We start from the raw sequence: 72,089 nt of genomic DNA, 5'->3' as shown, positions 1-72,089 counted from the left end.
TTGTAGACAATGATTATGGAGCCTCTGGTGGTCCTTATGACTATTAGACGGCTAGTGGTCATGTGGCCAACACAGTCTGAGTCAAAGTATTTTTAAGGGGACACTGCCACAAATACACAATTTTGATATCTGGTAGTAGTCTACCAGTAGTCTGTCCTGTAAATAAATGTATTACAGCATAAAACAACAAAGTCACAAGTAGACAAACAAAATATGTTTGTTACAAATAGAAGCCACTAGGACCTTGTGCAATGGGTGTTGGGTCAATTAGTATTTTATGATGAAAATGATTCTCTTTTATAGATATGCCTTAAACCCCACCTGCCATGTTGCTGCACAATGGCCCTCATTTACTAAGAGTGTTGTGTAGGTTTATTTGTGGGTTTTAATTCCCTACAATTTATTTCCCATGGTATTTACTAAGCTTTCACTACATTTTCCCCTTTCCCTACATTTTGTTTTTTTTCACACATGCTCTGATCTGTCTGGTTTTCCTCAGCTCAAATCCCCCACATTTTATGTGAAATCTAGAGAAAGAAAGGACGGCGCCTCATGTGCGGGATCAGTAGATCTTGCAGGTGGGGGTAGGGGACGGTAATTCCCAAGCCGCTTACCGAAGTTGGTTGTGCGCCCACACACAACAAGGTTAAAAGCAGAAGAGATATCGAAGAAGGTCCACTGCAGCCCTCCTGGGTAAGAGTAGAATCAAAAGCGAATGACCAGGGAGTCAGGAGTTTGTCTGGCGCAGAGAGGAACCATTCCTCTCTGCGCCAGACAAACTCCTGACTCCCTGGTCATTCGCTTTTGATCCCACATTTTATGTGGAAGCCTTAGTAAATATGTTGGGTTTTTGTGAAAATGTCAGGAACACGCCCCTTTTCAGAGACCATGCCCCATTTTCCCGGCGGCCACGCCCCTTTTCGGGTTTTCTCAGCAAAATGGAGAGTTAGTCGGGGTTTTTTCAATTCTGGCGGAAATTCTGGTGCACATTCTGGCGCAGACAGAATTTGTGGCGCAGATTCTGGCGCAGACAGAATTTCTGGCGCAATGCGACAGAATCTGGTGCACAACCCGACAAAGCATGTCGGGTTTGCAATAGTAAATGAGGACCAATGTCTCTGTCACTGTCCCTTTAGCAGAGGGCACACAGTACAATGGCTTAACTGACACATTCTTCTCCTACAAGACAGCATCCAGGAAAACCCATTCTAGGAGTAAACTATAGTAGAAAGATCTGGGGCACCACTTGGGGCATTGCGGCGAGATGCACATTTTTTAATTGCCCAGCTTCTGGCAATAAAAAAAAAAAGCTGGACTTACCTACCACCACTCCCTCGATGCCTCCTTATTCTGCTCTTGTCCTTCGCTGCGATCCTCTTCCTGCTTCTTGTGGTCAACTCGTCACACTGCTGCTTAGCTAATTGCCAGCGGCAGGGATGTCCCAATTGGGGGAGCATTAGTCTGACATTCTGAGCCCCAGCACCAGGAAGAAAAGGGTAGCTGCGGCAGTCTAACAATTCAACCACAAAAAGCGGGAAGAGAACCACAGCAGAGGCCAGGAGTAAGATACTGGAGAGACACCAGGGGAGCAGCAGGAAGTAAGTCCATTTTTTATTTTTTTATTTTTTTTATGCCGGTATTCTGGGCGGGTTAAAAAAAAAGTTGCCTCCTGGAGTACCCCTTTAAATAAGATGCATGTAGTGTAGAAAAAAGTTACCTTTACATTTTAGTTCTTTTATATATTGCAAGTTAAATAAAGGACATAATAATCCCATCTGTTTCATTTCAACTTTTCATTTCATATATTTTGATAAAAATGCACCATAGATTTAAAATAGTGCTTGATAACAAGGTTTGGTTGTACATTTGTCACAAAAAAAAATACAGGTTAGGCTCATCTTACACTATGGGGGAATTTTTTTGTTTGATGAGGTTGTCATCCACCTTTGCTGGGGGGACAAATTTGTACTCTGATGGTTGTCTATACTGTTTTAAACGGAGTATTTATTTATTATATATTTCTAGGATTCCTATTTATTTATCAGTAAATATGAATAAAATAGCCTTTTTATGCCAAAATTCATGGTGTGGTTATTTATTTATTTGAATATTTTTCATTGGTTTGTCCATTGTTTGTCCCTGAAAAATTATCCTTACCATATTCATCAGGTAATAGTGGGTCTCTTCTTATCCTGTACTGTGTATGACGGTTAGTGAGCTTAGACAATGACTTAGGATCCCCATCTCATACAGTTTTGTTTTGACATAACCCTATAAAAGCAATGGACATTCCTTACTGCAACAGAGTCTTAAATGTGATGTCTTTGAAAGATATAGAGGCAGGGGTGTAGATGGATGCTAATCCCTGGTAAGCAGAGTTGTTTCACACCTGAGGGGAAGGCGGACCCTGAGAATTATCTCTGTGCCTGGCAATGTCATAGTGTATAGAAATAATATGTGGGTATATACACTAGTAAGACCTGATTTTCAGCTGTTTGGTTATTGTTCTTTGTTTTCCTGTCTTTGTTATCTTTACGGAGTGTAAGATGTGAAGCAACTTTTGTATTTCCCACTTCTACAGTTTTTGACTGATGTCTGATCTATATCATACTACAATATTTTAAGGTTTATTTTACAGAGGACTTATCATGGGGTCAGCTTTAAAGTTTTATTAAATATTTAAATTCTATGGGCCAAAATATATAAAACCATTTTTTTAAAATAAGTTTATATATAATATATATAATATCTAGTGTTGCTCGCGAATATTCGCAATGCGCGAATTCGCAAATATAGCACTATATATTCGCAATTACAAATATTCATTTTTTTTTTTCACAGTACACATCACAGTGATCATCCCTCTCTGCTTCCAGCTTGTGTGGTGTAAGAAGGCTCTAATACTACTTTGTGAGACTGGCGTGCAAATTTTTGCATATATGAATATTACGAATATGCGAATTTAGCGAATATATGACGAATATTCTACCATATATTTTCGAAATATCGCAAATTCGAATATGGCCTATGCCGCTCAACACTAATAATATCCACAGGAAAGGATGGCAGCACACAAATTTGTTTTTTTCAAATCCACGTGTAGTTTATTTCATCCTCAGCACAATAACCAGGTGCGACGTTCCAATGATCTCACATCGTCTTTCTCAAGCATGCTTGTGCTTTCCTGTGGATATCTGCTACATTGGGATCCTTGACCAAGACCCAGATGATGGCGTGCACCACCTCATTTTTATCTTTATTTGGATGTGCTGTTCTTATCTGTCTTCTAATATATATAATAGCTATTTTCAACTAGCTGTCATGAAAGAGTACTGCTGGATGTTCGTTGCATACCCTGTGGCCTTACATGCTCTTCCATAATCCATTTTGGATCACTATGGAGTACTCGGAGTGCAATCTTGCAATAATAAAATAGATCAAGCTGTTTTGCATCTATTGTACAGAATAAGCTATTATTATAGAATAATGTAGATGTTCTTGTGTATGCCTTTTGCTTATATGTTTTAGTTAAAGGAGTACTGCAGCAATAGACAATGTAAAAGTATAAGTGTTTGATCCCGGGGGGTCCAAACGTTGAGACCCCAGCAATTTCCTGTAGAGGGCCCTGGCTCTGCCGCGGCTCTCCCGCGCAGGAGGCGTGTCGGCCGCAGCATGACGCCATGGCCAACATGTCTCCTCCATGTATATCTATGGGAGAGGCGGAGATACAGCATTTGTGTATCCCCACCTCTCCCATAGTGCTGAACGGAGGGGGCTTGTCTGGCTTTGCAGAAAGAGGGGTGGAGTATCATTACTGTATCTTGTAACCTACTTCCCACATGTGTGCATTTACCACAAAAATAGTAAGTAGAGATGAGCGAACTTACAGTAAATTCGATTCGTCACAAACTTCTCGGCTCGACAGTTGATGACTTTTCCTGCATAAATTAGTTCAGCTTTCAGGTGCTCCCGTGGGCTGGAAAAGGGGGATACAGTCCTAGGAGACTCTTTCCTAGGACTGTATCCACCTTTTCCAGCCCACCGGAGCACCTGAAGGCTGAACAAATTTACGCAGGAAAAGTCATCAACTGCCGAGCCGAGAAGTTCGTGACGAATCGAATTTACTGTAAGTTCGCTCATCTCTAATAGTAAGCCATACTTCTTTACAAATGTATAGTAACTTGTTTATTGAGTCAAATATCACAACATCAGTGCTGTAGAAATGTAAATGTAAGTAAATGCAAAAAGGCTGTCCGGGCATGCTGAAACTTTTAGTTTTGCAACAGCTGGAGGCACACTGGTTGGGAAACACTGCTCTAGAAGAAACATGAATACAAAAATAACATAACTAGCGCTTTATGAATTCCTTTCTGTGGCTGAGCAACATTTTTTTTAGTGTTTTTTCATTTGTTTGTTGGTGCTTTTTGTTTGTTGGTTTTGTTTTTTTCTTTGCTAAAAACCTGCTACCAGATATCTGCCATAGGTCAATTGGGAATTATCAAACACAATCATTTTTCTTTTCTGGACAACCTACCAAAAAATCACAGATCGCTAATATTTTTATATGTCAAAAAACCATAATGCAACTTAATGAGATATACCTGGGCTGTATTCGGAGAGCGTGTAACACCAGATAAGTATGTATTCACATAGAATTACTCACGACCACTTGCAGACTATTTGCTTTATTTGCATGATTTTTCATTAAATTCGTTCACATACGATGGGTACATAATATCTGTAATTGGGGTACGGTGATATACATCCCAGACGAGTAAGATGACAAATACCTCAGAGGAGTAATTCTATGCGAATACATATGCAATGTCCCAGTACAGTACATGGTTGTGCACTACGCTTAGGCCCTGTCAGGTTGAGTCCCTCAGTGACCTGGGGGCTCCCCTGCAGGGTAGTGTTTGGGCATGCTGGGAGTTGTAGTTTATCAACAGCTGGAGGCAGACTGATTGGGAAACATTGGCCTAGCCTATTCAGTATATTACAAACAAAGTGCATTGTTTCCCAACCAGGGTGTCTTCAGCTGTATCAAAACTACAACTACCAGCAGCTTTTGGCTGTCCAGGCATGCTGGTAGTAGTAGTTTTGCAACACCTGGAGGCACCCTGGTTGGGAAACACTGGTGTATGCCCTATAGAGGTGTGGTGAACTACAACCCCCAGGAGACTACAGAGACAAATACAAAAAATAGAAAAAAACAGAGAGCACGGTCTAAATTAGCACTTAGATTCGATAAGCATATACATCACAGTCCCATTTGTGTTCAGTGACCGAAGCTGCCAAAAAATGCTACTAACGGGGTGCTAAGATCCAAGAAAAGTCTCCCTGCTACACGGAGATCCCGTGAATGTATGAATGAACTACGCGAACGGTAAGTGCAAGTTCACCCTTTTCTACTTTTGATGTATTAAGACTACAGAGGCAGCATGCTGGTGTTTTACCACAGACTGAAGACTCCTGAATGACACATGCTGGGAGTTGTAGTCCCTTTTGAGTGTGTATGCCAGTGTATCCCAACTAGGGTGACCACGTGTCCCGGATCGCCCGGGACAGTCCCGCATTTGGAGAGTCTGTCCCGGGTCCCGGTCACCCTCATTCCAGGACAATGCAGTGTCCCGGAATGATCTGAGCCCGTGAGCCGCCGTCCGCCGACCGCTGCTGTGCTGTGAGTCACAGCACAGCCGCGGTCGGCGGCTCCAGGGGGGGGGCAACGGGGCAATTGCCCCCCCCCAATATTGTTGCCCCTCCTCCTGTACTATAGCATGGTGGAGCGGGAGTGGTGGGCTGTCCCGCTCCACCACCCCTTTCTCACACCCGTCACCTTTCTATCACAAGCCGCGGCTGCTCCATTACTGCAGTCAGTGAGAGCCAATCACGGCAGGCCGGCGCGATGACAGCACATCATCGCGCCGGCGCCCAGAGATCACGTCCCCGCGGCTCTCACTGACTGCAGGAATGGAGCAGCCGCAGCGTGTGAGAATGGTGACGGGCGTGAGAAAGGGGGGGGGGGGGAAATTATAAGTGAGAGGGTCAAATTATAAGTGAGGGGCACATATCAGGGGGCATTATATGTGGGGGCACATGACAGGACCCCCCACTGTCATGTGCCCCTCACATATAATACCCCATGTCCTGTGCCACTCACATATGATGCCCCCTGTCCTGCCCCCTCAAGGGGCATTATATGTGAAGGGCACATGTCAGGGGGGCATTATATGTGAGGGGCACAGGCCATGGGACATTATATGTGAGAGGCACAGGCCATGGGGCATTATATGTGAAGGGCACAGGACAGGGGGCATTATAAGTCAGGGTCACATGTCAGGGGGGCATTATATGTGAGGGGCACATGACAGGGGCCCCCCTGTCATGTCCCCATATAATGCACAAATAATGCCCCCCTGACATTTGCCGCTTACTTATAATACCCAAAGTCATGTACCCATCACTTATGATACCCCCTGTCCAGTGCCCCTCACATATAATGCCCCCCTGTCATGTGCCCCTCACATATAATGCCCCCCTGTCATGTGCCCCTCACATATAATGCCCCCCTGTCATGTGCCCCCACATATAATGCCCCCCTGTCATGTGCCCCCACATATAATGCCCCCTGACATGTGCCCCTCACATATAATGCCCCCTGACATGTGCCCCTCACATATAATGCCCCTCTCATATAATGCCCCATGTCCTGTGCCCCTCACATATAATGCTCCCTGTGCTGCCCCCTCAGGGGGCATTATATGTGAGGGGCACAGGACACGGGGAATTATATGTGAGGGGCAAAGGACAGGGGGCATTATAAGTCAGGGACATATGTCGGGGGGGGGGGGGCTGTCCTGTGCCTCCACATATAATGCCCCCTGACATGTGCCCCTCACATATAATGCCCCTCTCATATAATGCCCCATGTCCTGTGCCCCTCACATATAATGCCCCCTGTCCTGCCCCCTTAGGGGGCATTATATGTTAGGGGCATAGGACACGGGGCATTATATGTGAGAGGCAAAGGACAGGGGGCATTATAAATCAGGGACATATGTCCGGGGGGGGGGGGGGGGCTGTCCTGTGCCTCCACATATAATGCCCAATGCCAGTCTCACGTATAAGTTTGATGAAATGCACTTGTGAAAGTAAGTGTCCCTGAATGGCAGTTAGGAAATGTGGTCACCCTAATCCCAACCAGGGCAGATTATATTAGTGTGCTGTGTATAAGGGAGCCGACTCGGGAAAATAGTAGGGTGGGTAAAGGGCGGAACAAAGAAAACAAAAAAGGAGCTGCCCCAAACCAGCAAGCCATGTGGCATGCTAGGATTTGTAGTTTTTTGCACAGCAAGAAACAGGAAATGGAAGCAAAGATAGGAAAACAAAGTGGGGGATAAAAAGACAACAAAGAATGGAAATAGAGTAGCCTAAACAATAAGAATAGAACTGAAAAAAAAACAAATAGGGTAAGTAAAAAACGGAAAAACACGTTGACCACCGGAGTACCCCTTTAACCACTTCACCACCAAGCTAAGTCAAGTCAGGCCACCCATTAACAGTACACGGGTGTGTGCCATGTGCAAGTTACCACAAGTCATCTCCCCCAAGTCTAAACTGTGTCCAAGTCAAAATTGCATGCCATTGCGAAAAAGTGTGCACCAGCAAAGTGTATGGGACTGTGTTATTGAAATATGTTTCTGTACTGGCACTGAAGAAGTAGTCGGTGGTAAAGAAATCTGCAAAAGTTGGATTTACAATGTGCAAGATTAGGTCGGAGGCCAGGTTGCGTGCCAAAATGTCTACAGTACCTCCAAGGGTTAACTTGCTGGTCGAGAAGCGCGCCAGAGGTTCCTGCCAGAGAGAGCGTCCTGCCCCCAGGCATGAAAATAATGTTGTGGTGTCCAGCCCAAGATGGAACTTGAAAGGTTCGCCCCTTGTTGCCAGGGGGGGGGGCGGATGAAGAGGGTGCACAACTGACTCGCTTCCGGTCCCAGTCCCTGCTGATGATGTCCTTCCGGCCAGCGGCCATCTTGTTGGAGACCAATATAAAAGGCGAAGCGGAGCCCGACCTCTTCAATCTACAGGAAGTGCTGTCAGTGAGCAGGAAGATGGCAGAATCCCAGTGATCCACGTGTGCCAGGAGTCCCAAGATGGAACCGGAGCCTGTTGCCGAGGGGACCAAAGCAGGAAGATCCCTGGACACAGCCGCGCCACGAATTCCAGTGATGGTGCCCAGCTCCGGAGGTTCCCGGCAAGTACCCGCTGCTGCGCAGACTCTGACAACGCCTGCAAAAAGTAAGTCGCTGATACTGGGGAGCCCCTGTATACACCCTTTAGTACCCAGCAGCGCCCCTAAAGATTTGCACCGTAAAGAGGAGGCACTAGAAGAGGGGTCCCACCTAGTACAGTCTAGGCCACTGCAGCCCCAACAATCCCGGCCGCTGCAGCCCCACACCAGGCCTCTTAAAGGGGTACAAGGGGTACAGCCATAGGAAGAAAATGGTGTGCTAAAACTAGAGCACATGCTGCTGTGCCAATGGTGGAGGGCTACTTTCTCTGTCTCAGCTGTACCACATCTCTAAAGAAGCACAACCATCAGGGCAAGAAGACTTCCCCTGCCCCATATCAACAAGTCTGTCAGATTCGTACAAAAATGATGGCCATAATGGCCCGAGAGGTGTAAACAAAAGACTTGAAGGAAGTTGTTAACAAACTGATTCCAGGCAGCATAGGCCCAAACATTGAAAAAGCCTGTCAATCTACCTACCCTCTCCAAGATGCCTATGTCCATAAAGTCAAGTTGCTGAATCAATTGCCTGGGGGCTTGACCCGGCCCACTCTAGCAGCCACAGAGCTGAGGCTGGGTATACAGGCCTCCACAGGCGTCTCCAAGAAGCCCACTGTAGCTCCACCATACTTGTCCAAGTCAACAGATCCCTTCGGTCTACTCCCTCCAAGTGCTAAAGGAGAAGTCGTCCAGGAGGGGTATCCTGATCCACCAGCGATGGATCCTAAGTACCAAAGTCCCTCCAGTCAATGTTCCAGTACAGATGTGCCCAGGCATACTCAGGCATGAGTGAGGAGGTTTGGCCTGACCACCGGGCACCAACTAATGTACCCAGGCCTGCTCCAACTGTAAAGGAGGTTTGGCCTAACCAACTGGTACCGACAAAAGTGCCTGGGCCTACTCCTGCAGTGGCAGAGGTTTGGCCAGAAGAACATGCACCAACTAGTAATCCCTCTGTGGCACAAGCTGCTGCAGTACAAGTGATGGTTACTGTCAACCCCACCATCAAGATCTGTTCAACCCCACAAGTTCAAGATTTGTGCCTGACAGACTTTGTCAAGAAAAGTTCTTCTGTTCCTTTTGCAACCAAAAATAGTAAGTCATGTGCGCGGCTTTGGCCAAGAGACTACTTGAAGTAGGAGATTCTATATAGCTGCATACCAGTCTCCTCAGAACCGGGACCCTGAGTTGACTGAACCAAAGACTCCTTATGTACATGGACTACTGAGCAGTACATGAACTGTTGTGTAAATACTCAGAGTAATATATTGTGGTTCAGTAAAAATGGTTACGGAGGTACACTGAAATGTCCTGGTCCTAATGTTATGGTCCTATGTTGTGTTGTCAATGTCCAATGAAATGTATATAAGTTATTGTACACCATAAGTCACCGTGTACAGTCTTTTCTGATGTCTGGTTGTCTCTTTACAGGGGTTTGTCCTGATACAGTCGGAAGGAGCACATGTTGCCCCTTCACCAGCATATTGTACATTTTCAGTACACATAAACAGTACACATAATGTACACATAAAAAGTACACATAAGTATTGTATACCTCAGTCACATATAGTAGTACTGTAGCACTCAACATTTCACAGTCTACTTGTTGTCATATGTCAAATGTATCTAATGTCATATATCATTATGTTCGTGCACAGGATACTTTCCTGGCTAGAAAGTACTCCTGATACTAAACTAATGCACGTAGTTAATACAAGGTAACAGTAATGTGATAATGTTATCTATAGCAGTTGTCTAGCATAAATATGTCTAGAAAAAACTAAAAATAGTGTTCTGGGGAGATGTGTTTTAAATGCCAAGGGACCCCAGTAGCCAAGGCATTGGGCAGAGAGCCTCAGGCAACCCAATCCGAAAATGTCTAAGTTTAAAGTTCTAAGTCTAGTCATGTATACAATGTCTAGTATATAGTCTAGTCATGCATAGTATGTTACGTACATACTCAAAATGTCATGCTGTGTATAGTTAATTATAATGCATAATCAAGTCATTAAAAGCATAGTCATAGTCAGTACTAATCCTGTTCTACCACAAGTCAGAGCGTGTATGGACAATTTATACAGAGACTCTAATGTTATCCGTTATTTCACTCAAGGAAATTTACCAGCCTGAAATGGACGTTTGTTCACACAAAATGCCTCAGGACTGCAATCGGCCCCACGACCACCTCGATCCTTAACTCAGACAGAACCTGCATTGAGGGTGACTAATGTTAAGTAGGGGGGTTTGTAATGTCCCAGTACAGGACATAGTCCTGCACTACACTTAGGCCCTGTCAGGTTTAGTCCCTCAGTGACCTAGGTTCTCCCCTGCTGTTCCTATAAAGTTATTTATCCTACCTTATGAGTAGTCAGTGTCCTAATGTATAGCTAGTCTAAAGGACCTGCGAGTTGTCTAAAGGACCTGTGAAATGTCACACGTTATGTTGTCACATGATGTTACCCAGAGAGCACCAGCTTAACCTATGACCTGCAGCTTGACCAATGGGCCTTAGTCCAGCCCCCCACTATAAAAAGGGGCGGCCATTACAATTCATGCTCTTTGAGATCAGTCTTTACTGAGACCAGCAACCACCACAGATCTCAGTGCTAGTGACCAGATTCTGCAAGGCCACAAAGCTACAGTCATTCCAGTAAGTCAAAAGTCTAGAGGGGAGATTTATCAAAACCTATGCAAGGAAAAGTTGCTCAGTTGCCCATAGCAACCAATCAGATCACCTCTTTCATTTTGCAGAGGCCTTGTTAAAAATGAAAGAAGCAAGCTGATTGGTTGCTATGGGCAACTGGTCAACTTTTCCTCTGGACAGGTTTTGATAAATCCCCCCCCTATGTCTGCTGTCACTACAAATAGTCAAGTCCAGTCTATTGTCAAGCCTCAAGATAATTATCTAAAGTCTACTACAAGTATAATTGGTCCCAGCAAGCTGTGAGGTCCTTCTGGGTTCCTGGCCACCTCTCTGGGAATCTGGCCTAGCTATGAAGATAATTTCATCTGTCTTAACTCAGTAAAGCCTCCGTTAAACCATAACTGGTTGTGGACTCTCCTTTCCTTAACTAAGCATTAGAATAGCGGAGATACCGTTCCTGTAGTTCCAGTACCAAAAACCACTCTGGCGTCAGGAACACTAGGGGTTAATAACATCTTGCCCCAGGGGTTAATACCATCTGGCCCCACCACCTACACCGATACACCCATGGTCCCGCCATACACTGGTGGTCCACCACACATACTTGTCTGGTGTTACACACATGATGAACACAGCCCAGATATATCTCATTAATTTGCTATATATGGTGTACGATAGCACCATTTACCTGAAGAGTATATATATATATATATATATATATTTGAATAGATATTTAAAAGCAATACAAATGTTATGAGAAGTAACCAATTGCTATTGAAAAAAACCATAGGGCATCATTTTAAAGATAACAAATGACATACAACCCAAAAATACTGACATGAGCACATAAGGAGCAGTTACTGTGAACTATGTACATGATAACAATAGACATCTGCACAAGCTCCTCCAGCTTCAAAGACAATCACAGACACCAAAAAAAGAGTTGTCTTTATTTATGGACTGTCCAGGAATTCAATCCCAGAAAAGCAAATATAAGCAACTGGAATGTAGAATCACATATTGCTGTGGGAAACGCTTAATACACAAAATAAAAAGTACAATGGGGGAATTTATCAAGGGATTTACACAAGTTTTTTGTGTATATTTGTCTCAAAAATGTTGCAACTTTTTGTGCGACTTTTAGTGGTGGGTCATACAAAGTGATGTTCTGAAGTGAAATTTAAAAAAATGTGTACTAGCTGCATATTTATCACAGGCCCTGCACAATTTAATACATTTCAAATACACATTGAAAACCTGTGTATAAAATCAGTGTACCTACACTGACTTTAATAAATGTACCCCAATAAATGTACTTCTGTGTTGTAAAAAAAGGGAAGTAGTGTGTAGTAAGGGTGAACTTTTTTTTACCATGCATATTTTATCGTTCCATATACACATACACACACTACATATATATATATATATATATATATATATATATATATATGACACAAATGTAGACAAAAAGGGGGAGATTTATCAAAACCTTTCCACAGGAAAATTTGCCCAGTTGTCCATAGCAGCCAATTAGCTCGCTTCTTTCATCTGCAAAATGAAAGAAGTGATCTGATTGGTTGCTATGGGCAACTGTTCCTCTGCACAGGTTTTGATAAATCTCCCCCAAAGATCTGAGTGTGCAAAGGAGTGTTTTTACCCACTGTTCCCTCTATTATCCTGCATCAATCAGCTGGTTGTTAGCAATAATATATTTTATGAAAATATTAACCATTATCAGGGGCGAACATATCGCCTGTGCAGCCGGTTCAGCTGCACAGGGGCCCAGCGTGAGAGGGGGCCCGCTGCCCTCTCCAGGTCCGGCCCCAGAGGCGAGCATTAGGCCACATACCACCGCATACTCCTCGACCACAGCAAGTTTGACAGCACCCGGATGGACGCTGCGTTCAACCACCCCTGCAGCCAGTGGCGTCCCCCCCCCCCCCCCTTGTGCCCCCCATAGCAGCAGTAGGTCACTAGCAGCTCTCATGGCCACCAGTAAGGGGCCCGAGCCCCCGCTGCACCTGACGCCCCCCGGAGCCATCTACTCCGCCATCCTTTTTTAAAATAAATCTTCAGCCTGCAGCCCTGTCACCACGCAGGGGCCGCGCTATGCAGACTGGGAAGTGCAGACAGGAAGCTCCTCCCCCTCTCTCACTCCCCTGTATGCTGCTGCTGGACCTTGTGGAGCAGGCCCGCTGTGTGTATACAGGCCCGGACACCACCAGTATGAAGGACTTACCTGCCCAGTGCCCACTGCTGATGCTGCCCTTTTAAAGTAAGTAACTTGCTTGGGGAAGAGGGGGAAAGTTGTAGGAGACAGTGAGAGGTAGTTCAGTGTTTCCCAACCAGGGGGCCTCCAGCTGTTGCAAAACTACAACTCCCAGCATTCCTTTGGCTTTATGAGCATACTGGGAGTTGTAGTTTTGCAACAGCTGGAGGCCCCCAGGTTGGGAAACACTGATCTATCTATCTATCTATCTATCAATCTATTATATATCTATCTCCTATCTATCTATCTCATATCTATCCATCCATCTATCTATATCCATCTATTTATGCATCTATCTATCTTTCTCATATCTATCTATCTATCTATCCTCATATCTATCTATCTATCTATCTATCTATCTCATATCTATCTCATATCTATCTATCTATCCTCATATCTATCTATCTATCTATCTCATATCTATCTATCTACGAAAAAAATGCAGCAGCACTCCGTGGTAGATGAAAAAAAGTGGAGTTATGCTTTATTCATCAGGTGTAGTACACAACGTTTCGACCGTCTCTCACGGTCTTTGTCAAGCAAGTAACAAGTGCACAAATGGTTGCTTAAATAGGGTGTATCTCCATGACATCATTACATCTCATTATGCATACATAATTGTAAGAACAATACAAAACATATTCAAACATAATATAATCTATAGTGTTCACAATCATATAAAACCACATCATACTATTAGGTGCATTTAAGACGCCTTATGGGCGAAAATTATATAAGATTATATTAAAAATGGTGCCCAAAATCAACATTATTATCATCAGTGGATATATAAAAAATGGGAGGAGTCGCACTGTAGGGGAGTCACTCACCCAATTGTACGGTATAGATGATTACATACAGTGCCATGTCGGAATGCATCTTCCGGACGCCAGTACAGCTTCCGGTGGAGCTGGGCAGCTGGCGTCATGTGACTAGCGCATTGTCACATGATCGCTCGTGTTTGCGCCTGCGCATACTAGTGCACAAAGTGTAGGCATAGTAGCGCACGCGCCGTGTGTACATTGAGCTCCTATCGGTCATGTCAGAAAAGGGCAGAATGCCCAAGGTGTCCACAGCAGTGCAAAAGGTTCAGAATCACATACAGCGGTGCATTTATACACAGTACAGCGGTATCCCTGATCCCTAGCACATGCTTCAACTGTTCCACTCCAGGTACTGGTTGTAGGACAGTATCAGCTATAACTGTGTCTGTTGACCCCGGCCACCTTTTGGGGCGGAGTCGTCTGTCACAGGTGCATATTTGGGATCGGACTATAGAGTCACACGGGGCTAGTACCTATTTAGACATGCATTCACACACAATCCAGAACCTTAAGTTCTCACGTTCAGCTGACATGCTGAATTATCGGGGCTCAGTGACAGTCATCCCAGCCGTCCTTAGGAAGATGATAGATGCAATTCAGTGACATGGTCTGTAGAGGTTGAGTGACGCGTCTCCCATCCATTGCGGCCCCCTCTGTGAATAAAGTGAAGAATTGTTAAAATATAATAAAATAAAATCATAGTTACCAATATACAGTGACACTAGGGCGACAGAATTCCTATGCATTACAAATATTGTGTGTCACCTTAAAATCGACGTTTAGACCTTTCTGTCTTAACGATTGTAATTCGAAGATCCATTTTAGTTCCAAGCGTTTTAACTTACTGATCCTGTCACCACCCCGTTTGGGTATAGGGACATGATCAATAAGCATAAACCTTAGATCACTTTCAACGTGGTTCGCATCAATCCAATGTTTTGACACGGGCAAATCTTGATGTCTCTTTCTGATGCTATATCTATGTTGATTATACCTAGTCCTAAATTCACACGTCGTCTCGCCCACATATAGTAAGTTACATGGGCACATAAGTACATATATCACATGATCTGATTTGCAATTGAGATAGAACTTTAGCCTATATTCTTTGTAGGTATATGGGTGTGTGAACATATTGCCCTTTACCATGGTATTACAATTGATACATGTGCGGCAAGGAAAAGATCCTTTAGTCGGTATCGTAATGTATTTTTGTGTCTCGCCCTTTAAGGAGACATCGTTGTTGACCAACTTATCACGTAGATTTTGGGGTCATCTATAGGACATGAGAGGCAAATTTTTAAATTCAATAATATTATCATGTACTCTGCCTAAAATAGGCCAGTGTTTGCGCAGAATATTGGTGATTTGCCCTGACTTTTCAGAGAATGTTGAAACAAAAGGGATTCTTGATGAATCCCCCTTCTTTATCTGAGTCTGCCGTAATGTATTTCTATCCTTACTTAAAACCTGTAGTTTCTTTTCATGTACCAACGTTGGGGGATACCCTCGGTTGACAAAGTTGCTCACCATTTTATCAAGCGCAGGTTCTAACTCATTTGGTGTACTGATTATGCGTCTTGCTCAAGTCATTTGACTCAGGGGAAGAGATTTGATCATTTGCCTGGGATGTCCACTATCAAACCGTAACATCGAGTTACAATCCGTAGGTTTTATATACAGTGATGTGCACAGGTGGTTATCCTGTATACTCACCACTGTATCTAAAAACTGTACGGATTGTTGTGAGTATGTTAATGTAAAGTTGATGTTCTGGTTCATCTGGTTCAAAAAAGCGTGGAACTGGTGAAGTTGATGTTCGCTTCCTGACCAGATTAAGAACACGTCATCAATATATCTCCACCACCCCAGCACATGGCTGGAGTGGTGGGAGACATAGATGTGGGTCTCTTCTAGATGGGCGACAAATATGTTCGCAAAAGTCGGCGCCACATTTATCCCCATAGCGGTGCCGGTTAATTGGAGAAAAAATTGGTCATTAAACATAAAATAGTTTTTAGTCAACACAATCTTCAGCAAAGAAATAATGAATTCACATTGTTCAGTATTTAATTGGTGTTGAATCATGGACTGGACAGCCTGCATACCCTCCTGGTGTTGGATAGAGGTATACAGGCTGGCCACATCCAATGATGCAAGAATGGTGCCTGTTGGGATATTCAGATGTTCAATCTTGTTTTGGAAATCTGAAGTGTCACGAATGTATGATCTGCTGTTGACAGCATAGTCTCTTAGTACTTGGTCCAGAAATACAGAAATATGACTGGTGACCGACTCCCGGCCAGAAACAATAGGTCTGCCGGGAGGATCGGTCACCAACTTGTGTATTTTAGGGAGGAGATATAGTAATGGGGTGGTAGGGTGTTGCACCAGGAGGTAATCAAAAAGGAGTTGATCAATGGTAAACCAGGTACTAGCCCCGTGTGACTCTATAGTGCGATCCCAAATATGCACCTGTGACAGACGACTCCGCTCCAAAAGGTGGCCGGGGTCAACAGACACAGTTATAGCTGATACTGTCCTACAACCAGTACCTGGAGTGGGACAGTTGAAGCATGTGCTAGGGATCAGGGATACCGCTGTACTGTGTATAAATGCACCGCTGTATGTGATTCTGAACCTTTTGCGCTGCTGTGGACACCTTGCGCATTCTGCCCTTTTCTGACATAACCGATAGGAGCTCAATGTACACACGGCGCGTGCACTACTATGCCTACACTTTGTGCACTAGTATGCGCAGGCGCAAACACGAGCGATCATGTGACAATGAGCTAGTCACATGACGCCAGCCGCCCAGCTCCACCGGAAGCTGTACTGGCGTCCGGAAGATGCATTCCGACATGGCACTGTATGTAATCATCTATACCGTACGATTGGGTGAGTGACTCCCCTACAGTGCGACTCCTCCCATTTTCTATATATCCACTGATGATAATAATGTTGATTTTGCGCACCATTTTTAATATAATCTTATATAATTTTTGCCCATAAGTGTCTTAAATGCACCTAATAGTATGATGTGGTTTTATATGATTGTGAACACTATAGATTATATTATGTTTGAATATGTTTTGTATTGTTCTTACAATTATGTATGCATAATGAGATGTAATGATGTCATGGAGATACACCCTATTTAAGCAACCATTTGTGCACTTGTTACTTGCTTGACAAAGACCGTGAGAGACGGTCGAAACGTCGTGCACTACACCTGATGAATAAAGCATAACTCCTTTTTTTCATCTACCACGGAGTGCTGCTGCATTTTTTTCGTATATTTGGGGACCCTGCCTGGGTTGGACCAGCTTGCACCCGCAACTTACATGGGAGTGCGGTTCTCCTACAAGACTGTATCTATCTATCTCATATCTATCTATCACCTATCTATCTATCTCCTATCTATCTATCTATCTATCTATTTATCTATCTCATATCTATCTCATATCTATCTATCTATCTCATATCTATCTCATATCTATCTATCTATCTCATATCTATCTATCTATCTCATATCTATCTATCTCATATCTATCTATCTCATATCTATCTATCTATCTATCTATCTATCTAACTCAGATAGATGAGAGATAGATAGAGAAATAGATATGAGAGATAGATAGGTAGATGGATGATATATAGATAGATAGATACATATATATATATATATATATATATATATACATATATATGAGATAGATAGAAAGATAGATAAATAGATGTTATATAGATAGAGAGATGATATATAGAAAGATACATAAATAGATGGATAGATAGATGATAGACAGATCGATAGATAGATGATAGATACATAGATATGATATAGATAGATAGATGATAGATAGATATGATATAGACAGATAGATAGAAGATAGATAGATAGATAGATAGATAGATAGATTAGATAGATAGGAGATATATGGATATAGATAGATGGATATGATATAGATAAATTTATATGATATAGATAGATAGATCAGTTTCCCAACCAGGGGGCCTCCAGCTGTTGCAAAACTACAACTCCCAGCATTCCTTTGGCTTTATGAGCATACTGGGAGTTGTAGTTTTGCAACAGCTGGAGGCCCCCCTAGTTGGGAAACACTGATCTATATCAATCATCTATCTATTATCTATCTATCTATCTATCTATCTATCCAAAAAAAAAAGCAAGAGACCAGCAGCACACAGAAAAATTTGTGCAAAAAAGGTGCTTGAGAACGGCGACGAGAGGTCGCTGAAACGTCGCTTCTTTTGTACACTGGGAGAATGCAATAAATCTCCACCTTTTTTTGCACTAATTTTTCTGTGTGCTGCTGGTCTCTTGCTTTTTTCTAGTACAAGTGAACTTCTCACCAAGGTTCACACCCTGCGTGCACCATTGCATTGGTTTTCTTAATTTTGTTGTGCTGCTCTTCTGGAGTTTTTTTTTTATCTATCTATCCATCTATCTCCTATCTATCTATCTATCTATCTCATATCTATCTCAGATAGATGAGAGATAAATGAAAGATAGATAGATATGAGAGATAGATAGATGATATATAGATATATAGATAGATTTGAGATAGATAGAAAGATAGATAGATAGATGATAGATAGATATGATATAGATAGATGGATGATAGATAGATATGATATAGATAGATAGATAGATAGATAGATAGAGCAGTGTTTCCCAACCAGGGGGCCTCCAGCTGTTGCAAAACTACAACTCCCAGTATGCTCATAAAGCCAAAGACATGCTGGGAGTTTTCGTTTTGGAATAGCTAGAGGCCCCCTGGTTGGGATACACTGATCTATCTATCTATCTATCTATCTATCTATCTATCTATCTATCTCTCTCATATCTATCTATCTATCTCATATCTATCTATCTATCTATCTCATATCTATTATCTATCTATCTATCTATCTATCTATCTATCTATCTATCTACAAAACTAAAGATCCAGCGGCACTCCCAGATAAGGTGCAAAAACAAAGTGTTTTATTCCCCCATGTATGTGTGACGTTTCGATAGCATCCCGCCATCTTCATCATACGTACAGTTGTACATTCTGTAGTCTCTGTGACATCACTGTGCTTCATAATAAACTGTGACATCACTGTGCTTCATAATAAACTGTGACATCACTGTGCTTCATAATAAACTGTGACATCACTGTGCTTCATAATAAACTGTGACATCACTGTGCTTCATAATAAACTGTGACATCACTGTGCTTCATAATAAACTGTGACATCACTGTGCTTCATAATAAACTGTGACATCACTGTGCTTCATAATAAACTGTGACGTCACTGTGCTTCATAATAAACTGTGACGTCACTGTGCTTCATAATAAACTGTGACGTCACTGTGCTTCATAATAAACTGTGACGTCACTGTGCTTCATAATAAACTGTGACGTCACTGTGCTTCATAATAAACTGTGACGTCACTGTGCTTCATAATAAACTGTGACATCACTGTGCTTCATAATAAACTGTGACATCACTGTGCTTCATAATAAACTGTGACATCACTGTGCTTCATAATAAACTGTGACATCACTGTGCTTCATAATAAACTGTGACATCACTGTGCTTCATAATAAACTGTGACATCACTGTGCTTCATAATAAACTGTGACATCACTGTGCTTCATAATAAACTGTGACATCACTGTGCTTCATAATAAACTGTGACATCACTGTGCTTCATAATAAACTGTGACATCACTGTGCTTCATAATAAACTGTGACATCACTGTGCTTCATAATAAACTGTGACATCACTGTGCTTCATCCTGTAATTTGATGTCACTGTGTATAACAACCCTGTAGTGACATCACAGTTTATTATTCTTGAATGCTGACTTCACTGTGTATATTTTCCCGGTACAATGACATCACTGTATAGTTACCCTCTACTGTGACAACACTGCGTTTATTAACCCTGTAGTGGCAAAACTGTTTATTGTCCCTGTACAGAGACATTACTGTTTATATTAACTCTGAACTGTGATGTCACTGTGCATATTTACCCTGTATTGTCACTCGCAGTGCAAGGTAAATATGTACAGTGGCATTAGGGTATACAGACTTAATATATACAGTGATGTCACATTGCAGTGTAAGTATCAACAGTGATGTTGCAGTATAGAGATAACACACAGTGATGTTATAGTTCAGAGATAATATACACAGTGATGTCACAGTACAGGGATAATACACACAGTGATGTCACAGTACAAGGATAAAACACACAGTGATGTCACAGTACAGAGATAATATACAGAGTGATGTCACAGTACAGGGATAATATACAGAGTGATGTCACAGTACAGGGATAATACACAGTGATGTCACAGTACAGGGATAATACACACAGTGATGTCACAGTACAGAGATAATACACACAGTGATGTCACAGTACAGGGATAATACACACAGTGATGTCACAGTACAGAGATAATATACACAGTGATGTCACAGTACAGGAATAATACACAGTGATGTCACAGTACAGGAATAATACACAGTGATGTCACAGTACAGGAATAATACACAGTAATGTCACAGTACAGGAATAATACACAGTGATGTCACAGTACAGGGATAATATACAGTGATGTCACAGTACAGGGATAATATACAGAGTGATGTCACAGTACAGGGATAATACACAGTGATGTCACAGTACAGGGATAATACACACAGTGATGTCACAGTACAGAGATAATACACACAGTGATGTCACAGTACAGGGATAATACACACAGTGAGGTCACAGTACAGGGATAATCCACACAGTGATGTCACAGTACAGGGATAATATACACAGTGAGGTCACAGTACAGGGATAATACACACAGTGATGTCACAGTACAGGGATAATATACACAGTGATGTCACAGTACAGGGATAATATACACAGTGATGTCACAGTACAGGGATAATATACACAGTGATGTCACAGTACAGGGATAATACACAGTGATGTCACAGTACAGGGATAATACACAGTGATGTCACAGTACAGGGATAATACACACAGTGATGTCACAGTACAGAGATAATACACACAGTGATGTCACAGTACAGAGATAATACACACAGTGATGTCACAGTACAGGGATAATACACAGTGATGTCACAATACAGAGATAATACACACAGTGATGTCACAGTACAGGGAGGGATAATATACACAGTGATATCATAGTACAGGGATAATACACAGTGATGTCACAGTACAGGGATAATACACAGTGATGTGACAGTACAGAGATAATACACACAGTGATGTCACAGTACAGGAGTAATACACAGTGATGTCACAGTACAGGAATAATACACAGTGATGTCACAGTACAGGGATAATATACAGAGTGATGTCACAGTACAGGGATAATATACAGAGTGATGTCACAGTACAGGGATAATACACAGTGATGTCACAGTGCAGGGATAATACACACAGGGATGTCACAGTACAGAGATAATACACACAGTGATGTCACAGTACAGGGATAATACACACAGTGAGGTCACAGTACAGGGATAATACACACAGTGATGTCACAGTACAGGGATAATATACACAGTGATGTGACAGTACAGACATAATACACACAGTGATGTCACAGTACAGGGAAAATATACAGAGTGATATCACAGTACAGGGATAATACACAGTGATGTCACATTACAGGGATAATACACACAATGATGTCACAGTACAGGGACAATACACAGTGATGTCACAGTACAGAGATAATAGACAGTGATGTCACAGTACAGGGATAATACACAGTGATGTCACAGTACAGGGATAATACACACAGTGATGTCACAGTACATGGATAATACACAGTGATGTCACAGTACAGGGATAATACACAGAGTGATGGCACAGTACAGAGATAATACACAGTGACGTCACAGTACAGGGATAATACACAGTGATGGCACAGTACAGAGTTAATACACAGTGATGTCACATTACAGGGATAATACACAGAGTGATGGCACAGTACAGAGATAATACACAGTGATGTCACAGTACAGGGATAATACACACAGTGATGTCACAGTACAGGGATAATACACAGTGATGTCACAGTACAGGGATAATACACACAGTGATGTCACAGTACAGGTATAATACACAGAGTGATGGCACAGTACAGAGATAATACACAGTGACGTCACAGTACAGGGATAATACACAGTGATGGCACAGTACAGAGTTAATACACAGTGATATCACATTACAGGGATAATACACAGAGTGATGGCACAGTACAGAGATAATACACAGTGATGTCACAGTACAGGGATAATACACAGTGATGTCACAGTATAACCATCTCACAGCCGGACCACCATGTAATTTCAGCCGAAAATAAAGCAGGGCCTCATGTTCAAGTTTCGCCTAAGGCCTCACAAAGTCTAGAGCCGCCTCTGGTCGGTCCTACCATGGGACCCGGTGGGACCATAAGTCCCAGGTGGCACTTTTCAGGGGCGGCATTTTTCTGCCCCCTTTTTTTTTGTGCCTAGTAGGTTCATGGTAGGGTTGGCGCCGCAGCTGCTCACTGTTCTAAAGCAGCTGCGGACAGTGAGTCTGCCTCTGGCCGACCGGGGTCTGACGAGGGACGTCGCACAAGTGACGTACTTCTGCAGACCCGCTCAGGAGGACGTCAGTGACGTCACTCGTCAGGCTGCTGCCGGAGAGGAGAAGCGCTGTGCAGGGCAGGTAAGTGTGTCTCTGTGTGTGTCTGTGTCTGTCTGTGTGTTTGGGGGGGCTATGGCTACCTAATGTGGGGAAACTATGTTACCTAATGTGGGCAATCTGTGCTACCTAATGTGGGGAAACTATGCTACCTAATGTGGGGAAAGTATGTTACCTAATGTGGGGAATCTGTGCTACCTAATGTGGGGAAACTATGCTACCTAATGTGGGGAAACTATGTTACCTAATGTGGGGAATCTGTGCTACCTAATGTAGGCAAACTATGCTACCTAATGTGGGGAAACTATGTTACCTAATGTGGGGAAACTATGTTACCTGATGTGGGGAATCTGTGCTACCTATTGTGGGGAAACTATGCTACCTAATGTGGGGAAACTATGTTACCTAATGTGGGGAATCTGTGCTACCTAATGTGGGGAAACTATGCTACCTAATGTGGGGAAACTATGTTACCTAATGTGGGCAAACTATGCTACCTAATGTGGGGAAACTGCTACCTAATGTAGGGAATCTATGCTACCTAATGTGGGGAAACTATGCTACCTAATGTGAGGAAACTATGCTACCTAATGTGGGGAATCTATGCTACCTAATGTTCGGAATCTATGCTACCTAATGTGGGGGGCTTGAATGAGCTGCGGCATATGGGAGGCCTTAATAAATAATTAGAAATGTATACAGCAAGTGACATATGGGGGTCCACCTGAGTAGGTGACACATGGAGGGGGGGGTGCTGAACAATTGATGTTTTGGGGGGGGGGGGGGGGGGCACAGGCACATTCTTTGCACAAGGGCCCTCTGCTGTCTGTGTCCGCCCCTGGGTAGAGAATAAGGGGTAAAGTGGAACATAGAACAAATGCAGTTATTTTTTTCTTAATTTTTTTTTTAATGAAGTAAACGGGATAAAGGTAAGCAATGACTTTTCCTCAGTCTGAAGCGCGGTCCTCATCGGCAGGAAGCAGTGAGGAGGAGGAGGATGACGGAGGTTCTGATTCCATCTCTGCTTCTTTTTCGTCCCTCTCTATATATAGGGCCGTGGCCATGAAGAAGGCCCCTCCGATGACTGCCATTATGGTGCAGGTCATGAGGGCATACTCCAGGCTGCGGTATTTCAGAAGAGGGGATTTGGCATATCCTCGTTCGTAGGTGTCAGATATCAGGCCGATGAGGTACGGGCTGCCGGCGTCACCTAGGAGGTGATAGATTGTCATCTGCACGGCCAGGGCTGAAGATCTCCTCCACGGAGTTACTACTTTTAGTATAATGTCAGATATGAGGGTGAAATTTACTGACAGAAGCGTCTCTCCGATGAAGATGAAGATGTTGGTGGCAACGAGGCTGATGTTGCCAAAAGTCAATGCCAACAGAAGAAAAGGGGCGGAGAGCATCATCGCGCATCCACACACAAGCGGGTCCGCCCGTGGGTTGGATTTGCGATATCTTTTACTTATCTCCGTCCCTGCTACAACTCCCAGAATGCCGGAGACGACTGTAACCACACCAAATATTAGGATGTCGTGATAGTCACACGATTCAGCACGGCAAGGGTCCTTCTCTTGTAGGAGTGTTCGTGCGTGGGTCAGGTATGACGGACCCCATACACCTATGGCTCCCACTATGAAGGATACCGCCGTCGATCCCATGGTGGTTAACATGAAGCTTCGATTTTTAAATAGTTTTTTCAGATCTGTCGCCCATTTGGCAAACTTCTGGGATTTGTTGTTCTTCTTCCCGTTTGTAATCGTTCTTGGAAGCTCCTTTGTGACCAAAATCATCAAGGCCACAGCTATGAGGCCCAGGCCAGGGGTGACCCGAAATGCCCAGTGCCAATCGCCCCTTGCTGCATCAGTCACTTTGGGCCCGATGATGTATCCTAGTCCACAGCCTACAGGTATGACGGAGTAAAACACGTTTAGCATGCGGGTCCGCTGGTCACTTGTAAAAAGGTCTGCAATGATGGAGGGGGCGATGGTGCAGAAAGTCGCCTCTCCGGCTCCAACCAGTCCACTCGTCAGCAGAAAGAGCAGGAAGTACCCGTCAGGGATGAATGACAGGGTAAGTGTCATGCTCAGCCAAACGATGACTCCTGCGCAAACAGTATATTTCTTATTACAGTGGTCGCCCAAATATCCGGCAATTGGTGCGACCAGCACGTAGCTTCCAATGAACAATGTATTCAATAAGCCGGACAGACTAGCATTGGTGTCATATGCTTTCTGTATATAAGGCAGCACCCCCGCCACGCTGGAGCGATTTGCATAGATGAGCAAATTAACAAAGGCGAGGATCACTACGGTGATGATGGAACGTGCGGTGGACATCACGCTTAGAGATGGCAGGTTCTGCCTCTCAGGGATATCGCCCTTTTCTACATCCATATCACTATGGTCCTCCATTGCTTCTTCCTCCTCCTTCAGCAATGGGTCTTGTGGAGAGGCCATGGTCACAGGTCAGAGCCTGAAAACACTACAGAGAGAGAGATAAGTGAACACATTAGACAACATGTCATCATTCCTGTCATTATACAATAGATCCTTCATACAGAGCAGAAATGTCCAGCAGAGAACCACAAGATAACACTAAGACCATCGCAGCCTCAGAAGAAGATGCTTCTCTATAAGTGTTTTATATGGAGACGTCTTCCCTGAGGTTTCCAATGTCTGATAACCCTGAACCTGTCCGGTCCTAGTAATATCTGATAACCCTGAACCTATCCGGTCCTAGTAATATCTGATAACCCTGAATCTGTCCGGTCCTAGTAATATCTGATAACCCTGAACCTGTCCGGTCCTAGTAATATCTGATAACCCTGAACCTGTCCGGTCCTAGTAATATCTGATAACCCTGAACCTGTCCGGCCCTAGTAATATCTGATAACCCTGAACCTGTCCGGTCCTAGTAATATCTGATAACCCTGAACCTGTCCGGCCCTAGTAATATCTGATAACCCTGAACCTGTCCGGTCCTAGTAATATCTGATAACCCTGATTCTGTCTGGTCCTAGTAATATCTGATAACCCTTAACCTGTCCGGTCCTAATAATATCTGATAACCCTGAACCTGTCCGGTCCTTGTAATATCTGATAACCCTGAACCTGTCCGGTCCTAGTAATATCTGATAACCCTGAACCTCTCCGGTCATAGTAATATCTGATAAACCTGAACCTGTCCGGTCCTAGTAATATCTGATAACCCGAAACCTCTCCGATCATAGTAATATCTGATAACCCTGAATCTGTCCCAGTAATGGCGGATTATAAGGGCTTGGCTGTATGGTCACTGGGCCATGTGAACTTCATACTGTAGGTACAATTGGGCTATCCTGCTATATACATTTACTAATAATGAACCTACCCCACCTCATTGGGATCTATCCGTCCCCTATATGACTTTCTGCCACTAGTTGATTTGAAAATTTTCCCTGTCGGAGTACCCGAAGTATTTCTATTGTTAGTACACACAGAATTCTATTATATAATATTATATTCTGCCCTAATCTTTCTGTCATTCTTTTACTACACCACCAAATCTTTCTCATAGACTTATATCTTTTAGAACTTCATGAATTAGGACTCTTTTTCTTGGGGGCTTTTTTGGGCATAATTGCATTTTAGCAGTTTTGCAAGAAAAAGCTCTGGTCATGATACATTCTGTGCTTTTTATTATGTTTAATGCCTAAGCCAAGTATTGTCACAATGCTATGAGAAATATAACTTTTGTTATTTCTTTTGGAAATTAATTTCTTGTTTTTTTTTTCCCAAAAAAAAAGCAACAACAATAAAAAAAAACTGTCAAACAAAAATCCCTGTGTATGTATGAATAGAAGAGGCTGAGACTTACCTTGTGGTTCTCTCTTCAGACAAGGAACGGTCAAAATCTTGAATTCTCTATCGCAAATAGAAACTCTCTAACAAACACTTTGCACCACAGGTTGTGAATGCAAAACACACTGAAGAGACTGCAGCCGGCGCGCACCTCCTTGTACAGCTTACGGTGACATCATCACAAGCATGTGTGACATCACAGGGTTCTAAACCATCTTCAGGTATGTGTATATCTGTATAGTAAATGTGAGTAGCCGTATTAGTCCAGTGATGCAGATTGTAATACCTTTTTTATTAGACTAACAGAATTTTGAAGAGACAAACTTTCGGGATTCCTCCCTGATAATTTATAAAGTCCTTTGATCATTAGTCCTTGACTATTGGACTTGATAAAGGGCGGAATCCTGAAAGCTTTTCTCTACAAAATTCTGTTAGTCCAATAAAAAAGGTATTACAAGAGACTGCAACTTATTTTTTGATTTGTGTGTATATGCATATATATATATATAGTTCCAAGCGTGAGTAGGTGCCTCCAGCTAGGGTCCGTGTCCAGGATTCTGCATACGTAGTTCCAAGGAAAATGCTGTGGCACTCAAGGTATGGTGAAAAAATGAAAACTATTTATTCATCCCAAATGTGCAAAGAGCAACGTTTCAATGGTCTCACACCATCATTATCAAGCCACTTGATAATGATTGTGTGAGACCATTGAAACGTTGCTCTTTGCACATTTGGGATGAATAAATAGTTTTCATTTTTTCACCATACCTTGAGTGCCACAGCATTTTCCTTGGAACTACGTATGCAGGATCCTGGGCCCGAATCCTAGCTGGAGGCACCTACTCACGCTTTAGGAGTGCTGCTTTCTTCTTTGACACATAGTCAGAGGCTATATGCCCAGCAGAGGTGAGTGGATAGTTGAGTGTTAGGCTCAGAATTTGTGCTAGGTTCCCATCCTAAATGAGGCCACCTCCCCGTGGTGGATGGGGGACACGTTTTGATCAAAAAGTGCGCTAAGAGCCTCAATTTTTTGACCAATGTGTGCTGCTGCAATCCTCTTTTTATATATATATATATATATATATATATATATATATATATATATATATATTAATATACACCTAGAAATACATCAAGTACATATAAACATCTTTTAGAAAAATATTTCTCCAGGCCTGCCGAGTATATCCCCGTACTTCACAGTGTCTTCTTAGTTTATATATTTTAATCTTTTGACCTTTTAACCCCACTAGTACCAAAGGCATCCTGGGACTTAAAGGGGTATTCCAGGCCAAAACTTTTTTTATATATCAACTGGCTCCAGAAAGTTAAACAGATTTGTAAATTACTTCTATTAAAAAATCTTAATCCTTTCAGTACTTATGACCTTCTGAAGTTTAGGTTGTTTTTTTCTGTCTAAGTGCTCTCTGATGACACCTGTCTCGGGCAACGCCCAGTTTAGAAGTAAATCCCCATAGCAAACCTCTTCTAAACTGGGCGTTTCCCGAGACAGGTGTCATCAGAGAGGACTTAGACAGAAAAAAACAACCTTAACTTCAGAAGCTAATAAGTACTGAAAGGGTTAAGATTTTTTAATAGAAGTAATTTACAAATCTGTTTAACTTTCTGGAGCCAGTTGATATATATAAAAAAGTTTTTGCCTGGAATACCCCTTTAAGATTGAACAGATTATTATTGATATATGTCATGAATGCATCAACGGTCAGATGGTCGGACGACCAAATGATGACCACATCGTCTACATACCTCCCATACCATGCGAGGCATGTGGAAAATGGATTGGTGTCAGAAAAAATAAACTGCTCCTCCCACCAAAAAACAAAAAGCTTAGCCCGAGCTGGTGATGACTTTGCTCCCATTGAAGCACCCGTGCACTGCAAATAAAAATTGTTACCAAACATAAAATAATTGTGTTTTAACACAAAATCTACCACCTCAATAATGTAATGTCTCAAATCCACAGAATATGTAGAAAATCTCATCAGTATATCCGAGATAGCTGATAATGCCAGGTTTTGCGGAATACTGGAATAGAGCGATTCAATGTCGCAAGTAAGCCACGACAGAGAATCGCTGCATGTGAATTTAGTTCTTCTGACCAGGAGTTTACTGAAAATTCAGATTGTTCAGATACCACGGACACTAGCGGGGACTCAGAACCGCAATATGTGAACACTCACAAGAATCGCAATGCGAGAAGACAGTCAAAAAACGAGGAAGGCGCGGTGGCAGAAAACATAGGAAGAAGAGCTTCGGAGCGTAACAAGGACAAACGGAAAAAGTAATAAAAGAGGATTTTCAGGTCACTAACATTTCTGCACAAATCATTACAGATGAAGAAACCTCGGTCCTACACATCATTTTGATGTTTATCGGACCATTTTGGATATAAATAAATTTGTGAGAACTTTAACAGTTAAGAAACATTTTTTTGTGGAAAATGCTGATGAACCATCGGACCCACCTCAACTTTCTATAAACCCTGATTTACCACTAATGGATACGTTAGCAGAACAAATTGCTTTTAGAGATCTCTTTCTCCTTGAAAATAGTGGGATATCAATTTGTGATGAAGTGAATACTGCACATACCTTCTCCACTAAAAACCAAAATTTTTACCCCATACTGACCAGACCAGCAATTTTTGATTGGTTCCAGGACCTTATCATGAAAGATTTGGTTAATCAACAATCAAAAGTAATGTCCAATACAACTCGTCCTAATTTGAATAAAAAGGAGGCTGCTGCCATAAAGAAATTAAAGAAAAACAAAAATTTGACGATCCGATCCGCCGATAAAGGCGGCTCGATAGTATGTATGGACACGGGACTGTATATCAATTTAAATGAAAATCTACTATCTGATGATAAAACTTACCTTAAACTTTGTGGGGATCCCACTGAACCTTTTAAAAAAGAACTGTTGACGAATTGTTGGAAGAGGGGAAAGCCAGATCTATTTTGACCCAAAAAGAAGTGGATTATATTTTCGTGCCTGCTCCAATTATTCCTATCTTCCACTCGCTACCCAAGCTGCATAAGGACCGATTCCCACCGCCGATGCGTCCGATCGTGGCGGGGATCGAATCCCTTAACGAGCACCTATGCGAGTGGTTGGACTCAGTACTGCAACCTCTGGTTATGCAATGCCCAAGTTATATCAAGGACACTAAGCACTTGCTAAAAATCATGGATGAATTCACATGGAGCGATTCTCTGTCGTGGCTTACTTGCGACATTGAATCGCTCTATTCCAGTATTCCGCAAAACCTGGCATCATCAGCTATCTCGGATATACTGATGAGATTTTCTAAATATTCTGTGGATTTGAGACATTACATTGGTAGATGGTAGATTTTGTGTTAAAACACAATTATTTTATGTTTGGTACCAATTTTTATTTGCAGCGCACGGGTGCTTCAATGGGAGCAAAGTCATCACCAGCTCGGGCTAAGCTTTTTGTTTTTTGGTGGGAGGAGCAGTTTTTCTGACACCAATCCATTTTCCACATGCCTCGCATGGTATGGGAGGTATGTATCCGATGTGGTCATCATTTGGTCGTCTGACCATCTGACCGTTGATGCATTCATGACATATATCAATAATAATCGGTTCAATCTTACGTTTACCCACACATGGTGTAAAAGTGAAACCCCCTTTTTGGATGTCATATTACGTGGCAACCCTGATACAAATAAAATTGAGGTTAATCCTTACAGAAAAAAGATATCAGGCAATACCATCCGAAGGGCGAATTCATGCCATTCCAAACAAACGGTAAGAGCCATACCAGTAGGTGAACTTATAGGAAATAAGCAGAACAGTTCTTCCGCCAAGGTGTACCGCAGGGAAGCTGATGCAGCATGCACACGCCTGGCGGCTCGAGGTTACCCTGGATGGCTCTTGAAAAAAGCTCGGTCGAAAGTGGATCTCATGGATCGAAAATCCCTTTTTACAAGTAAGCAACCAACTGAATCACAAGATTGTCCTACATTTGTCACCACGTACAGTCCAGAATTTAATGACATCAAACGCATTGTAATTAAACACTTACCTTTGCTATCAACAGATCCCACGATAGGGGAGATTATAAAGTCAGGTGTGAGATTTGCAGCGAGGCGGGCACCTACTCTATCCAATCTCCTTGTTCCCAGTATGGTGGACATGGCTAGTGTTACCACCCAGTGGATTAGCACCAAGGGCTTCCACAAGTGCGGTAAATCGCGGTGTGTGGTATGTCCCTTTGCCGAAAAATGCCAGAAAATAGAAGGTACGGTGGATGGCAAATGCCATGTCATTCACAACTTTATAAACTGTGATAGCACTTTTGTTTTATATAAAATCATGTGCACACAATGTCACTTAACATATGTGGGTTCCACCAAAAGGTCCCTTAAAAAACGCATGCAAGAGCACATTAGACATGCTGCTGGCCCTTTAAGCTCGGACATTTCTAACATATCTAAACATTTTCTAATATGTCATAATTCAGACACCACTTCCCTCAGGTTCTCTGGCATTGAGAAGGTGAACCTAAATAAAAGGGGAGGTGACCATATTCGATCCCTCCACAATAGGGAAATCATGTGGATTTATCTTTTGAATTGCATTCAACCCCATGGTCTAAATAGCAAAACAGATTTAATATTACATTACTGATATGTCTCCGAATAATTTATATGTGTTTGGTCCCATGTTTTTGTTTTTGTTTTAATCACGCGCACATGTGATGTGGACCTGTCCCTCCCCTTCCTGTGGGAATGGGGAAAATGCCCTGGAGTATATAAGGGTGCCTCATTTGAGGATCTACAGGCTATGAGTAAGGATCGATAGATCAGAAACGCGTCAGCCATGCTTGGGACCCCCCTCTGTTTGTGCAATATTTCATATTTTTGATATGTTCACGGTTTGTCTGCTACCGTGAAGGCTTTTAAGGAAGAACCCTGAATAAAGACGGACGTTTTACTTCTACTTGCTGGCTTTTTTAGTATTTTATTTTAGTTTTATCCACTGTGCCAGGGATGAAAATTATTCCAAAAGAAACTAACTCAACTGTCTATGCTCCCCCGTTGCTCCAATATTGGTGTCCCGTTCTCTGTTCGCCGCCTTCTGCTTTTCCTGCAGGTCAGTGAATCACGGTGCGCTCAGTGTCATCATTGTTTCAGCACCAGTTTTACAAATCAGTGTGCCTCCAGTGTTACACCAGTGTTTACAAATAAGTGTGCCTCCAGCTGTTGCAGAACTATAACTTCCAGCATGCCTTGACAGCTAGAGACTGTCCGGGAATGCTGGGAGTTGTAGTTTTGGACCACCTGGAGAGACACTGTTTTGAAAACACTGCCTTAGCCAGTATTTTCCAACCTGGGGACTTCCAGCTGTTGCAAAACTACAACTCCCAGCATTCCCCTGACAGTCTTTAGCTGTCCAGGCATGCTGGGAGTTATAGTTCTGCAACAGCTGGAGACACTCAGGTTTGGTAGGTAGGTCCTTAGTCCATTGTTTTCCAACCTGGGTGCCTCCAGCTGTTGAAAAACTCTAACTCCCAGCTTAAGACTGTCCGGGCATGCTGGGAGTTGCAGTTTTGCAACAGCTGGAGGCCCCCAGGTTGCGAAACACTAAATACGGCAGTGTTTTCGAAACATTGTCTCTCCATCTGTTGCTAAACTACAACTCCCAGCATGCTCGGACAGTCTTAAGCTGGAAGTTAGAGTTTTGCAGCAGAAGGTGGCATTTTGGTGGGTAGTTGGGCCCTTAGTCCAGTGTTTCCCAACCTGAGTGCCTCCAGCTGTTGCAAAACTACAACTCCCAGCATGCCCAAACAGCCAAAGCCTGTTTGGAAAACACTGGACTAAGGGCCTACCTACCAAATGTAACGTGGCCACCCACCTACCAACCAAACATATACCTGCCTACCTACCAACCAAACATATTACCTACCTAGCAAATGTTTTTCCTGCCTACCTAACAAACGTATACTGTATATACTCGAGTATAAGCCGAGTTTTTCAGCACGATTTTTCGTGCTGAAAACACCACCCTCGGCTTATACTCGAGTGAACTCTCCGCCCTCAGTGGTCTTCAACCTGCGGACCTCCAGAGGTTTCAAAACTACAACTCCCAGCAAGCCCGGGGAGCCATCGGCTGTCCGGGCTTGCTGGGAGTTGTAGTTTTGAAACCTCTGGAGGTCCGCAGGTTGAAGACCACTGCGGCCTTCGACATCATCCAGCCCCTCTCACCCCCTTTAGTTCTGTACTCATCTCCGCTCGGGGCTGGTCCGGTGCTGCAGGACTCTCCGGTGGGGAGGTCGTTCGGTGGGATAGTGGTTCCGGGCTGCCATCTTCATCGGGGGGGCCTCTTCTCCGCGCTTCGGGTCCGGAATAGTCACGTTGCCTTGACAACGACGCAGAGGTACGTTCATTACCAACGTCCCTCTGCGTCATCGTCAAGGCAACGCCTCTATTCCGGGCCCGAAGCGCGGAGAAGAGGCCCCCCGGTGAAGATGGCAGCCCGGAACCCCTATCCCACCGGATGACCTCCCCACCGGACAGTCCTGCAGCACCAGACCAGCGCTAAGCGGAGGTGAGTACAGAACTAAAGGGGGTGAGAGGGGGCTGGATGATGTCGAAGGCCGCAGTGGTCTTCAACCTGCGGACCTCCAGAGGTTTCAAAAATACAACTCCCAGCAAGCTCGGACAGCCGATGGTTGCCCGGGCTTGCTGGGAGTTGTAGTTTTGAAACATCTGGAGGTCCGCAGGTTGAAGACCACTGTACCAGACATTGACAAGCGGTGATGATGAAGACATGTGGTGATGATGACAAGGGGATGATGAAGGGGGGGGGTGTGGGATTATGACAAGGGGATGATGAAGGGGGGGGGTGTGGGATGATGACAGGGGGATGATGAAGGGGGGGTGTGGGATGATGACAAGAGGATGATGACAAGAGGATGATGGCAAGGGGATAATGAAGAGGGGTGGGGATGATGACAAGGGGATGATGACAAGGGGATGATGACAAGAGGATGATGACAAGGGGATGATGAAGAGGGGTGGGGATGATGACAAGGGGATGATGAAGGGGGGGTGTGGGATGATGACAAGAGGATGATGACAAGAGGATGATGACAAGGGGATGATGAAGAGGGGTGGGGATGATGACAAGGGGATGATGACAAGGGGATGATGAAGGGGGTGTGTGGGATGATGACAAGGGGATGATGAAGGGGGTGGGGATGATGACAAGGGGATGATGAAGGGGGGGTGTGGGATGATGACAAGGGGATGATGACAAGGGGATGATGAAGGGGGGGGTGGGATGATGAAGGGGGGATGATGACAGGCGGTGATGATGAAGGGGGGATGATGAAGGGGGGATGATGACAGGGTGATGATGACAGGGTGATGATGATGAGGGGGGCCCAGGCATATTCTTTGCACAGGGGCCCTCTGTTGTCTGTGTCCGCCCCTGACCCTTATTATGGTATGTTCACACATTTTGTAAACACTGTTGATTTTATGTTGTGTAAATGAACATAAATAGTAACAAAGCATAAAACCCATAGCATAAAATGTGCAATGTAAAAGCTACAGCATATACAGTATATGTGAATATAGCTTTAGGCTCCTATCACATACAGCGCTGTCATGTGGTTCACCACAAAACGTGTCAAGTCCTCTCTGTTCCTGCCTTGAGACTGTTTGTTCTTTTGAAATTATATATGGCTTAAAGCTTCAAGTTTTATGGTACCTTTGGATTGCTGGATCCCTTTTCTGCGATTGTTTGGAGCCCCTACGCTTGTGAGATATCCGGGCACACCTAGACTTTTCTCTTCTATGGTGAGCTGATTGTTTGCATTTGCTAATAAACTTCAATTGAGTAAAAAGGTAATAAATTATGTTTTCATAAGATTTTTTGTGACACAGAAAAGTGCTATGAGCAGAACTTTTCTACACCACAAAAAATCATAGACAATCATACAGGGGACAAAATTTAGCCAAAAGTGACATACAGTACTTTTGACTAGAGTAGCATAATAGAAATCTATGGGTATACCACGGCATATGTTTAGGTACTGTTGAAACATACCTCCCGGTCTACTGCTAAGGTATAGATTCTATTCATCAGATTCAGATACAATTACAATGATGCCATATTTTGTAGTTTCCATCATATTTTACTACTTTTAAAAATTATGAACTTTACAAAGAAATGATTCCAATTGCTATTTTTTGACCCCCTGACCCCTTTGCTTTTCGATATAAACCTACAAGAAAAAAAAACAACAGATACAAAAATATGGAAAATGTATATATTTTTATTGTACAAACACAAATTCATTAAAACACAAATAAGTATATATATATATATATATATATATATATATATATATATATATACACACACATTTAGCAGTCCACATGCCTAAAAAATGCATCAGATGACAACACAGCAAGAGAAGGCGATATTTGTGGGGGATGTATATAGAAAGAAAGCAGGTGTAGTATAAACAGATATTTACGGCACTGACAAAGAACCTTGAAATAAAGTGCTAATGCTGCAAAAGTGAATGCAAATCAGCGAATGCTGTGTGACAGCTGCCATCCAAAATGTGCTTTATCCAGGAGTCTTGTATTTGTTTTTACATTTACGCCATTCACCATGTGGTTTTGTGAATGACAGCTGCAGAATGAGCATACTCGTCATGTCAACAGGTTAAATGGCCCCATTGCAATTAAACAATAAAACTATCCATACTCACCTATCTTATCCAGCACTGATCCCCCTTACAAGCTCTTTTTGGTGGCCTGGTGACTTTTGATATGCGTACAACACATGACCACTGCACCATTGCTACGGCAGTCATGTTTTGTGTTTGTCAATAAACCCCAGGCTACCAATCCCGCAGCTTTTCCGGGTGATCAGCACTGGATTGCAGAGGTGGGTATGGATTGTTTTATAGTATTATCACTTTTAGGGACATTTAAAATATAGCAGGATCATGGAAAGCAATGAAAAAAAAAAAAGTTAGATCATTGAGGCCCAATTTAATTGTTGCTCTGAGGCCCCTTTTCTTTGAGGTACTGCCTTGTTTATAGAAAAAAAACAATAAAAAAATCTAAGCATGGTTTAATGCCCAGCATTATTTGTTTTTATGGGCCCTGTCAGATTCAAAAACTTTTTATATGTTGTACATCTTCAAACATTAACCTTTCTGATATACTAGTTTTACTTTTTTCTTAGAAATCATATGCTTATTTAAAAATAAAAAATAAACAATAAACACCACTAGGGGTATCTTCCAAAACATAATCCTGTCCGGCTGCAGCATCATCTTTTTCCAATCTGAAGCACAGGCATGGAAAAAGTCCAGTAAGTGTAGGTGGGACTAGCACTCCTCTGTGTTTACTCCTGTTCTGTCAGACTGTAACATGAAAAAAAGAGAAGGGTTACAGAGAAGCCTGCAGTGATTGGATGAATAGACCCAGCAAAGCACAACATACTCAGGGAGTAAGATGGGTCATGCAGAGTGAGGACAGACCCTTCCAAAGCACCCCTCCAAATGACAAACCAAGTGAGCAACAGACAGAATTTATTTGAGAGAGAAATATAGGTGCTAGACATAAAAAAAAATTCAAAGTACATGATCATGTACAGTAGAATATAACTTTTTTTTTGTGGGGACAGGTACTCATTAAAGCCAATGTAACATTTAATGCCCTTTATTGAGCTAAAACCTGGAGAGAACCAGCAAAACATACTGTATAAGCCATTTAGTTTTTTTTTTTTTCCTCAAAAACTGAATTAAAAATTGCCATAGAAACTGCAACATTTTTCTGTAGCACCCTCACAGTCCATCAGAAATGATCTCTGAAGTAATATTTTAATAAAAAGTATATTACAAAGTATGGGAATCCATATGGGCATATGTACTCTGTGTATGCTAAATGCCATAACTATGCTAAATAATCTCCTCCATTAAAGCTATGGAATACTACTATAGAACAAAACACTCCAACACTGTTGCATGCTTGGTAAGAGAAATTAGATACATGTGTCTTATACTGTAACATTGTTTTAGGCCAAAGCTGTTTGCAAAGTTTATATAAACTTTATATAATTATATAACAATAGCTCAAACTTGTTTATACCCTATTTTAGTCAGATCTCCGTACAGTAAAGACTTGTGTTACGGAACATCTTCTGTACACATTGTTATTATTTTTCTAGTCAGGCTCAGTGGTGCAGTGACAGAATATTCCCACATGGCATATACGTAAGCTTTGTTTTGTTCTTCTTTAAAGTTTTTTTTCCCCAGCTTAGTAAAATACAGTACGTTTATACAATGGGAAGTATCTATGTTGCTGTTTAAAGGACATCAGAAATTACCTATTATTTAAATAGAGTTTTTATATTAACCATATTTTTTAAGAATGTTTGGGGATGTTTTTCTAATTTTCCATTTTACTATCTATATTTTAAAATAATCCTTAAATCTTGCTATTTTCATTCTGGTCACTAGGCTTAAGACAAAACTGAGACTTCCTGTTCTGTACAGATTACTTTCCAGCAGTGTCCTCCTTATTATCACAGACAGGAGAACAGTGAAAGGTGAAATAAAGAAAGAAATAACACTGGATCCACCACCATTCACAGCAGTGATAAGCATCCCCTTCCTTGTGGGATGACCTCTGTAAAGGCCACAGAGGACAAAGTTTGTGACTTTTTTTTTTACATTTTTTGACATACTTACCATTTTTGGAAAGGAAAATTGGAGTAAATTATATCTAAAATCTATCTTAGAACATAGGAGGAATATATTTAGAGACATACATATTTGTATCACATGAACAGCTACAAATGTTTCAGAATTATTAAAAGGCCTGCACCTCTTATAAATTTCATTGCATTTTACTTCAATGCAGCTTCCCATAAAATTGATATATGGAACACCTATGGAACACCAGTCGTAATAATTTCTCCCCTTTCTTCTAAAAACTGTGGGAGAGATCTACTAATAATGTATTACACTTCGACAGGACAAAACTAGACAAGACAGACAGAAGACGTTCCAAATGTATCACAGTGGTGAACAATGTATAAAAAAAAATTGGTGGATCCTATGAAATGTTAGTCAATTTTCTCTTACGTATACCTCCATTTATTTTTTTCCCTATATTTTGCAATGTATGGCCCCATTTGATCAGGCCTTCTTTCCTAGACACTTTTTTAAAAAGGCACTTTTTTTTGGTAGGGCACTTTTTCACTCTTTCATCCCTATGAGGGGTGAAACTTTTATGGGGACACAACAGCTAATACTTTCTGTAGCACATTGTACTAGAATCACCCAGGAATTGATGAAAGATGATAAGATCTTACTAGAGTCTCTGTCTCAGCAGCTAAAATTTACACATGGGCATCCAGGATGTGGGGGGTGGGGGGGCTGACCAACTGGGACTGGGGTGTTGGTTGTGCAAGAGGGGGCATTCTCAAACCCCCCCCCGAAAAAATACTTGTATAATTTTCCTATGGCCATCAACAGTGTATGGAGCAGGCCCACTCCATAGCCAGTGACACCCGACTGTGTTCATTTTATTGTCTTGGTGCATGCTATGACAGATCTCCATGTCTGCCATAAATGTGCTGTAAAAGAAGATAGCAATAGCAATGCATTGACTTGAATAAGCAGTTGAATGACTTAAAGGAAATCTGTCATCAGTGTCACCTGCACTAACCTGTCGGTAGAGGAGCATGGGCGGAGCTTAGAGAAGTCACTGCTGCTGTTTGCTAGCAGCGAGACCCAGCAGAGAACAGCAGCGGTGACCTCACTATGCTCTGCTCATGCTCCAAGTCGGGCCCAGAGTGGAAGTTACTGAAGAGGATAGCCGGAGAACAACAGCACGGAACGGGACCAGGTAAGTATGGTTATCATCGGTGTCACCTGCATTACCTGTCTGTACCGACAGGTTAGTGCAGGTGGCACTGATGACATATTCTAATTCTAATCATCCCCTTACACGCACACAAAAAAAGGAAACAAAAACCATAAACATATCTGGTATCACTGGTTGTGGAAATGTCCAAACTATTAAAATATAATGATATAATGTTAATCAAACTGCACGATGAATGGCATAAACTAAACAAAAATACCAGATGCCCAACCTTTTTTTGATCACATCACATCCCACAAGTAATTAAAGAAAAAGTGATCAAAAATTCCAATCAATGCCAACGTGGTACCGGTAAAAACTACAGATTATGGCACAAAAAAGTGTCTGTTTCAAAAATTCTAATTTTAAATTTTATAGCAGTATGACAAGCAGAGCATGGGTGACAATAACATTTCTGCAGGTGACCATTAATCTGTCCATTAATCTGTGTACAGGAGCTTCTGCAGCAACTTAGGTTTGAATGAGTGGTTTGCAATAAAATAATGTGATAAGTTTCTCTGGCTACATAAAGGCACCTTGTACATAAAGTGATATGGGTGGTAAGGGAAGTCTTAGGCCCCCATCCCATAAAATTGAACTGAGGGTGTGTGGCCATGACATCACGAACAGCAGACGCTGCACCTGACACTCTAAACCAGTGGCTCTTAAAGGGGTACTCCGCTGCCCTGTGTCGGTAGCTCCGCTCCCCAGCGTCCGGAAGTTTATTGTTCCAGATGCTGTGTGCGGGATTCCGTGTTCAGGGCTGCCCCTCGGGACGTCACGCCCGCCCCCTTCGTGACGTCACGCCCGCTCCCTCAACGAAAGTCTATGGGAAAGGGGCGTGACGGCCATCGCGCCCCCTTCCCATAGACTTTCGCTGAGGGGGCGGGCGTGACGTCACGAAGGGGGCGGGTGTGACATCACGAGGGGCGGCCCTGAACACAGAAGCCCGCACACAGTGTCCGGGACAATAAACTTCCGGACGCTGGGGAGCGGAGCTTCCGACACAGGGCAGCGGAGTACCCCTTTAACCTTGTTGGAGGTACTGAACCCCACCAGTTTCATATGTGCATTCAACGAACCCTTCTTAATTGGAAAAATTAAATATGATTTTTTCAAATTCAAAACATAGTTATATATTTAAGTATATATTTATACATAGGTGCACAAAATGAACAAAACCATTAAAGAACAAAACCATTAAGAACAAAGAACAAAACCATGAAAACATGATTTTCACACAAAAACAAAAACATAATAATGAATATTTACTGCAAACCTATGTGACTCCTGCTGGTGGTTCAGTGTGCCTACCTGTTCCTGCGACGTCCATGCATCCAGACTGTCCGCTTGTCAGAGGGACCGTCTGGCTGAGCCTGTTTAAGACGCCGCGGGACCAGAAGTGTGTCACGGGAGGCTGCGCCGGAAGTGGTTCATTCCAGCGTGGGACGCATGCAGGCGATCGCGTAGGAGCGGAGCCACAAAGGATAGGAGGCTTCCTTTACAGTAGGGTAAAACAGTACTCTGAGATCTGTTAGGTGGGACATGATCACCTGCAGCCAATGATGGACAAGCAGGGCGTGTCATCACGAATCTTATGAATTGGGTGTGTGTCTTGACCTCCACCGAACCCGTGAGACTGACTCACCGAACCCCTAGGGTTCGATCGGACCCAGGTTAACAACCACTGCTCTAAACGAATGCCAGGTGCAGCAGGGAGATTGCGGGAGTCCCCAGCAGTGGGGTCCCCAGCAGTGGGGTCCCCAGCGGTGGGACCTCCACGATCAGACATCTTATCCCCTATCCTTTTGGATAGGGGATAAGATGTCTAGGGGCAGAGTACTCCTGTAAGACACCTGCTCTCCGTTAACACCTCTGTGTTGTTATTTTGATGAGACACAACATTAAACACTGTTATACAGGCTGTGCACTCTTTACATTGTAGCAGGGTGTCATTTCTTCAGGTTTGTCACATGAAAAGATAGAATAAAATATTATGTACTGTATGTCATCATATGCTATGTCCTAGTCTGGCTGTGTAGCACGTGGTTGGAGATGAAATCAAAAGGAAGGACATTTCTGACTGTGCTGTATGTATAGATGATATTTATTTTTACTTAATTTTAGGATGTATTTAATCATTTGGACACATGGTGGTATTCATATCAATTCAGTTTGTTAGTAAGTAGCAAGTTTTTAGTTCCATGGATAACAAATACGAAGGAGATTAGTTTTATTCATCTGTCTAACAAATGATAAGGCATATACAATAATGTTCATATGATGTTTATTGGCACTTTTTAATATAACATCTGGAAGAAAAACTATTGAAAAATAATCTAAACAGTTACACTTTTTCTATGGCTACCCTGTAATTCTATAGAAGTTGTGCACAACTCTTCTATTTTTTTTAAAGGGGTACTCCGGTGATTTTTTTTTTTTTTTAAATCAACTGGGGCCAGAACGTTAAACAGATTTGTAAATTACTTATATTTAGAAATCTTAATCCTTCTAGTACTTATCATCTGCTGTATGCTCCACAGGAAGTTATTATCTTTTTGAATTTCTTCTCTGTCTGACCACAGTGCTCTCTGCTGACACCTCTGTCTGTTTCAGGAACTGTCAAGAGCAGGAGCAAATTCCCATAGCAAACCTCTCCTGCTCTGGACAGTTCCTGACATGGACAGAGGTGTCAGCAGAGAGCACTGTGGGCAGACAGAAAAGAAATTGAAAAAGAAAAGAACTTCCTCTGTAGCATACAGCAGCTGATAAGTACTGGAAGGATTAAGATGTTTATATAGAAGTAATTTACAAATATGTTTAACAAATATGTTCTGGCACCAGTTGATTTAAAAAAAAAATAGTTTTTCACCGGAGTACCCCTTTAAATGTATAAATCTTTGTGAAAAGTAGAAAATACTTATATCTGTTATGTAAACTGGGATTACTAGGAGGTTAAAGGAATAAAGAAGTACAGGAATGGCATGTTCATGACGGAAAGGCAACCATAGTGTATCACTGAGAAGTGAAATACTGTATACTTGCTTGTGTGGTCAGTGTGGGAGACACAGGCAGATGTGATAGAACACAGGCAGAATGTAATAGCTGTCATCCTCTCTCTTATAAAGATACAAAACAGAAAGGCACCTTTCTAAAAATGTGACCTAGGAAAGGAGGAACCTAGAGAAGGAGGAATGCCTCTGTACTGAGAAGGAGGTAAATGTTATGAAAATAAAGCAATAAATCTAGATCCCTTGTCTTAACACACATGTATAGCCATGAAAAGGACTAAAAGGGAAGCGCAAGTTAAAGTGGTACCATATTCACATCTAGATGACCCAGGAAGCAATAAAGCTGCTATTTCTGTATACATCTATTTATTCTGCCTAGAGTACATAGGGCAGTTTCTAGGGAATTTATCAGGCAGGGAAAACATCAAAAAAGATTCCACATAGAAAGTCTTTGCATGTAATTCCCAAAACAAATTGTTCGATGCCTGGCTATGCCTTTCGCCACGTCCATGAATTTAGTGGGGCAAAAAAGTATTTAGTCAGCCACCAATTGTGCAAGTTCTCCCACTTATAAAGATGAGAGAGGCCTGTAATTTTCATCATAGGTATACCTCAACTATGAGAGACATAATGAGAAAAAAATCCAATAAATCACATTGTCTGATTTTTAAAGAATTTATTTGCAAATGATGATAGAAAATAAGTATTTGGTCACTATTTTAGGCCTTGCACTATTCCGTGTGCCCTAAACAGTAACAAAACCCTCCCTTTGGTATCCCACACAGTACAATGAGTAGATAAGTTGGTTGATAAAGAGTAGGTACGATCTCCCTATTAGGTAGTAAAATAGGTAGACAGGTCCCTTCCCATTGCCCCCACCCCCATTACATAGGTACCTGAGTTGGTTGACCCCACTAGATAGCTGCCCCCTCTAGATAGACCCCCTAGATAGTTGCCCCCAATTACTTTTACTATGGATACCCCTAATAAAAAAAAAACCACAGGAGAATATTCAGGTTATAGCCACACCCACAATCTAGATGTACTACTTCCCCTAGCTGCACTACTACTTTAGTACTACTTCTGGGCACCAAAACTTACCCTCCAGAGACATTACATCATATGTGACTGATATTAACCATTACATACATCTACACACAAGGACTCTTACTTTTTATGAAAAAGCTGGTATATGAAAAAAACAGGGGCTCCACAAGTTATAAGAATTCAGTTGCCTTGCCCTCCTCACTGTAACACTCATGTTTCAGAAGACAGGAACCCCGGTGGATGTAGATCCGTTGGAACTGTGTGGCAGATGACTCGGACCGTACCAGGGAGCGGAATCTAAGGTGCCACTGGTTTTCACCAGAGCCCACGGCAAAAGCGGCAGCAAGGTCGCTACCCCTGGCACGGCTCAACTACACAGGCAGCTGAGAAGATGCGAGGCACAGGAGGGATAAGGCAGCTCGTAGTCTGGATAGCAGAAGGTCAGGGCAGGCGTTACGTTTGTGTAGTCAGGACGTAACAGGAGTTCAGTAGGAAGGCGGCAGAGAAGCAAGGTCGGGTAACAAAGCGAAGGATCAGATACACGGCAAGGCAGAAACAGGAATGCTTTCTCTCAGGCTCAAGGCAACAAAGATCCGGCAGGGGAGTGAGGAGGGTGGAGGAATATATAAATGAGCCACAGGTGAATAACACTAATGAGCACACTGGCCCTTTAAATCTTAAAGCTCCGGCGCACGCGCACCCTAGGGGACGGGGACACGCGTGCCGGAGCAGTGAGGCAGAGGCTGGGGCAGGAGAAGTACCAGGTGAGTGACGAACTTGGGCTCGCATGCGGGCCCATCCCGCGATGCGAGTCCCAGCCCCGCCGGCAGCAGCAGGTAACGGGACCATGCGCTCACGGCCAGCATGTGCGGCCAGAGCGCAAAACGTAACACTCACAACCTGCAGTGTGCTCTTTATCCTGCCCCTCCTCTGTTCCGACTGAAAAGGAAGCAGACTGAGAGTAGGAGGGGTCTTGGAGATTCTACAATGATGTTTGGGTAGCGAATCAATAAGAGGGCCAGGTTTAGGCAAAAATTTAAAGCCACAGATGAACAGTAACATAAGGGAAAAATGAAAAATGTTCTCTCAAAATTAGGACCGCATTTTATAAAAGAAAAATTATGCCAGGTAATACGCTGTGTGAATGGGCCAAGGAATAGTTTTACAGTCGATGTTTTCCAGAAAATCATTAAAAAAAACACCATAGAGAACACATGGCTTCTTTTACAGATGTTAGCTGGAAGTCAATAAACAAATGCTATATTGCAGGTGTTTTATCTATTCTCGCTTGAGGTATGCTTTTTGGTTCTGTAGCACTTTTTCCAACACACAGCATGCTGTTGCTATGACGACATTTAACCTAGTTCATGGCATTTTTACAGATCTCCATATGTTTTTGTTTTTTTTTGCTATAAAAAAATGCATCTTTGCCCTATTTTCATAATATTCGCCAAAAGTGCTTGAATCACGCGAACATAAAATAAGCCTTTACCATTAAACAGTATGTAGGGGGGAGCGACAAATGCTGCATTATAAAGTATGAAAAAAGAATGCTGCAGTTTTTTTATGACTTTTTTTTTCAGCCAAAATAAGGTTAAAAGTGTGTGTGTTAAAGAGGCCCAATGAAACTTTTTTTGCATCTAGGCACATTACACCCTTGGTGACAACACTTCCTAAGCAATAAAATTAAATGTAATCTACTGCTGGAAAGTATAAAGAGGGGTGTGGTTGCCAGTAAAACTGAGAAAAAAAACTAAATAGCAAAATTCATCTTGTCAACAGAAGAGTTTCTATGCATAATTCTTTGTAAAGAAATTAGACGTTGCTCTTCGTGACGTGTTCCATCGTGTTTTATTTAATGCTTACTTATTTTGAAATAAAAAATCATCATATTGTAAAAAGAATGTCAAGTAACTAAAAAATCTAAGTGGATGAAATATTATACAAGCAATAAAAGCTTTTAAGACAACATCAGTAAAAGTTCAAATGGCACAGGATGTCTCAAAATAATTGAAACAAGGAAAAATCCTCATGCATAAAAAATATTTGAATAGATATTATCAGGAGCCTGTGTCCAGGGATTATCTGGCACCTTAGACTGCACTAAAGTACATAACACCTTAGACCAGTAGTCTCAAAATGTGGCCCTGCAGATGTTGCAAAGCTTCAACTCCCAGCATGCCTGGACAGCCAAAGGCTGTCCAGGCATGCTGGGAGTTGAAGTTTTGCAACAACCTAAAGGGGTATTCCAGGCAAAAAAATTTTTTATATATCAACTAGCTCCGGAAAGTTAAACAGATTTGTAAATTACTTCTATTAAAAAATCTTAATCCTTCCAATAGTTATTAGCTTCTGAAGTTGAGTTGCTGTTTTCTGTCTAACTGCTTTCTGATGACTCACGTCCCGGGAGCTGTCCGGCTCCTATGGGTATATTTTCCCATCATGCACAGCTCCCGGGACGTGACATCATCATTGAGCAGTTAGACAGAAAACTTCAGAAGCTAATAACTATTGGAAGGATTAAGATTTTTTAATAGAAGTAATTTACAAATCTGTTTAACTTTCCGGAGCCAGTTGATATATTAAAAAAAAAGTTTTTGCCTGGAATACCCCTTTAATCCTCCATTTCTCCATCAACAGCAATGCATTTCTGAGCAGATTCCGTCGAAATAATTTCATTCTTGTAAATTTTTTTGGCTAGAATTTGAATTTCTGCCTTGCAAATTCAGCAGTGTGCATGGTTCAGCAGAATTCCTTTGAAAACAATAGGAGACTGTTACATCGGAATTTCCAAGCGGGAATCAAATAGTGTGAATGGGCACTTAAGGTGTTTGTATATGTGGTACTATGGCAGCAGCTTCTGCGTGTGATGCTTAAAAAGTACCTGTCACCAAGTAAACTTTTCTAAACTAACTCAGGCTATGTTCCCTAACTACCCCTAACACTCCTCCCACCCTTAAACATTTTTTTAGAGCTTTAAAAAGCTCTGTATCATACCTTTCTTCTTGCTCACATAGTGCAATCTCCCAGCAGGAAAAAGTGTTTTTTTTCCCAGCCGGCATGATATCACTGAAGCCTGCTGGGGGACCACTTCCACCATCACATCGTTGTAGTGCTGTGATGAATAGAAGACCTCAGGCTCTGTGCATCTTTCAGTGAGGCTCTATGCATCTTTTCAGTGAGGCTCTTTGCAGCTCACCATAAGGCTCTTTGCAGCTGTCAATCAAGCTCAGTGCAGAGAAACACTTCCTGGGTTTGGTCTCCTGCCATTACAAGCATGAGACCAAAATCTGAGATTTTGACAAGAATGTGTTCTGGCCAAGAAGGGAGACCCCTGGTGGCCAGAAGTATATAGCAGAAATCTAACATAAAACTTTTTTTTTAATGGAAGCCAATTACAAAAGTTGTTTGTTTGGCATAAAGAATCAAATATTAAAAATCATGTTTAATGACAGTGCCCATTAAAGTATACCTGTTTCAAATGATTTTTAAAAACCTGCATGATTTTTTTAGATTAACCCTTCAGAGTGGAGACAAAGGGAAAATTGTTCTCACTACTGTTACTGAACCATTAAAAGTCTCCTCCATGGTGCACAGGTATTTCTCTTACTTTCAATTTCAGGGGCGGAGACACAGCTGGGCTGTTTTCCAGTAGTACATACAGAGCTTCTTTTAAATAACTTCTCTGAAGAATGACAACACGGCACATCACATACTCTTCTCTCTGCTATGCCATGGCACACTGCTTGTGATAGTGCACTTAACAGGCTGACTCTGTGCTGGGGGATGATTTATACAGTACTTCATTAGAGGTGGCATGTGCCAGGAGAAGTGGTTACTGATGCACTCGCTGTGCAATATGCTAAGTAAGTAGAAATAAAAAAATAAAAAAACAGCACAGCAATGAAGGGGTTGAGCTAAGCACTAAACTGCTATTACTGAGAAGTTAAAGGAATAATGGAGGAGAGATTACACTGCAGCACATAACAGCAGTAGGCACACTGGCATTTAACCTACAAATATGCACAATTTACATATAGATACCCACATTTCATTGTAAATATATACAGTAGAATTTCCTAATAGGGGACACTCACAGGGAATAAAATAGTGTACGCTATTGAGAGATGTCCCCTACTGTCCTGTACTCACTCCACAGAGTAACTACCTATAAAACACAATAAAAAGCAATATTGTTGCAGAATTTCCCAGTGCCTTTAATCACCCCTTATCCCTCTCCCGTATCATATTCATTCCCCCTTTATAATCTGTGCCACCTTATTCTCCCATGCCTTGTGCCAAATTATTCCCCCATTACCCCCTGTGCCACATCATTTCCCCTTGTTCCCCCTGTGCCATTTCATCCCCCTTTATTTACTATAAATAAAATAATGTAATAAAAAAAAAATTATATGTTGTACCACAGTGTGCAGAAATGTCCGAAATATTAAAATATAAGGTTTGCTAAACCACGTAGGTGATGGGGTACACGTAAAAAAAAAATACCAAAGTCCAAAATTGTGAATTTTTGTTCACTTCATATACCATAAAAATATTAATAAAAAGCGATCAAAAAGTCCCATCAAAACAAAAATTGTACTGATAAAAACTACAGACAATGGCACAAAAAATAAGCCCTCTATTAGCCCCATACACGGAAAAATAAAAAAGTTATAGGGGTCAGACGATGACAATTTTCATACTAATTTTAGTGCATGTAGTTATCATTTTTTTTTAAGTAGTAAAATAAATAAACCTACATAAATGGAGCATCCCTGTAACCGTATGGACCTACAGAATAAAGACAATGTGTCATTTTTACTGAAAAGTGCACTGGGTAGAAAAGGAAGTCCTAAAAATTAACAAAATGGCGTTTTTTTTTTTTCATTTCTCGCCACAAAAATTTTTTGGGGTTTCGCCGCAGATTATGATATAAAATAAGTAATGTCATTACAAAGTACAATTGGTGACACACAAAAAAAGCCCTTATATCTGTAGGTGCAAAATCTGTAGGTGCAAAATTGAACGCATTATGATTTTTAGAAGATGAGGAGGAAAAAACGAAAGTGCAAAAATGAAGCCCTTAAGGTGGAAATGGGTCCTTAAGGGGTGTTATGCTGAGCGCTCCGGGTCCCTGCTCCTACCCGGAGCGCTCACGGCGTCTCTCTCTCTGCAGCGCCCCGGTCAGACCCGCTGACCGGGAGCGCTGCACTGACATTGTCGGCGGGGATGCGATTCGCATAGCGGGACGCGCCCGCTCGCGAATCGCATCCCAAGTCACTTACCCGTCCCGGTCTACGGCTGTCATGTGCTGGCGCGCGCGGCTCCGCTCTCTAGGGCGCGCGCGCCAGCTCTCTGAGACTTAAAGGGCCAGTGCACCAATGATTGGTGCCTGGCCCAATTAGCCTAATTAGCTTCCACCTGCTCCATGGCTATATTACCTCACTTCCCCTGCACTTCCTTGCCAGATCTTGTTGCCTTGAGCCAGTGAAAGCGTTTAGTGTTGTCCAAAGCCTGTGTTTCCAGATCTCCTGCTATCCATATTGACTACGAACCTTGCCGCCTGCCCCGACCTTCTGCTACGTCTGACCTTGCCTCTGCCTAGTCCTTCTGTCCCACGCCTTCTCAGCAGTTAGCGAGGTTGAGCCGTTGCCAGTGGATACGACCTGGTTGCTACCGCCGCAGCAAGACCATCCCGCTTTGCGGCGGGCTCTGGTGAATACCAGTAGCATCTTAGAACCGGTCCACCGGCACGGTCCACGCCAATCCCTCGCTGACACAGAGGATCCACAACCAGCTAGCCGAATCGTGAGAGTAGATCCGGCCATGGATCCCGCTGAGGTGCCACTGCCAAGTCTCGCTGACCTACCCACGGTGGTCGCCCAGCAATCGCAGCAAATTGCCCAACAAGGACAGCAGCTGTCGCAGCTGACCGCCACGTTACAGCAACTTCTGCCACTGCTACAGCAGCAACCATCTCCTCCGCCAGCTCCTGCACCTCCTCCGCAGCGAGTGGCCGCTCCTAGCCTCCGCTTGTCCCTGCCGGACAAATTTGATGGGGACTCTAGACTCTGCCGTGGCTTCTTGTCTCAATGTTCCCTGCATATGGAGATGTTGTCGGACCAATTTCCTTCAGAACGGTCTAAGGTGGCGTTCGTAGTGAGTCTTCTATCTGGAAAGGCCTTGTCTTGGGCCACACCGCTCTGGGACCGCAATGATCCTGCCACAGCCAAAGTCCAGTCCTTCTTCGCTGAAGTCCGTAGTGTCTTCGAGGAACCAGCCCGAGCTTCTTCTGCCGAGACTGCCCTGCTGAACCTGGTCCAGGGTAATTCTTCAGTAGGCGAGTACGCCATCCAATTTCGTACTCTCGCTTCCGAATTATCTTGGAATAACGAGGCTCTCTGCGGGACCTTTAAAAAAGGCCTATCCAGTAACATCAAGGATGTGCTGGCCGCACGAGAGATTCCTGCCAACCTGCAAGAACTTATTCATTTGGCCACCCGCATTGACATGCGTTTTTCTGAGAGACACCAGGAGCTCCGCCAGGAAAAAGACCTAGATCTCTGGGCACCTCTCCCACAGTATCCTTTGCAATCTACGCCTGTGCCTCCCGCCGAGGAGGCCATGTAAGTGGATCGGTCTCGCCTGACCCAGGAAGAGAGGACTCGCCGTAGGGAAGAAAATCTTTATCTGTACTGTGCCAGTACCGAACATTTCTTGGTGGATTGCCCTATTCGTCCTCGCGTCTAGGAAACGCACGCACCCAGCTCATGTGGGTGTGGCGTCTCTTGGTACGAAGTCTGCTTCTCCACGTCTCACGGTGCCCGTGCAGATTTCTCCTTCTGCCAACTCCTCCCTCTCAGCTGTGGCCTGCTTGGACTCTGGTGCCTCTGGGAATTTTATTCTGGATTCTTTGGTGAATAAGTTCTGCATCCCGGTGACCCGTCTCGTCAAGCCGCTCTACATTTCCGCGGTCAACGGAGTTAAATTGGATTGCACCGTGCGTTACCGCACAAAACCCCTCTTAATGTGCATTGGATCCCATCACGAAAAGATTGAATTTTTCGTCCTTCCCAACTGCACCTCTGAAGTCCTCCTCGGTCTGCCATGGCTCCAGCTTCATTCTCCCACCCTTGACTGGACCACCAGGGAGATCAAGAATTGGGGCTCTGCTTGCTACAAGAAATGCCTCTCCTCTGCTCCCAGTCCCGTCTGTCGGGCCTCAGTGTCTACTCCTGTGCCTGATCTCCCCAAGGCCTATCGGGACTGTGTCGTGCCACCTCATAGCCCCCGTCCTGGTGACACCCTGCCCCGTGCCAAGCTTCACCCTCTGCCCTCCCTCCCCATTCCCACTCCTGCTGTACTGCCTGCCTTTGAGGAAACCCTACAATCACTCCCGGTGTCCTCGTCCCATGTGAAGCAGTTGCTGGACAAAAAAAGGGGGAGACCTAAGGGGGGGTACTGTTATGCCAAGTGCTCCGGGTCCCTGCTCCTCCCCGGAGCGCTCACGGCGTCTCTCTCTCTGCAGTGCCCCGGTCAGACCCGCTGACCGGGAGCGCTGCACTGACATTGCTGGCGGGGATGCGATTCGCATAGCGGGACGTGCCCGCTCGCGAATCGCATCCCAAGTCACTTACCCGTCCCGGTCCCCGGCTGTCATGTGCTGGCGCGCGCGGCTCCGCTCTCTAGGGCGCGCGCGCGTGCCAGCTCTCTGAGACTTAAAGGGCCAGTGCACCAATGATTGGTGCCTGGCCCAATTAGCCTAATTAGCTTCCACCTGCTCCCTGGCTATATTACCTCACTTCCCCTGCACTTCCTTGCCGGATCTTGTTGCCTTGTGCCAGTGAAAGCGTTTAGTGTTGTCCAAAGCCTGTGTTTCCAGATCTCCTGCTATCCATATTGACTACGAACCTTGCCGCCTGCCCCGACCTTCTGCTACGTCTGACCTTGCCTCTGCCTAGTCCTTCTGTCCCACGCCTTCTCAGCAGTCAGCGAGGTTGAGCCGTTGCCAGTGGATACGACCTGGTTGCTACCGCCGCAGCAAGACCATCCCGCTTTGCGGCGGGCTCTGGTGAATACCAGTAGCATCTTAGAACCGGTCCACCGGCACGGTCCACGCCAATCCCTCGCTGACACAGAGGATCCACAACCAGCAAGCCGAATCGTGACAAGGGGATAATATGACTCTTTTTATCTCTATTTTCTCCAATATATAATTTTAAGGGTACATGATTTATTAGATGATTTTACGATACAAGCCTTAACATTATCTCTGCAGATGAAAACGCTTATGGGACTTGGACTCAACAATAAAAAAAACAAGATATTTTTGCATAAGCTAGTTTTAGTCCTGAATATCCCAGACAGTTTTCTTTGGCTGAACATTTATATACCAGGTTTAAAAATAAAAAAATGATTTAGTAAGAACTCAGAGGATGGTTTAAAGCTTTCGTCTGGATTTTCAATTTTCATTTGAATTGTTGAGACCACACATCCAAATGCACCAACACTGTACTAAAGATTTGAGCTTCACTTCCTGTTTTGATCCTTAGCGCTGCAGGCAGTATTGGTCTTAATTTTTTTTTTCATTTCAATACTTATATCTACACAATAAAAACGATTTTTTTAGTTATTTGATTTGGTGCTGCCATTATCTGAGAGCCATAACCATTTTTATGTTAATGGAGCTGTGGGAGGGCTTGTTTTATGAGGGATGAGCTGATATTTTTATTTTGGGATACATTATGAAAATCATAGGGACACAGCTGATTTAGGCTCTTAAGACACAGCCCTCTTTATTTTTGCATCTTAATTTCTTCTTCCTTGCCGAAACTTGGATTTTCCATCCACAGAGTTATATGGAGGGTAGTTTTTTTTTTCAACTAGTTTTACTTTGTAATGGAACCTTTTATTTTACCCTAAAATGTACATAGAAACCAAACAATTTAAATTTGTAGGAGTAAATTAAAATAAAATCTGCAATTTTGCCACTTCGGGGGGATGCTTTGTTTTTACTCAGTGCACTTTATGGTAAAACTGACACAGTTATGTCTGAACTAGCTTCTCTTTGATAACATCATCTGTGGTGTAACATGTAGGGGTGTCACGATGCCGGCTGGCAGGAGGTGGATCCTCTGTGCCAGAGAGGGATAGCGAGGACCGTGCTAGTGGACCGGTTCTAAGACACTACTGGTTTTCACCAGAGCCCGCCGCAAAGCGGGATGGTCTTGCTGCGGCGGTAGTGACCAGGTCGTATCCACTAGCAACGGCTCACCTCTCTGGCTGCTGAAGATAGGCGAGGTACAAGGGAGTAGGCAGAAGCAAAGTCGGACGTAGCAGAAGGTCGGGGGCAGGCGGCAAGGTTCGTAGTCAGGGGAGATAGCAGAAGTTCTGGTACACAGGGTTTAAACACACAAAACGCTTTCACTAGGCACAAGGGCAACAAGATCCGGCAAGGAAGTGCATGGGAGGAGGTTAGATATAGTCAGGGACCAGGTGGGAGCCAATTAAGCTAATTGGGCCAGGCACCAATCATTGGTGCACTGGCCCTTTAAGTCTCAGGGAGCTGGCGCGCACGCGCCCTAGAGAGCGGAGCCGCGCGCGCCAGCACATGACAGCAGGGGACGGGAACGGGTAAGTGACCTGGGATGCGATTCGCGAGCGGGCGCGTCCCGCTGTGCGAATCGCATCCCCAACGGCCATGACAGAGCAGCGCTCCCGGTCAGCGGGACTGACCGGGGAGCTGCAGGGAGAAAGACGCCGTGAGCGCTCCGGGGAGGAGCGGGGACCCGGAGCGCTAGGCGTAACAGTACCCCCCCCCCCTTAGGTCTCCCCTTCTCTTTATCGGGTAACTGCCTCCCCTGGGATGAGGACACCGGGAAAGGATGGAGGGATTCCTCAACGGCAGGCAGAACCGCAGGAGTAGGAATGGGGAGAGAGGGCAGAGGGCGAGACCTGGCACGGGGCAGTGTGACACCAGGATGAGGGCCATGAGGGGACACAGAAGCTTGCCTGATGGAACTGGGAGGGGGGGAGGGGCATTTCCTGTGGCAGGCAGAGTCCTTAATGACCTTAGGGGGACCGGATACAGGAGGAACCACAGGGTCACGGCAGGGAGTACTGGGAACCGGTTGAAGGCAGTCCTTGGAACAAGAGGGGCCCCAACTCTTGATCTCCCCAGTGGACCAATCCAGGGTTGGGGAATGGTGTTGAAGCCAGGGTAGTCCAAGGAGAACTTCAGAAGTGCAATTAGGAAGGACAAAAAATACAATCTCCTCGTGATGATGTCCGATGCACATTAGGAGGGGCTCCGTGCGGTAACGCACGGTGCAATCCAACCTGGCTCCGTTGACCGCGGAAATGTGGAGTGGCTTGACAAGACGGGTCACCGGAATGCGGAATTTATTCACAAAGGACTCCCGAATAAAATTCCCAGAAGCTCCAGAGTCCAGGCAGGCCACGGCTGAGAGGGGAGAGCTGGCTGAAGTGGAAATCCGAACAGGTACCGTGAGACGTGGAGAAGCCGACTTGGCATCAAGAGACGCCACACCCACGAGAGCTGGGTGCGAGCGTGCGTTTCCCAGACGTGGAGGACGGATTGGGCAATCCACCAAAAAATGTTCAGTACTGGCACAGTACAGACAAAGATTCTCTTCCTTACGGCGATTCCTCTCTTCCAGGGTCAGGCGAGACCGATCCACTTGCATGGCCTCCTCGGCGGGAGGCCTAGGCGCAGATTGCAGTGGAGACTGTGGGAGAGGTGTCCAGAGATCTAAGTCTTTTTCCTGGCGGAGCTCTTGATGCCTCTCAGAAAAACGCATGTCAATGCGAGTGGCTAGATGAATGAGTTCATGCAGGTTAGCAGGAGTCTCTCGTGCGGCCAGAACATCTTTAATGTTGCTGGATAGGCCTTTTTTAAAGGTCGCGCAGAGAGCCTCATTATTCCAGGATAGTTCAGAAGCAAGAGTACGGAATTGTATGGCGTACTCGCCAACGGAGGAATTACCCTGGACCAGGTTCAGCAGGGCAGTCTCAGCAGAAGAGGCTCGGGCAGGTTCCTCAAAGACACTTCGAATTTCCGAGAAGAAGGAGTGTACAGAGGCAGTGACGGGGTCATCGCGGTCCCAGAGCGGTGTGGCCCATGACAGGGCCTTTCCAGACAGAAGGCTGACTACGAAAGCCACCTTAGACCTTTCAGTAGGAAACTGATCCGACATCATCTCCAAGTGCAAGGAACATTGCGAAAGAAAGCCACGGCAAAACTTAGAGTCCCCATTAAATTTGTCCGGCAAGGACAGGTGGAGGCTAGGAGCGGCCACTCGCTGCGGAAGGGGTGCTGGAGCTGGCGGAGGAGATGGTTGTTGCTGCTGTAGCTGCGACTGTACTTGCTGTAGTTGTGACTGGAGTTGCTGTGTCATGGTGGTCAAGTACGACAGCTGGTGATCTTGTTGCGCTATCTGTTGCGACTGCTGGGCGATCTGACGAGCTTGCTGGGCGACCAGCGTAGGGAGGTCAGCGACAACTGGCAGAGGAACTTCAGCGGGATCCATGGCCGGATCTACTGTCACGATGCCGGCTGGCAGGAGGTGGATCCTCTGTGCCAGAGAGGGATAGCGAGGACCGTGCTAGTGGACCGGTTCTAAGACACTACTGGTTTTCACCAGAGCCCGCCGCAAAGCGGGATGGTCTTGCTGCGGCGGTAGTGACCAGGTCGTATCCACTAGCAACGGCTCACCTCTCTGGCTGCTGAAGATAGGCGAGGTACAAGGGAGTAGGCAGAAGCAAAGTCGGACGTAGCAGAAGGTCGGGGGCAGGCGGCAAGGTTCGTAGTCAGGGGAGATAGCAGAAGTTCTGGTACACAGGGTTTAAACACACAAAACGCTTTCACTAGGCACAAGGGCAACAAGATCCGGCAAGGAAGTGCATGGGAGGAGGTTAGATATAGTCAGGGACCAGGTGGGAGCCAATTAAGCTAATTGGGCCAGGCACCAATCATTGGTGCACTGGCCCTTTAAGTCTCAGGGAGCTGGCGCGCGCGCGCCCTAGAGAGCGGAGCCGCGCGCGCCAGCACATGACAGCAGGGGACGGGAACGGGTAAGTGACCTGGGATGCGATTCGCGAGCGGGCGCGTCCCGCTGTGCGAATCGCATCCCCAACGGCCATGACAGAGCAGCGCTCCCGGTCAGCGGGACTGACCGGGGAGCTGCAGGGAGAAAGACGCCGTGAGCGCTCCGGGGAGGAGCGGGGACCCGGAGCGCTAGGCGTAACAAGGGGTAGGTGTCACGATTCGGCTCACAGGTAGTGGATCCGTTGTGTCAGCGAGGGATGGGCGTGGACCGAGCTAGTGGACCGGTTCTAAGAGGCTACTGGTTTTCGCCAGAGCCCGCCGCAAAGCGGGATGGTCTTGCTGGTCGTATCCACTAGCAACGGCTCAACCTCGCAGACTGCTGAGAAGGCGTGGGACAGAAGGACTAGGCAGAGACAAGGTCAGACGTAGCAGAAGGTCGGGGGCAGGCGGCAAGGTTCGTAGTCAGGATGGATAGCAGAAGTTCAGGTAACACAGGCTTTGGACACACTAAACGCTTTCACTGGCACAAGGCAACAAGATCCGGCAAGGGAGTGCAGGGGCAGTGAGCAGATATAGTCTGGGAGCAGGTGGGAGCCAATTAAGCTAATTGGGCCAGGCACCAATCATTGGTGCACTGGCCCTTTAAGTCTCAGAGAGCTGGCGCGCGCGCGCCCTAGAGAGCGGAGCCGCGCGCGCCAGCACATGACAGCAGAGGACCGGGACGGGTAAGTGACCTGGGATGCGATTCGCGAGCGGGCACGTCCCGCTGTGCGAATCGCATCCCCGACGGCCATGACAGTGCAGCGCTCCCGGTCAGCGGGACTGACCGGGGCGCTGCGGGGAGAGAGACGCCGTGAGCGCTCCGGGGAGGAGCGGGGACCCGGAGCGCTAGGCGTAACAGTACCCCCCCCCCCCTTAGGTCTCCCCTTTTCTTTGTCCGGTAACTGCCTCCCCTGGGATGAGGACACCGGGAAAGAATGGAGGGTTTCCTCAACGGCATGCAGTACAGCAGGAGTGGGAATGGGGAGGGAGGGCAGAGGGCGAAGCCTGGCACGGGGCAGTGTGACACCAGGACGGGGGCCATGAGGAGGCACTGAGGTTTGCCTGACGGAACTGGGAGGGGGGGAGAGGCACTTCCTATGGCAGGCAGAGTCCCAGTTCTTGATCTCCCCGGTGGTCCAATCAAGGGTGGGGGAATGAAGCCGGAGCCATGGCAGACCGAGGAGGACCTCAGAGGTACAGTTGGGTAGGACGAAGAGCTCAATCACTTCGTGATGGGGTCCGATACACATCAGGAGGGGTTCTGTGCGGTAACGCACAGTGCAATCCAGTCTGACTCCATTGACCGCGGAAATGTAGAGCGGCTTGACGAGACGGGTCACCGGGATGCGGAATTTATTCACAAAAGACTCCAAAATAAAATTCCCGGAGGCACCAGAGTCCAAGCAGGCCACGGCTGAGAGGGAGGAGTTGGCTGTAGGAGAAATCCGCACGGGCACCGTGAGACGTGGAGAAGCAGACTTAGAACCAAGAGACGCCACACCCACGTGAGCTGGGTGCGTGCGTGCGTTTCCCAGACGTGGAGGACGGATAGGGCAATCCACCAAGAAATGCTTGGTACTGGCACAGTACAGACAAAGATTTTCTTCCCTACGGCGATTCCTCTCTTCCTGGGTCAGGCGAGACCGATCCACTTGCATGGCCTCCTCGGCGGGAGGCCCAGGCGTAGACTGCAAAGGATGCTGTGGGAGAGGTGCCCAGAGATCTAAGTCTTTTTCCTGGCGGAGCTCTTGGTGTCGCTCAGAAAAACGCATGTCAATGCGGGTGTTACGCCTAGCGCTCCGGGTCCCCGCTCCTCCCCGGAGCGCTCACGGCGTCTTTCTCCCTGCAGCTCCCCGGTCAGTCCCGCTGACCGGGAGCGCTGCTCTGTCATGGCCGTTGGGGATGCGATTCGCACAGCGGGACGCGCCCGCTCGCGAATCGCATCCCAGGTCACTTACCCGTTCCCGTCCCCTGCTGTCATGTGCTGGCGCGCGCGGCTCCGCTCTCTAGGGCGCGCGCGCGCCAGCTCCCTGAGACTTAAAGGGCCAGTGCACCAATGATTGGTGCCTGGCCCAATTAGCTTAATTGGCTCCCACCTGGTCCCTGACTATATCTAACCTCCTCCCATGCACTTCCTTGCCGGATCTTGTTGCCCTTGTGCCTAGTGAAAGCGTTTTGTGTGTTTATACCCTGTGTACCAGAACTTCTGCTATCTCCCCTGACTACGAACCTTGCCGCCTGCCCCCGACCTTCTGCTACGTCCGACTTTGCTTCTGCCTACTCCCTTGTACCTCGCCTATCTTCAGCAGCCAGAGAGGTGAGCCGTTGCTAGTGGATACGACCTGGTCACTACCGCCGCAGCAAGACCATCCCGCTTTGCGGCGGGCTCTGGTGAAAACCAGTAGTGTCTTAGAACCGGTCCACTAGCACGGTCCTCGCTATCCCTCTCTGGCACAGAGGATCCACCTCCTGCCAGCCGGCATCGTGACAGTAGATCCGGCCATGGATCCCGCTGAAGTTCCTCTGCCAGTTGTCGCTGACCTCCCTACGCTGGTCGCCCAGCAAGCTCGTCAGATCGCCCAGCAGTCGCAACAGATAGCGCAACAAGATCACCAGCTGTCGTACTTGACCACCATGACACAGCAACTCCAGTCACAACTACAGCAAGTACAGTCGCAGCTACAGCAGCAACAACCATCTCCTCCGCCAGCTCCAGCACCCCTTCCGCAGCGAGTGGCCGCTCCTAGCCTCCGCCTGTCCTTGCCGGACAAATTTAATGGGGACTCTAAGTTTTGCCGTGGCTTTCTTTCGCAATGTTCCTTGCACTTGGAGATGATGTCGGATCAGTTTCCTACTGAAAGGTCTAAGGTGGCTTTCGTAGTCAGCCTTCTGTCTGGAAAGGCCCTGTCATGGGCCACACCGCTCTGGGACCGCGATGACCCCGTCACTGCCTCTGTACACTCCTTCTTCTCGGAAATTCGAAGTGTCTTTGAGGAACCTGCCCGAGCCTCTTCTGCTGAGACTGCCCTGCTGAACCTGGTCCAGGGTAATTCCTCCGTTGGCGAGTACGCCATACAATTCCGTACTCTTGCTTCTGAACTATCCTGGAATAATGAGGCTCTCTGCGCGACCTTTAAAAAAGGCCTATCCAGCAACATTAAAGATGTTCTGGCCGCACGAGAGACTCCTGCTAACCTGCATGAACTCATTCATCTAGCCACTCGCATTGACATGCGTTTTTCTGAGAGGCATCAAGAGCTCCGCCAGGAAAAAGACTTAGATCTCTGGACACCTCTCCCACAGTCTCCACTGCAATCTGCGCCTAGGCCTCCCGCCGAGGAGGCCATGCAAGTGGATCGGTCTCGCCTGACCCTGGAAGAGAGGAATCGCCGTAAGGAAGAGAATCTTTGTCTGTACTGTGCCAGTACTGAACATTTTTTGGTGGATTGCCCAATCCGTCCTCCACGTCTGGGAAACGCACGCTCGCACCCAGCTCTCGTGGGTGTGGCGTCTCTTGATGCCAAGTCGGCTTCTCCACGTCTCACGGTACCTGTTCGGATTTCCACTTCAGCCAGCTCTCCCCTCTCAGCCGTGGCCTGCCTGGACTCTGGAGCTTCTGGGAATTTTATTCGGGAGTCCTTTGTGAATAAATTCCGCATTCCGGTGACCCGTCTTGTCAAGCCACTCCACATTTCCGCGGTCAACGGAGCCAGGTTGGATTGCACCGTGCGTTACCGCACGGAGCCCCTCCTAATGTGCATCGGACATCATCACGAGGAGATTGTATTTTTTGTCCTTCCTAATTGCACTTCTGAAGTTCTCCTTGGACTACCCTGGCTTCAACACCATTCCCCAACCCTGGATTGGTCCACTGGGGAGATCAAGAGTTGGGGCCCCTCTTGTTCCAAGGACTGCCTTCAACCGGTTCCCAGTACTCCCTGCCGTGACCCTGTGGTTCCTCCTGTATCCGGTCCCCCTAAGGTCATTAAGGACTCTGCCTGCCACAGGAAATGCCCCTCCCCCCCTCCCAGTTCCATCAGGCAAGCTTCTGTGTCCCCTCATGGCCCTCGTCCTGGTGTCACACTGCCCCGTGCCAGGTCTCGCCCTCTGCCCTCTCTCCCCATTCCTACTCCTGCGGTTCTGCCTGCCGTTGAGGAATCCCTCCATCCTTTCCCGGTGTCCTCATCCCAGGGGAGGCAGTTACCCGATAAAGAGAAGGGGAGACCTAAGGGGGGGGTACTGTTACGCCTAGCGCTCCGGGTCCCCGCTCCTCCCCGGAGCGCTCACGGCGTCTTTCTCCCTGCAGCTCCCCGGTCAGTCCCGCTGACCGGGAGCGCTGCTCTGTCATGGCCGTTGGGGATGCGATTCGCACAGCGGGACGCGCCCGCTCGCGAATCGCATCCCAGGTCACTTACCCGTTCCCGTCCCCTGCTGTCATGTGCTGGCGCGCGCGGCTCCGCTCTCTAGGGCGCGCGCGCGCCAGCTCCCTGAGACTTAAAGGGCCAGTGCACCAATGATTGGTGCCTGGCCCAATTAGCTTAATTGGCTCCCACCTGGTCCCTGACTATATCTAACCTCCTCCCATGCACTTCCTTGCCGGATCTTGTTGCCCTTGTGCCTAGTGAAAGCGTTTTGTGTGTTTATACCCTGTGTACCAGAACTTCTGCTATCTCCCCTGACTACGAACCTTGCCGCCTGCCCCCGACCTTCTGCTACGTCCGACTTTGCTTCTGCCTACTCCCTTGTACCTCGCCTATCTTCAGCAGCCAGAGAGGTGAGCCGTTGCTAGTGGATACGACCTGGTCACTACCGCCGCAGCAAGACCATCCCGCTTTGCGGCGGGCTCTGGTGAAAACCAGTAGTGTCTTAGAACCGGTCCACTAGCAAGGTCCTCGCTATCCCTCTCTGGCACAGAGGATCCACCTCCTGCCAGCCGGCATCGTGACAGTGGGTAGCCAAATGGATGAGTTCTTGCAGGTTGGCAGGAATCACTCGTGCGGCCAGCACATCCTTGATGCGACTGGATAGGCCTTTTTTAAAGGTCGCGCAGAGAGCCTCGTTATTCCATGATAACTCGGAAGCAAGAGTACGAAATTGGATGGCGTACTCGCCCACTGAAGAATTACCCTGGACCAGGTTCAACAGGGCAGTCTCGGCAGAAGAAGCTCGGGCTGGCTCCTCGAAGACACTCCGGACTTCAGCGAAGAAGGACTGGACTGTGGCTGTGGCAGGATCATTGCGGTCCCAGAGCGGTGTGGCCCAAGACAAGGCCTTTCCTGAAAGAAGGCTTACTACGAACGCCACCTTAGACCGTTCTGTAGGAAACAAGTCCGACAACATCTCCATATGCAGGGAACACTGAGACAAAAATCCACGGCAGAGTTTAGAGTCCCCATCAAATTTGTCCGGCAGGGACAGGCGGAGGCTAGGAGCGGCCACTCGCTGCGGAGGAGGTGCAGGAGCTGGCGGAGGAGATGGTTGCTGCTGTAGCAGAGGCAGAAGTTGCTGTAACATGGCGGTCAACTGCGACAGCTGCTGTCCTTGTTGGGCAATCTGCTGCGATTGCTGAGCGACCACCGTGGGAAGGTCAGCGAGACTTGGCAGCGGCACCTCAGCGGGATCCATGGCCGGATCTACTGTCACGATTCGGCTCACAGGTAGTGGATCCGCTGTGTCAGCGAGGGATGGGCGTGGACAGAGCTAGTGGACCGGTTCTAAGAGGCTACTGGTTTTCGCCAGAGCCCGCCGCAAAGCGGGATGGTCTTGCTGCGGCAGTAGCAACCAGGTCGTATCCACTAGCAACGGCTCAACCTCGCAGACTGCTGAGAAGGCGTGGGACAGAAGGACTAGGCAGAGGCAAGGTCAGACGTAGCAGAAGGTCGGGGGCAGGCGGCAAGGTTCGTAGTCAGGATGGATAGCAGAAGTTCAGGTAACACAGGCTTTGGACACACTAAACGCTTTCACTGGCACATGGCAACAAGATCCGGCAAGGGAGTGCAGGGGCAGTGAGCAGATATAGTCTGGGAGCAGGTGGGAGCCAATTAAGCTAATTGGGCCAGGCACCAATCATTGGTGCACTGGCCCTTTAAGTCTCAGAGAGCTGGCGCGCGCGCGCCCTAGAGAGCGGAGCCGCGCGCGCCAGCACATGACAGCAGAGGACCGGGACGGGTAAGTGACCTGGGATGCGATTCGCGAGCGGGCGCGTCCCGCTGTGCGAATCGCATCCCCGACGGCCATGACAGTGCAGCGCTCCCGGTCAGCGGGACTGACCGGGGCGCTGCGGGGAGAGAGACGCCGTGAGCGCTCCGGGGAGGAGCGGGGACCCGGAGCGCTAGGCGTAACAGTAGGCAATAGTAGTGTTTTAAATTAGCCTCCCTTGTCAGTGTATTGGCCTCAATAGTAGAATAAGGCAGTCTTTAGAAGCAGACAAAATAAACAGAGGGTGGACTTAAAGGGGTTCTCCAGGGATCTTTAATTGTCTAATTATCATTCATTAGCTATACAGAGCAGTATCCTGTCATGCATGGGCAGGGAAGGAGTGCACACTATACTCGCCCACTCCCACGTCCCTGTCTACTTGCGTACCTGTCCTAGATGACATGTTTGTAACCACGGTGATGGTCCCTTCCTAAATAAGTGAGGAACAGTGAAAAGGTCAAAACAATAAACTACAAAACTGACAAAAGGTCGTGAAAGGCTGGAGGCACACAACTAACAGAGAACAAACCTAAACACACACACAAAAATACGTAGTCAAAGAGCCGAGTCTAAACCAGGAGAGCACAAAGTACAAAAACGCTAATACCGGAGAGAAGAGTGAGAGAGTGGAGCCAAAGGGTCAAAATGACTGATATCACAGATACAGTATAAAGCTAGCTAGGAGACAAACATAACTCTTTAGCAAGCAAAGACTGGGAGTAGACTGCCAGCTTAAATAGGACAGGACCAGGTGTTCAATCAAGGTCAGCTGACCAGACCCTGCAGACAGGAGTAACCAAAGCAACAAAACCAAACAAAAGCTCTCAGTGCAAGTTACTTTGTTTGTCCCTTACATGCATGAAGTGAAGGAATGACATCATCCAGCCATCCACTCTGTCTCTGTCCCTCTCTGAAAGCTGACACAGACCATGTGGTTTTCATCCCTGCACTGATGAGTGATGCTCTCTTTAATGCGAGAACTGAGAGGTGTGTGCAACCTTAGCCAATCATACACTGAACCACTCTCTCTGCTGCTCAAAGCAGGAGGGTGGGAGTTGATCTCAGAGAATTAGCTGGCTGGCAAAGCAGAGCTGTAATGATTGCTGGGATATCTAGGAAAGGAGAGGGAAGGATGGCAAAGAATATCAAGAAGCCAGAGAAGACAACAGGGGTCACAGAAGCCATGCATATCAGGCAGGGTGGTTTACAGGGAACAAATAAAGGTAGAGTGGTGGCTTTCAAGCTTATTTTCTATATGTATTTCCCTGGATTACCTCTTTAAGCCACCTCCATTCAGGAGGGAACCCTAAAATCACTATAAAGCCCAATAAACTGGAGGCATACGTAAGAGTATACCTGCTGTAAGAGTATACCTCTTAAGATAGTCCCCTAGTAGGTTGCTACCTTGTAGCTAGTCCTTATTAGGCATGTCCCCTGTAGATAAGCCCAGCAAGTAGGCTTCACCTGTAAATGGCTCCTTAATTTCCCCTCTGTAGATAGGCCTCAGCACTAAGTTTAATTCTGTAGATGGACCCCTTTTTGGGGGTGCACACATGTAGGATGAGTGATGTCATCCTACTATTGTGTAACCCCAACAGATCGCTCTAGACTTGTAGTTGCTGAAGGCATTAGCTGCCTCAGGCCTAGGTGATGAATTGTTTTAGTATGTCCTTAGGAGGAACTTACAGTTAAAAGCAGCACTCACAAAAGTTATCAAGCATAGTGTCCAACTGTATGGGTATCCTGAGGATGCTTATACGAAAGTAGGTCGGGGGGGGTGTTAAAACTGTGAAACCACAGCCCTTGCATACGCTCCTGGTCTGTCTGACCACAGCACTTTCTGCTGACTCCTCTGTCCATGTCAGGAACTGTCCAGAGTAGAAACAAATCCCCATAGAAAATCTCTCCTGCTCGGGACAGTTCCTGACACGGACAGAGGTGTCAGCAGAGAGCACTGTGGTCAGACAGAATAGAACAACTCAACTTCCTCTGTAGTATACAGCAGCTGATAAGTAATGGAAGGCTTAAGATTTTTTTAAGTAATTTACAAATCTGTTTAACTATCTGCCACTAGTTGATTTAACAGCCTGAAATAAATGTAAACTGGAGGTTTAATAATCCATAGTTTTGACCCTAGCTATAAATCACCAATATGCTTACTAATATAGAATTTAAAATAAAAAGGAGGATGCAACATATTAAAAAATGCTAAAAAAAATGTGGCAATCAGTAGGTGTGACGCATGATCGCCTTACCTTACCTGTTGCAGGTCAAATTTGCTGGAAAGACTAACCAGAGTGTTGAAATTAAAATATACACTGCATGCTCTTTGTAACAATTCTGTTCCATATTACTGAACAAGTTCATTTGTTCTGCATGTTATCACTTATTTAGATCTCTATTGATCCTCAAAACATATCTATTATATGATATGAGCCTTTTAATAAAAATCCTGTATGCTACCGATGTCTGAAGGACTCATACATGTGCATTGGTAAAGGAATATTCTGGCCAAAGACATCTTATCCCTATCCAAAAGATAGGGGATAAGATGTCTGATCGCAGGGGCTTACCGCTGGGACCCACCGCGATCTCCATGCAGCACCCGCAGTCTATGCAGGGTTGCAGCTCCAGTCTCGGAAAACTCGTGACGTCATGCCATGCCCCCTCTATTCATGCCTATGGGAGGGGGCGTGACGCCCCCTCCCATAGACGTAAATAGAGGGGGCATGGCGTGATGTCATGAGGGGGTGTGGCATGGCGTCACATCTCCAGTCCCGGAAACACAGAGATTTCCAAGACTGGAGCTGCAGCCCCGCATAGAATGGGTGCTGCACGGGGATGGTGGAGGATCCCAACGGTGACCCCCCCCCCCACGTGTTCAGACAAAGGATAGGGGATAAGATGTCTTTGACCGTAATACCCCTTTAACTCATTCAAATTACTTCTGTTGGGCTAAGCCAATTTTACTGTATGTTTTCAGAAATCTGTTCCTTTCCAGCATTTGTGCAGACAAGCCACAAACCTCTTGCTGAAAAGTTGCTACTGGTAAACTATTAACTGTGATCTGGCACTGAATGGTATTAACAGAGCTGTGCAGAAAGGAAAAAACATTTGAAGACATGGTGTGGTCCAGGACATAAACGTGCTTTGTTGAGTTCCAAATGTATTCTCAGGTTCAGTAAATACTTCCGACATTATTTTCCGCTCTGCTTCTACATATGGGGATCTGACAGGAGGCTGAGCTGTAGTTAAATATTTGGCATTAAGTTTGATGTCCTCAAAAGGAAATGTATCTGGTACTTTGACTAGCATTTGCTGGTAGCCAGATTACCCTCTTTAACCTGTCCAAAAAAAGCCTCCTTTCATTTAGGGTTCACACGTACAGGATCCTGCGCAGATTTGACGAGCAGGATTTGTAACTGTCGATTAAAAGCTGTACTTCAGGTTACATTGAAATCTGCAGCAGAAAATCCTGTTCATCAAATCTGCATACGTGTGAACGTACCCTTAAAGCACAGCTTATGCTTTGCAAATGTGAAGTAATCATTTCCAGTGAGTTGCATATAAAAAAAAAAAAGCTAATTTTTCCAGAGACAGCACGCACCTCTAACAAAAACCAATCTACACTGCTACATAAGCTGCCAGTCATATTGGGTATCAAGCAGAAAGGTTACAGATTCATCATTCATAGGATGAAGACCTATTAACAACAAAAAATTTATTTTTGATTAACCCCTGAAGGACCCATGACGTACCGATACGTCATGAGTCCACTCCCGTTCTATAACGTGGGGCCACGGCGTGGCATCATAGTGGGTCAGCCCGTGGCTAATAGCGCGCAGAACTGATTGCGGTGCCGCATGCTATTAACCCTTTAGATGCGGCGTTCAAAGTTGAACGCTGCATCTAAAGTGAAAGTAAAACCATGCTGGTTAACTCAGGGAGCTGTTCGGGATCGCCGCGGCAAAATCGTGGCATACCGAACAGCTGTAAGACACGAGGAGGGTCTCCTACCTGCCTCCTGGTGTCCGATTGCTGAATGACTACTCAGTGTCTGAGATCCAGGCATGAGCAGTCAAGCGGCAGAATCATCGATCACTGGTTTCTTATGAGAAACCAGTGATCAATGTAAAAGATCAGTGTGTGCAGTGTTATAGGTCCCTATGGGAGCTATAACATTGCAAAAAAAAAGTGAAAAAAAAAAGTGAATAAAGGTCATTTAACACCTTCCCTAATAAAAGTTTCAATCACCCCCCTTTTCCCATAACAAAAAAAACCTGTGTAAATAAAAATAAACATATGTGGTATCGTCGCGTGCGTAAATGTCCAAATTATAAAAATATATCGTTAATTAAACCGCACGGTCAATGGCGTACGCGCAAAAAACATTCCAAAGTCCAAAATAGTGCATTTTTGGTCACTTTTTATATCATGAAAAAATGAATAAAAAGCGATCAAAAAGTCTGATCAATGCAAAAATAGTACTGCTAAAAACTTCAGATCATGGCGCAAAAAATGAGCCCTCATACCACCCCATACGAGGAAAAATAAAAAAGTTATAGGGGTCAGAAGATGACAATTTTAAACGTATACATTTTCCTGCACGTAGTTGTGATTTTTTCCAGAAGTACGACAAAATCAAACCTATATAAGTAGGGTATCATTTTAACCGTATGGACCTACAGAATAAAGGGAAGGTGTCATTTTTTACCGAAAAATGTACTGTGTAGAAACGGAAGCCCCCAAAATTTACAAAAGGGCATTTTTTTCTTCAATTTTGTTGCACAATGATTTTTTTTTCCGTTTCGCCATAGATTTTTCGGTAAAATGACTGATGTCATTACAAAGAAGAATTGGTGGCGCAAAAAATAAGCCATCATATGGATTTTTAGGTGCAATATTGAAAGAATGAAAAAACAGACTGCACACCAGTAAGGTCCTGTACACGACCGGTCGAATCAATAACCTCTAAGCCAAATGACAAGTATATAATAACACCAGTTGACCTACACCAGTCCCGGCAAAGAGGTGACTTTAAGACATAACTTTTAATTATTATTCAATAAAAGATATATATGATACAATTAGTGCCGTTCCGTACATGTACACAATAGTTTTTAAACCAGAATAGTACTGCTAAAAGACGGAATCAATGTTCCTACATCAACCATATCCAAGTACGGAGTGCTATGATGTTATACACGCACATCCATTCACATAAGGAGTGTTGTGTCAAAGCACATTCAACCCGATGTGATTGACCATTAAGTAGTCACTCAGCAATCAATTACTCCCTCAGTCATCCAATGGTGGTGACTGAATCACCCAACGCGTTTCTATCGCCTATTGCAGCGATGTCATCAGGGGAGATATTAACACAGGAGTTAATCAAAAAAGAGACCGTCAGGGTATGTGTCACCTATTGATTCCGTCTTTTAGCAGTACTATTCTGGTTTAAAGATTATTGTATACATGCACGGAACGGCACTAATTGTGCCATATATATCTTTTATTGAATAATAATTAAAAGTTATGTTTTAAAGCCACCTCTTTATCACTGTGTAGGTCAGCTGGTGTTATTATATACTTGCAAAATTGAAAGAGTTATGATTTTTTTAAAGGTAAGGAGGAAAAAATGAAAATGCAAAAACGGAAAAACACCGTGTCCTTAAGGGGTTAACTTCATTGTTCATACATAAGTAGTAGAATGATCATTCATCAATATGTTTACTATAATAGTAGTACTTATATTTATTTTTTAATATAGTGCCAACATAGTCCCCAGTACATTACAGATTAACATACTAATTGTCAATCCAGACATAAAGGGGTACTCCACAGGAAAACTTTTTTTTTTTATCAACTGGTTCCAGAAAGTTAAAAAGATTTGTAAATTACTTCTATTTAAAAATCTTAATCCTTCAAGTACTTATCAGCTGCTATATGCTCCACAGGAAGTTCTTTTCTTTTTGAATTTCTTTTCTGTTTGACTACAGTGCTCTCTGCTGACACCTCTGTCCATGTCAGGAACTGTCCAGAGCAGGAGAGGTTTGCTATGGGGATTTATTCCTACTCTGGACAGTTCCTAAAATGGATAAGTACTAGAAGGATAAAAACATTTTTTAAATCGATGTAATTTACAAATCTGTTTAACCTTCCTGCCCCAGCTGATTTAAAGGAAAACTGTCACTTGTTTTCTCCCACACTATCCACAGGTACTGGTGGATAGTGCTGGAAACGCTAATTAAAATGAGCCCTACCTTGTCCGGATCTGCGCCGCCGTTCTCCCGCAATTGTAGTTTTATTATCTGTTGAAATCTTCCTGTAACTGGCACGGGCAGGGCTTCGGTGCTTAACTGGCACTGACGTCAGCGCCGCTTATGAATATTCATCCCCCCCTCCCTCCAGTTCTCCCTCTCTTTGCCACTCCTAACTGGGGGGGGATGAATATTCATAAGCGGTGCTGATGTCAGTGCAGAAGCCCCGCCCATGCCAGTTACAGGAAGATTTCAACAGTTAATAAAACTACAATTGCGGGAGAACGGCGGCGCAGATACGGGCAAGGTAGGGCTCATTTGAATCAGCATCTCCCGTACTATCCACCAGTACCTGTGGATAGTGCGGGAGAAAACAAGTGACAGTTTTCCTTTAAAAAAAATGTTTTCCAGTGGAGTATCCCTTTAAGGAGTGGGGCCCTGCTCACAAGAGCTAACAGTCTTTAGGGAAATGTGGTAGAGAAAAAGGCAGACAGTGCTTCAGGCATCTTTTATAAATGGAGTAGTGCACATAAAGGAGTATGAGCCAGTCACCAGCTTGTAACTGTCTAGATATGAAGTTCATGTAAGTGCTTGGAGTGTGGTAGTTAGTTAGTTAGTGGTAGATGGTAGATAGTGGTAGATAGTTCTGCCAATGAAAAGCTTAAAGTGTCCCAGTGATGGAACAAAACTTTAGACATGTCACAGAGACATACCAAAAGTTTTAATCGGTTGGCGTCTGGGTGTTCAGAGTCCCTCCAATCATTAAAACAAATGTAAAATAACCTGCTCCTTGGGGTCTATTCACACAGCGGAATTTCCACCAGCGGAATTCTGCCTCAAATGAAAGCCCAGTACACTTCTATTGGATTACGCACTCCCGTTGACACTTCAGAATTTTCGTTTGCGGAAACAAGTACACTTTAAGTAAAATATCATGTGGCATAATGAATGAAATGACTTTTCAATAGAATTTATCATCAGCTGTCATAAAAGGGAATTTCCACTTGAAAAATATTTTTTATTGCTTGTGGATTTTACAGAATATTATTGAATAAGTGTATACTCAATAAAGCACTGGACTTCTCTGCTTTATTCCAGCCAGTCATGATTTACTATATTAGGGTGCATTCAAAGCGGAAAACCCATTGCGAATTTCATTGCCATTCACTTCAGTGGATCTGCATACAATCTGCAATAGTGACAGTTTTGCAGAATGTCGGTGGACCTATTGAAGTGATTGGTAGCGAAACTCACAGCGGATCTCCTGCAGAGGCTATTCTGCTGCCAGTTATGTGAATGTACCCTCAGACTGCATTTTAAAAGTAGAACATTTTTAGCTTTTTCGTAAAAAGTGAGACGCAATTCATATTAGGGGGGTGCTTTCATCTTTAGCATAAGTTTATACCCTAGGACAGTGGTTCTTAACCTTGTTGGAGGTACTGAACCCCACCAGTTTCATATGCGCATTCACCGAACCCCTTCTTAATTGGAAAAATTTAATGTGATTTTTTCAAATTCAAAACATAGGAGGTATATATTTAAGTATATATTTATACATAGGTGCACAAAATGAACAAAACCATTAAGAAGAAAGAACAAAACCATGAAAACATGATTTTCACACAAAAATAATTTTTACTGCAAATCAGTGTGATTTCTGCTGTTGTCTTTCAGAGACCAGTTCAGAAATGCACGGCTTTACCTTGTGTTCCCCCACATTAGGCAGGCAGTGTTCCCCCACATTAGGCAGGCGGTGTTCCCCCACATTAGGCAGGCGGTGTTCCCCCACATTAGGCAGGCAGTGTTCCCCCACATTAGGCAGGCAGTGTTCCCCCACATTTGGCAGGGAGTGTTCCCCCACACTAGGCAGGCAGAGTTCCCCACATTAGGCAGACAGAGTTCCCCCACATTAGGCAGGCAGTGTTCCCCCACATTAGGCTGGCAGTGTTCCCCCACATTAGGCAGGCAGTGTTCCCCCACATTAGGCAGACAGAGTTCCCCCACATTAGGCAGGCAGAGTTCCCCCACATTAGGCAGGCAGTGTTCCCCCACATTAGGCAGGCAGTGTTCCCCCACATTATGTAAGCCAGTGGTCTTCAATCTGTGGACCTCCAGATGTTGCAAAACTACAACTCCCAGCATGCCCGGACAGCCAACAGCTGTCCGGGCATGCCAGGAGTTGTAGTTTTGCAACATCTGGAGGTCCACAGGTTGAAGACCACTGATGTAGGCAGTGTTCCCCCACAGACATACAGTGCATATGGCTGGAGGCTGTATGCCTGTGTACTGCCCACTTCAGTGCTCCGACCACCGCTCCAGCTATAGCAGTAGGTATCGGGACCAGTGCTCGGAGCACCAAAGATGATGTGCTGCTAGTCACTTACCAAGCTGGCCAGTACGCGTCTTCCTCCTTCTCTATCCTCCGGTCCTCGGCGCCTTCGTTTCAATGGGTGCACGCACGGAACGTCAGTGATGTCCCGGCGTGCGCTATGTCCCGGCGGCCCTGCGTTTTTAAACTTAACGCGGGGCCGCAGGGAGTTAATAGTGATGGGGGGAATTGCCTCGCCGCTAAAGGAAGGCAAACACCGGCTCTGCTCGGGGCCCCAAGCAATTGCTTGGTTTGCCTGTCCTGTTGCGACCTTCCCCGCCAAACCCCCGGGACTGACTGACCGAACCCAGGTTAAGAACCACTGCCCTAGTTTATTACCCGTTCTCCCATTCCTTTTACTTTACAGATGTATTTCCACTGTTTTTGGAGTTTCAGTAAATATTAAAATTTTATTTTAAAATCAGTCATTTTTTGGGTCAGAAATCTCCAAAAAAAAGTGTGCCAAGAAACGTTCCAAAAATCTGTTGCTTTCTGACACAGAAAGCCCTTTTGCACTTAATTTTGCAGACATTTTAATTAAAACATTTTTAAGATGTAAAACATTTCGTATGTTTTACATCTTAAAAAGGAGCCTCTAAATTCTATGTGTAAATATAGTCTTACACTTTATTCTTGTGTATTTGATATATACTGTAGATCTGGGATTAACAAAAAGCAACATGCTAAGCAATAGTTGCTTGTTTTAACAATTGCTTTCTCTAAGCCAGGATACAGCCAATATTAATCAGTTACTCCAGTGTTTTATTTTGTTTCAGCTATTAGTCCCTTAACACTCCATGTAGGTCATGATTCATTGGTTAGCTCAGTACAGAAGTATTTAACGTGCTTTGAAAAGTGTAAGGGAAAACATCTATGATGGTAGGAAAGGGCTCATAAATAAAATTGAAACCTTAGAACTGCTAAACCCTTAGCAAACATTACGTAATATGTCAGTTATAGTCCTTGACAAAAAAAAGTCTTAGGACATTGTGAAATCATAGTCTTATCTTAAACATTGCTTCTTTTCGTGGACATTGGTAAAGATTGCCAGGGTCAATTAGGGGCCTTATGTAGGATTATATCATGAAATCATAATTGTACATGACTTGAGCTCATGCTGTAGGCTCTGAAGACAGGACATAAGTGCAAAGTAAACTACAACAAAGATTGTTGTATATATGTAATGTCCCAGTATAGAATGTTAGCTTGTGCAGTACTTAGGCCCTGTCAGGTTGAGTCCCTCATTGTCCTAGGGGTTCTCCTGCAGTGTCTACCCCCACTATTGAAGCTAGTGTTACAGGGTATAGTCAGTATAATGTTATGTACTAAGTGTATAAAGCATAAAGTACCTTTGGAGGTATCACATGTTATGTTCACATGATGTGTTATGTTACCCAGAGAGCACCAGTTGACCATATGACCTGCAGCTTCACCTATGGGCTTCTTGCTCAGCCCCCCTTTATAAGAGGGGGAGCCATAACAATCTGCCTCTTTGATAATTCGCTGCTCTTACACCATCACTCCATCACTCCTGCTGAGGAACAGCAAAGCACAGACATCACAGATCCTGTGTCCAGTACACACGGAGGCCATTAAGCCTGCACACCAGCCACATTGTCAGTAAGTCAACTCATCTATGTCTGCTGTCTCTACCAAAGTCAAGTCACTAGTCAAGTCAATTATAGTCAGAGTGGCTGTATTGGAGTCTGACTCAAAAGTACTGCAAGTCCCAGCAAGCTGCATGGCCCTTTCCGTGTTCCTGCTTGACTCTCTGGGATTCTGGCCTAGCTGTAAAGACTTTAACAACTGTCTTACCTCAGTAAAGCTACTGTTAACCCTTACCTGGTCTTGGACTATTATTGCCTTGCCTAACCTTGGGATAGCGGTGCTACCATTCGGGTGGCTACATAGAGCAAGGCAAATAATGGCAAAAACCGCAGTCATAGAGTTGCTCACACAAGACTTGAAGTCTCCCCTACAGACTCTAAACATCAGGATTCTATCTTTACTACAACTGGAGCTTAAGTTCTTCACAGCCTCAGCCTGCAGACTGTGAAATACCTTTTTGTAAGCCCAGTAATAAGTGGTCATCAGCACCTGTGCTGATATGAGCCTGGAGTCTCCAGGGCAGGAATGACAGCCCCCACTACCAACCTGTCAGTCATCCAGATTCAAAAACAGACAACGTTCTTAGCAAGCTTGCTAGGGATTTCAACTACTCCTGTATTTTCTATATCTCACTCATCTTTCCTAAAATGACAAATGCATTTCCTGAAACCGGGTTTCCACATATGACAGGTAACTGTTGGAAATATAGCAATCCCCAACCACCACTTTTGCCACTGTCACAAAACATATACAGTTATCAGATAGTACCACTATGGAAAGATATTACCACCATACAGTAAACTTATATTACTTCCATACTGTTACTGAACAAAACATTGCACAAAGTATAATATCACCAATATTAACACTGTAGAAGTCCAATATAATGCCGTAACCCCATTACCACTACCATTACCATTACATTATGACAC

The sequence above is a fragment of the Hyla sarda genome, chromosome 4 (genome assembly GCF_029499605.1).
Source record: "Hyla sarda isolate aHylSar1 chromosome 4, aHylSar1.hap1, whole genome shotgun sequence".
Classification (NCBI taxonomy): Eukaryota; Metazoa; Chordata; class Amphibia; order Anura; family Hylidae; genus Hyla; species Hyla sarda.
This window is presented reverse-complemented; position numbering follows the sequence as displayed.